The 69,494-nt window shown below is 43.4% G+C and overlaps 1 protein-coding gene and 6 non-coding genes across 7 annotated transcripts; all 7 read left to right on the top strand.

Moving 5' to 3' along the window:
* Positions 1-18,497: 18,497 nt before the first annotated feature.
* LOC137323726 (polyglutamine-binding protein 1-like) lies at positions 18,498-28,100 on the top strand. The gene is given in 9 exon segments (XM_067987588.1): positions 18,498-18,841; positions 18,843-19,047; positions 19,049-19,138; positions 20,213-20,280; positions 20,964-21,037; positions 21,544-21,607; positions 24,291-24,358; positions 24,632-24,695; positions 27,948-28,100. Coding segments are annotated over 5 exon segments (513 nt in total). The 5' UTR covers positions 18,498-18,713; the 3' UTR covers positions 20,986-21,037; positions 21,544-21,607; positions 24,291-24,358; positions 24,632-24,695; positions 27,948-28,100.
* LOC137331434 (small nucleolar RNA SNORA26) lies at positions 19,946-20,043 on the top strand. Its single transcript, XR_010965475.1, has one exon. It is a non-coding gene; the product is annotated as a small nucleolar RNA SNORA26 (small nucleolar RNA).
* On the top strand, positions 20,361-20,479 carry LOC137331413 (small nucleolar RNA SNORA26). Its single transcript, XR_010965469.1, has one exon. It is a non-coding gene; the product is annotated as a small nucleolar RNA SNORA26 (small nucleolar RNA).
* On the top strand, positions 21,668-21,786 carry LOC137331421 (small nucleolar RNA SNORA26). The gene has a single exon (XR_010965472.1). It is a non-coding gene; the product is annotated as a small nucleolar RNA SNORA26 (small nucleolar RNA).
* Positions 24,440-24,558, top strand: LOC137331425 (small nucleolar RNA SNORA26). Its single transcript, XR_010965473.1, has one exon. It is a non-coding gene; the product is annotated as a small nucleolar RNA SNORA26 (small nucleolar RNA).
* Positions 24,756-24,874, top strand: LOC137331418 (small nucleolar RNA SNORA26). Its single transcript, XR_010965470.1, has one exon. It is a non-coding gene; the product is annotated as a small nucleolar RNA SNORA26 (small nucleolar RNA).
* On the top strand, positions 25,665-25,778 carry LOC137331429 (small nucleolar RNA SNORA26). The gene has a single exon (XR_010965474.1). It is a non-coding gene; the product is annotated as a small nucleolar RNA SNORA26 (small nucleolar RNA).
* Positions 28,101-69,494: the final 41,394 nt, after the last annotated feature.

The following is a 69,494-nucleotide window of genomic DNA, read 5'->3' as shown; positions in this document are numbered from 1 at the left end:
TGGATGAACAAGCGGCCACCAAGGGTGGAGTAGAGGGATCCAGATACAAGGAGAATCCCCCATGTTAAAGCAATGAAGGGGCATAGGTAGGAGGGGATCACTATGGTACAACTGAGTGAGGCTGGGGAGCGGTTTAGAAGCAAAGGATGAGAGTTTTGAAGTCAACTTATTGGAGCAGGGAGAACCTGTAGAGAATGGACGATGGGAATGTGGGACTTTGTGTGGGTGATGATGCGGGCTGCATCATTTTGAATGAATTGAATTTTGTGGCACATTGAGGCAGGAAGGCCAGCTGGGTGGGCATTAGAGACGTCAATCATCGAGGTGATGAAGGCAAGGATTAGGGTTATGGTGTTAGAGGGTAGATAGGGGCAGAAGCAGGCAGTGTTGCAGAGGTGGAGGAGTGTGTCTTGGTAACAGAACGGACATGAGGGAAGAAGCTAAAGTCAGGGTCGAGCAGTATGCTGAGTTCCACATTTTCTGATGGTCTCAGAAAGCCACCCCTGAGGTTGATGGAGTCAAGGTCAAGGTAGGTGCTAACAGGAACCAAAAAAAATGGCTTTTGTTTTATTGACATGGAGCCGGAGAAAATTTTGGCTCATCCAGGTTTTGATGTTGGGCAGGTACTGCAGTGTAAAGAAACAGTCTGTAGATTGGAGAAGGTGGAGAGATAAGAGATGGAGCTAATCATTATACTTGTAGAAGCTGACTCATGCTTCCTGATGTCCACTGCCTCCAAGACACACACCATCCTGATTTGTGCATCCATCACTATTCCTTCATCGTCATTGGATCAAGATGCTGTAATTCGCTTCTTAACTTCATTGTGGGAGCACCATCAGCCCAGGGACTGCAGCGATTCTCGGAGAGGGCTCAGCACCACCTTCTCCAGGCAAATAGGGATGGGCAGTAAAAATGCAGCTTTGCCAATGACACTCATATCCTGAGAACAAAAAAGTATGCACATTGCTTATTTTTCTTCTTTTGTGTAATACTTGACATATCCTAATTGAATTTTATCTGCCATTGGTTGTGGCATTTACATATCATTTTGTAAGTCTTCAGAAATATGTTGCCTTTGGATCTATTTCCAGGTAACTCTCTGTTGAAAATTAGTGCCTATTTTGTTCCAGGCTGGTAGACAGCATTGGGAATAATGAATGGGGGAAGGCTGAATGATATGGAAGAGCAGAGGGATTTGAGGGTTCAGGTTCATAAAACATTAAAAGCAGCACCTCAAGTGGATAAGGCCATTAGAAAGCTAATGGAATACTGTTTTTTACGGCAAGAGATATAGAATGTAAAAGTTAGCATGTAATGGTGAAGCTATATAAAAGCTTAGTAAGACCATAGTTGGAGTGCTGTATGCAGTTTTGGGCTCCACACTATAGGAAGGATGTTGAGGCAATAGAGAGGGTACAGCACAGATTTATTAGGATGCTGCCTGGTAAGAGGAAATACAAATATGAAGAAAGACTTAAAAAATGTGGGCTGTTTTCTTTAGAATAGAGGAGATTAAGGGGTGATTTAATAGAGGTGTTTAAAATTGTGAAGGAATGGGATAGAGTAGATAGAAACAGACTGTTCCCAGTGGTTGAGGGGTCTAGAACAAGGGGACATAGATATAAGGGGTCATAGGTAAGAGATTTAGGACAGAGACCAGGAAAATTTTTGTTACATAGAGGATTGTGAGGCTGTGGAATGTACTACCAGAGTTAGTTTGAAGCAGAGACCATATCAATATTTAAGAATAGGTTAGATAGGTGGTTGAAAGAAAGGAGGATAAAGGGATATGGAAACGGGGTGGACACATGGGATTAAGACTACAGCTCGTGTGGAGGATAAACAACAACACGGATTACTTGGTGTAAACAGCCTTTTTCTGTGTTGTAATTCTATGCAATTCTACATAATGTGCCCCCCAAGAAGGGCACTGTTACAATTAGGGGCCTTTGTAACCTTCTTACTCTAGATTATTTCTGCTCTCATATCTTAGACGATTCCCAACTTCCCATATCTTCAAGAGTGACTATTCTTGCCTAGAAATCTAGGTAAACGTTAAGATAACATGCCTGGGAAACGAACACCATATCATGTTTGGTAATTACTTTTAGCTACTGGACGTATCTGCCTCCATAAGATCTCACACTAGTTTTCAAAAGCAGCAGATTATCACATCAAACCTCGTTTTAAATTTGAATTTAAATGAATTTTTTTACAAAAGATGAACAAGCAAATAAGTAACAGTTATGTAATAGTTAAATATTTACAATATAGACATCCTTCCGTCTAAATCCTCAAATAGACAACAAAATCAAAATATTCTGACTGTTAAAAACTAAGCCAACCCTTTGTAACTAACTTTTAAATAATGCACAGGCTGGGAATTTCCTCAGAGTTTACCTATTCTGCCACCATAGCTTTGGCGGAAGTGTGGTGGAAACCCCATTTACATGCGTAAACGGCGTTTACATTGCACTTCCGCCATATTGCGGTGGCAGTGCAGGAGCAGTTCCGAGGAAATTCACTGCCATTGTGCTTCTTTTCTTTGAATTTCTTTCCACTGTGGGAGCCTAAATTTAATTTAAACTGTTCCTTGGCAATTCAAACTGATTTTATTTTTCTCTTTCAGATTTTTCAAACTGACCTTCTCTGAGATTGTTAAACTTAATTCCCCGATTCAGACAGAATTGTTTTTTTTTATTTCCCAGAGGATTTACTGGGATTTCCTGGATTTCGAATACCCCCCACTCGAATTTAAAAATGAACTGAGTCACGTACAAATGGAACCAACCACACAACAGTGTTTAAGTTTCAATTATTCTTTTCTCTCGTCTGTAACAGATGAATCTTGTAACATTGTATTGAAACAAACTCATACAAGGACACCACATAGTCGTATTCCAGGTCATCCAGGCACATACTGGAGATTGAAACATAGACAAGCAGTCAGAAACCTTCCTCAGTGATCTTATGCATTCTGGACCTATAAATGGCAGATTTTTTTTGTCAGTCCATGGAGCAGACTCACGAGGATGCTCAAGATTAGTGTCACCATATAGTTGATTGAGGGTAGCCCCATCCACATACATGTTGACCCTGGACAGAAGATCTGGGAACATAGGAACAGGAGTAGGCCATTCAGCCCTTCGTGCCTGCTCCGCCATTTGATAAGATTATGGCTGATCTGTGATCTAACTCCATATACCTGCCTTTGGCCCATATCCCTTAATACCTTTGGTTGCCAAAATCTATCTCAGATTTAAATTTAGCAATTGAGCTAGCATCAATTGCTGTTTGCGGAAGAGAGTTCCAAACTTCTACCACCCTTTGTGTGTACAAATGATTTCTAATCTCACTCCTAAAAGGTCTGGCTCTAATTTTTAGACTGTGCCCCCTGCTCCTAGAATCCCCAACCAGCGGAAATAGTTTCTCTCTATCCACCCTATCTGTTCCCCTTAATATCTTATAAACTTCGATCAGATCATCCCTTAACCTTCTAAACTCCAGAGAATACAACCCCAATTTGTGTAATCTCTCCTCGTAACTTAACCCTTGAAGTCTGGGTATCATTCTAGTAAACCTACGCTGCACTTCCTCCAAGGCCAATATGTCCTTCTGAAGGTACGGTGCCCAGAACTGCTCACAGCACTTCAGGTGCGGTCTAACCAGGCTTTTGTATAGCTGCAGCATAACTTCTGCCCCCTTGTACTCTCGTCCTCTAGATATAAAGGCCAGCATTCCATTTGCCTTATTGATTATTTTCTGCACCTGTTCATGACACTTCAATGATCTATGTACCTGAACCCCTAAGTCCCTTTGGACATTCACTGTTTTTAACTTTTTACCATTTAGAAAGTACCGTTCTATCCTTTTTTGACCCAAAGTGGATGACCTCACATTTGTCTACATTGAATTCCATTTGCCACAGTTTTGCCCATTCACCTAATCTACCAATATTGCTTTGTAATTTTATGTTTTCATCTACACTGCTTACAATGCCACCAATCTTTGTGTCATCGGCAAACTGAGATATGAGACTTTCTATGCCTTCATCTAAGTCGTTAATAAATATTGTGAATAACTGAGGCCCCAAGACAGATCCCTGCAGGACTCCACTAGTCACATCCTGCCAATGTGAGTACCTATCCATTATCCCTACTCTCTGTCGCCTTTCGCTCAGCCAACTTCCTAACCAAGTCCGTACTTTTCCCTTGATTCAATGGGCTTCTATCTTAGCTAACAGTCTCTTATGTGGGACCTTAACAAATGCCTTCTGGAAGTCCATATAAATAACATCCATTGACATTCCCCTGTCCACTACTTTAGTCACCTCTTCAAAAAATTCAATCAGGTTTGTCAGGCACGACCTACCTTTCACAAATCCATGCTGGCTCTCTCCGATTAACTGAAAATTCTCGAGGTGTTCAGTCACCCTATCCTTATTTATAGACTCCAGCATTTACCCCACAACAGATGTTAGGCTAACTGGTCTATAATTCCCTGGTTTCCCTCGCTCTCCTTTCTTAAAAAGCGGAGTGACATGTGCAATTTTCCAATCTAGAGGGACAGTTCCTGAATCTAGAGAACTTTGAAAGATTATAGTTAGGGCATCTGCAATGTGCTCAGCTACTTCCTTTAAAACCCTGGGATAAAAACCATCTGGTCCTGGGGATTTGTCACTCTTTAGTGCTATTATTTTCTTCATCACTGTTGCTTTACTTATGTTAATATTATTGAATCCCTGTCCCCGATTCAATATTAGTTTTCTTGGGATTTCCGGCATGCTATCCTCTTTTTCTACTGTAAATACTGATGCAAAGTAATTGTTCAACATGTCCACCATTTCCCCATTGTCAATGATAATATCCCCACTTTCAGTTTTTAAGGGGCCAACACTGCTCCTGACCACCCTCTTTTTCCTAATATAACTATAAAAGTTATTCGTATTGGTTTTGATATCCCTTGCAAGTTTGTTTTCATACTCTCTTTTTGTAGCTCTTACTATCTGTTTTGTGGCCCTTTGTTGATCTTTGTATCTTTCCCATTCGCCAGGATCTGTGCCATTTTTTGCCTTTTTGTATGCCCTTTCCTTATGTCTTATACTGTCCCTTACCTCTTTAGTTGTCCATGGCTGTTTTTTTTGGCAAGTAGAGTTCTTGCCCCTCAGGGGTATAAACCGATTCTGTATCACGTTAAATGTTTCTTTAAACATTTCCCACTGATCATCAGTCGTTTTACCCATTAACAGATTTGCCCAGTTTACTGTGGACGGTCTCTGTCTCATCCCATTGAAGTCGGCCTTACCCAAGTCTAGAATCTTAGCAGCTGACTCACTTTTTTCCCTTTCAAACACCACATTGAACTCGATCATGTTATGATCGCTATTGGATAGATGTTCACGCAGAGTTAAGCTGTTAACTAAATCTGGTTCATTACTCATTACTAAATCTAGTATGGCTTGCCCCCTTGTTGCCTCTAGGACATACTGCTGTAGAAAACTATCCTGGACACACACAAGAAATTCACTACCTTTCTGACAGTTGCTAGTCTGCTTTTCCCAATCTATGAGAAGGTTAAAGTCCCCCATTAAGACCACTATGCCTTTGTTACACGCTTGTCTAATCTCTGCATTTATACAATCTAGCACTTCAGAGCTGCTGCCAGGGATCCTATACACAACTCCCACTATAGTCTTAGATCCTTTCCTATTTCTCAATTCAACCCATAAGGTCTCTGTTGGCTGCTTACCTCTCGTTATATCCTCCTTTATCATTGAAGTGATTTTATCTCTAATCACTAAGACTACTCCTCCCCCTCTTCCATTTTCCCGATCTCTTCTGTAGACCTTATAACCCGGTATATTTAGTTCCCAATCCTGACCTTCCTGCAGCCATGTCTCAGTAATAGCTATCATGTCATACCCTCCAATTTGAATTTGAACCTGTAGTTCATTTAATTTATTCCTTATACTCTGTGCATTTGTATATAGAACTCTTAGTTGGGCCACACACACTAGCCTGACCTTTAGCTTTGATGCTGGGTTAATCGCCTTACGCCTTCTAGTTTTCACTTTATCTGTCGTGCCTAAAGTACACTTTCTTTCTGCTGCCATACGCTTTTCCCTTTTACTTGTTCTTGAAAAACTGTTTGTACTATTTGTATTGTAAATTTCCCATGGGTCTTCCCCTCTCTTGCTGCTCTCAACTTTACTCCCTTTTAACTCCCCGCTCAGGTTGCCATCCCCCTGCCACTCTAGTTTAAACCTTCTCCAACAGCACTAGCAAACACCCCCGCGAGGACATTGGTCCCGGTCCTGCTCGGGTGTGACCGGTCCCGCTTGTACAGGTCACATCTGATCTTATGTTCTACTTCCCATAAAAATGTTTTACAGAGTGATTTCAGCAACACTAATTTCAAATAGATCCATAGAAAAGATACAGCACAGAAGGGGACCATTCGGCCCATCGTGTCCACGCCGGCTCGAAGAACAACCAGGTGCCCATTCTAATCCCATCTTCCAGCACCCGGTCCGTAACCCTGCAGCTTACAGCACTTTAGGTGCAGGTCCAAGTACTTTTTAAAAGAGTTGAAGGTCCCTGCCTCTACCACCAATTCGGGCAGCGAATTCCATACACCCACCACCCTCTGGGTAAAAAAGTTTCTCCTTTTTTTTATTCGTTCATGGGATGTGGGCGTCGCTGGTGAGGCCAGCATTTATTGCCCATCCCTAATTGCCCTTGAGAAGGTGGTGGTGAGCCGCCTTCTTGAACCACTGCAGTCCGTGTGGTGACGGTTCTCCCACAGTGCTGTTAGGAAGGGAGTTCCAGGATTTTGACCCAGCGACGATGAAGGAACGGCGATAGATTTCCAAGTCGGGATGGTGTGTGACTTGGAGGGGAACGTGCAGGTGTTGTTCCCATGTGCCTGCTGCTCTTGTCCTTCTAGGTAGTAGAGGTCGCGGGTTTGGGAGGTGCTGTTGAAGAAGCCTTGGCGAGTTGCTGCAGTGCATCCTGTGGATGGTACACACTGCAGCCACAGTGCGCCGGTGGTGAAGGGAGTGAATGTTTAGGGTGGTGGATGGGGTGCCAATCAAGCGGGCTGCTTTATCTTGGATGGTGTCGAGCTTCTTGAGTGTTGTTGGAGCTGCACTCATCCAAGCAAGTGGAGAGTATTCCATCACACTCCTGACTTGTGCCTTGTAGATGGTGGAAAGGCTTTGGGGAGTCAGGAGGTGAGTCACTCGCCGCAGAATATCCAGCCTCTGACCTGCTCTTGTAGCCACAGTATTTATGTGGCTGGTCCAGTTCAGTTTCTGGTCAATGGTGACCCCCAGGATGTTGATGGTGGGGGATTCGGCGATGGTAATGATGTTGAATGTCAAGGGGAGGTGGTTAGACACTCTCTTGTTGGAGATGGTCATTGCCTAGCACTTATCTGGCACGAATGTTACTTGCCACTTATCAGCCCAAGCCTGGATGTTGTCCAGGTCTTGCTGCATGCGGGCTCGGACTGCTTCATTATTTGAGGGGTTGCGAATGGAACCCTCTAATCCTTCCGTCAATCAGCTGAAATCTATGTCCTCTAGTTCTTGAACTCTCCGCTAGGGGAAACAGGTACTTCCTGTCTACTCTATCTGGGCCCCTCATAATTCTGTACACCTCAATCAAGTCTCCCCTCTGCCTCCTCTGCTCCAAGGAAAACAACCCCAGCCTATCCAATTTCTCCTCGTAGCTGCAATTTTCAAGCCCTGGCAACATTCTTGTAAATCTTCTCTGTATTCTCTCCAGAGCAATTACGTCCTTCCTGTAATACGCACAATACTCCAGCTGTGGCCTTACCAGCGTTTTATACAGTTCCATCATTACATCCCTGCTTTTGCATTCTATACTCCGGCTAATAACGGAGAGCATTCCGTATGCCTTCTTCACAACCTTATCTACCTGTACTGCCACCTTCAGGGACCTGTGCACATGCACTCCAAGGTCTCTCACTTCCTCTACCCCTCTCAATATATTCCCGTTTACTGCATATTCCCTTTTACTGTTTGCCCTCTCTAAGTGCATTACATCACACTTCTCCGGATTGAACCCCATTTGCCACTTTTCCGCCCACTCCACCAACCCATTGATATCTTCTTGGAGTCTACAGCTATCCTCTTCACTGTCAACTACACGGCCAATTTTTGTGTCATCTGCAAATTTGCCAATCATGCCCCCTACATTCAATTCCAAATCATTAATATATACCACAAACAGCAAGGGACCTAACATTGAGCCCTGTGGCACACCACTGGAAACGGATTTCCATTCGCAAAAACATCCATCGACTTTTACCCTTTGTTTCCTGTTACTGAGCGAATTTTGGATCCAATTCGCCACATTTCCCTGTATCCCATGGGCTTTTACCTTTCTGACCAGTCTGCCGTGTGGGACCTTGTCAAATGCCTCGCTAAAATCCATGTAGACAACATCCACTGCATTACCCTAATCAATCCTCCTTGTCACTTCCTCAAAGAATTCAATCAGATTTGTAAGGCATGACCTTCCCTGAACAAATCCATGCTGACTATCCCTGATTAAACCATACCTTCCAAATCTGAAGTGTCTTGAGTTCTGACCCTTTTATTTATGCAATAGACAATCTTGATATTCCCCATCTAAAGATATATTGCATGGCCACAAATCTGTTTCCTGAAAATGTAGGAACCCTAACCACAATTCTCAGAGTTCAAGCTGATTTGTCGACCAAAACATTTGTGACTGTATCACCTAAATTGTTATGGAATCAAGAAGAGCTGTGTGCCCAGAATCATGAAAAAGTGCTGCCATCACCCCAGGGGCTGCAAATAATATCACTGGAGCCTTGCAGCATACTAAGAGGGTTGAGGATCTGGAATTGGCATACTATTGGCGTACTAATAACAAATACCAACCTGTCTGGAACATTCATGCTGGCCAGAGTCTGTGAAGATTCAGGAGAAGGAACTTGCCCAAGGCAATCTTCTAGATAACAGTAAGTACTGCATGTAAAGATACAATTACAGACAAGCACTTTGCAAGCAATTTAGGTAACTGTCTCTTGTCAGAAAAGGACCAACAGGATGTAAAGAGCTTAAAACCCATTTGGACATAAGAACATAAGAAATTGGAGCAGGAGTAGGCCACATAGACCCTTGAGCCTGCTCCACCATTCAATCAGATCATGGCTGATCTTTGACCTCAACTTCACTTTCCTGCCCAATCCCCATATCCCTTCATTCCCCTAGAGTCCAGAAATTTGTCTATCTCAGCCTTGAACATATTCAATGACTCAGCCACCACAGCTCTCTGGGGTAAAGAATTCCAAAGATTCACAGCCCTCTGAGTGAAGAAATTCCCCCTCATCTCAGTCTAAAATGGCCGACCCCTTATCCTGCAACTATGCCCCCTAGTTCTAGACTCTCCAGCCATGGGAAACAACTTCTCAGCATCTACCCTGTCAAGCCCCCTCATAATCGTATAAGTTTCAATTAGATCACCTCTCATTCTTCTAAACTCCAGAGAATATAGGCCCATTCTACTCAACCTCGCCTCATAGGACAACCCTCTCATCCCAGGAATTAACCTAGTGAACCTTCGCTGCATCGCCAGTAAGGCAAGTATATCCTTCCTTCGATATGGAGACCAAAACTGTATGCAGTACTCCAGGTGAGGTCTCACCAAAGCCCTGTACAATTGTAGTAAGACTTTTGTACTCCAACCCCCTTGCAATAAAGACCAACATTCCACATGCTTTCCTAATTGCTTGCTGTACCTGCACGTTAACTTTTTGTGTTTCTTGTACGAGGACACCCAAGTCTCTCTGAACACCAACATTTAATAGTTTCTCACCATTTAAAAAATATTCTGTTTCTCTATTCTTCCTACCAAAGAGAATAACCTCACATTTCCCCACATTATACTCCATCTGCCACTCACTTAACCTGTCTATATCCCTTTGCAGTCTCTTTGCGTCCTCCTCACAGCTTACTTTACCACTTAGCTTTGTATCGTCAGCAAACTTGGATACGTCACACTTGGTCCCTTCATCTAAGTCATTAATGTAGATTGTAAATAGCTGAGGCCCAAGCACTGATCCTTGCGGCACCCCCTAGTTACAGCCTGCCAGCCTGAAAATGACCTGTTTATCCCTACTCTCTGTTTTCTGTTCGTTAACCAATCCTTTATCCATGCTAATATGTTACCCCCAACCCCATGAGCCTTATCTTATGTAACAACCTTTTATGTGGCACCTTATCGAATGCCTTTTGAAAATCCAAATATACTACATCCACTGGTTCCCTTTATTTACCCTGCTAGTTACATCCTCAAAAAACTCTAACAATTTGTCAAACGCGATTTCCCGTTCATAAAACCATGTTGACTCTACCTAATCATATTATGATTTTCTAAGTGCCCTGTTACCACTACCTGCTGGATTCCAGCATTTCCCAACAACTGATGTCAGGCTAACTGGCCTGTAGTTCCCTGTTTTCTCTCTCCCTCCTTTCTTGAATAGCGGGGTTACATTTGCTTCCTTCCAATCCGCTGGGACCATTCTAGAATCTAGGGAATTTTGAAAGATCATAACCAATGCATCCACTATCTCTACAGCCACCTCTTTTAGAACCCTGGGGTGTAGGCCATCATATCCAGGGGATTTATCAGCTTTTAGTCCCATTAGTTTCTCAAGTACTTTTTCTCTACTGATATTAATTACTTTAGGTTCCTCACTCTCATTGGCCCCTTGGATCCCCACTATTTCTGGTATGTTTTTTGTGTCTTCTACTGTGAAGATAGATACAAAATATTTGTTTAACGCATCTGCCATTTCCTGATTCCCCATTATAATTTCACCTGCCTCAGTCTCTAAGGGACCAACGTTTACTTTTGCTACTCTCTTCCTTTTAACATACTTGTAGAAGCTCTTACAATCTGTTTTTATATTTCTTGCTAGTTTACTTTCATATTCTATTTTCTCTCATCAATTTTTTGGTCGTCCTTTGCTGGTTTCTAAAACTCTCTCAATCCTCAGGCTTACTACTCTTCTTGGTAACATTGTAGGCCTCTTCTTTTAATCTAATACTATCCTTAACTTCTTTAGTCAGCCATGAGTGGATCACTTTTCCCATGGAGTTTTTATTTCTCAATGGAATGTATATTTGTTGAGAATATTGAAATATTTCTTTAAATGTTTGCCATTGCTTTTCAACCGTCATACTCTTTAATTTGTTTTCCCAATCTACCTTAGCCAACTCGCCCCTCATACCTATGTAATTGGCTTTATTTAAGTGTAAGTCTCTAGTTTCTGACTTATGTACATCACTCTCAAACTCAATGTTAAATTCTATCATATTATGATCATTCTTCCCCAAAGGATCTCTTACTGTGAGATTACTAATTAACGCTGTCTCATTACATAATACAAGATCTAAAGTAGCCTGTGCCCTGGTTGGTTCCATGACGTATTGCTCCAGGAAACCATCTCGAATGCATTCCGTGAACTCGTCCTTCAAACTACTTTTGCCAATTTGATTTGCCTAGTCTCTACGAAGATTAAATTCCCCCACAATTACTGCATTACCTTTGTTACAAGCTCCTATTATTTCATGAGTAATACTCTGTCCAACGGTATTGCTACTATTAGGGGGCCTATAAACTACTCCCACCAGTGTTTTCTGCCCCTTGTTATTTCTTATTTCCACCCATACTGATTCTACTTCCTGATCTTCCGAGCCAAGATCCTTTCTCACCACTGTCCTTATGTCATCCTTTATTAATAGGGTTACACTGCCTCCTTTTCCATTCTGCCTGTCTTTTCTAAACCTCATGTATCCTGGAATATTTAGTTGGTCACTTTGCAACCATGTCTCTGTAATGGCTATTAGATCAAACCCATTTATCTCTACTTGTGCAACTAATTCATCTATCTTGTTACGAATGCTCCGTGCATTCAGATAAAGAGCCTTTAATTTTGACTTTTTACCATTTTTTTCCTGCTTTGACATTATTTGCTGATGCACTATTATTGGTAAACTCTCTGTCCCTTCCTGCCACACTCTGCTTATCTTTACCCAAGTCACAACAGTGCTCTGCTGCCATGACTTTCCTGATTAGATTTCTAAATTTCCCCTCACCTGACCCCCCTCCCCCTTTTTAGTTTAAAGCCCTATCTACCGCCCTAGTTATTCGATTCTCCAGGACGCTGGTCCCAGCCCAGTTTAAGTGGAGCCCGTCCCAACGGAACAGCTTTCTCTTTCCCCAGTACTGGTGCCAGTGCTTCATGAATCGAAACCTCTGTCTCCCATACCACTCTTTCAGCCACGCATTTAGCTCTGATCTGTTTGTCCCTATGCCAATTTGCACGTGGCTCAGGTAGTAATCCAGAGATTATTACCTTTAGAGGTTCTGCTTATTAATTTAGACCCTTGCTCCACAGACTGTCTCAGCAGAACCCCATTCTTAGTTCTACCTATATCGTTGGTTCCCACATGGACCACGACAACTGGAACCTCCCCCTCATGCTCCAAGTTCTTTTCCAGCCGCGAGAGGGCCTTAACCCCAGCATCGGGCACGCAACACAGCCTTCGGGACTCTCGGTCGCGGCTACAGAGAACAGTGTCTTTCCCCCCGACTGTACTATCCCCTACCACATTCTTTTTTATTTCCTCCACTTGAATGGCCTCCTGTACCACAGCATTGTGGTCAGTTTGCCCATCCTCCCTGCAGCCCTGTTCTCATCCACACAGGTAGCAAGTACCTCGTATTGACTAAAATATTTCTTGCAAAAACAAAACAATGCTCCATGGTGCAGAACTTGCTTATCCAACATGTGAAGGAGATAACACAGAAACTGAGAGAAATGTTACAAGCCTAACCGACAGATATGAGGGACTGTAGAACTTTCCCTGGTAGAGAGCAAGACTTTGCAGCCAATGTTAAGAAAAAAATGGTTGAAGATTTTCATGCTGATGTCATATAAAGAGGGGAAACAGGAGACAATCTTGTGAATTCTATGATTCTAACTAATGCACAAATAGTTCCCCCGTACATGCAATCAGGGCAAGATGACTTATGTTCATTTTTGAATGACCAATAAGGGTGACACTGGGTCAAAACAATTATGCAAATACCACCTCGTGATGCAGCACAACTAATGCAATAATTTAAACATAAAGTCTAATTTGAACCAAATAGGAAACTTACAATCTAAATCCTAATAGTGACGGCTGTGTCAACCAGACACTCTATTCCCTGTGGTGCCCACCGGTCGCGAAAGAAGTTGCCTCATACGAGAATGACCTTTTAGTTTGGATGATGTGGAGATGCCGGTGATGGACTGGGGTTGACAATTGTAAACAATTTTACAACACCAAGTTATAGTCCAGCAATTTTATTTTAAATTCACAAGCTTTCGGAGGTTTGGAGCAGATATTGGCGAGCCCGCTGCAGCTTGTGACCCGCATCCACCTCGAGTCAGGACCTTCGGAGGAGGCGGGGCTACACGGCCCCACCCACCAGAGGACCCTTCATAAGGGGCGGAGGTCGGTGGCCGCACCTCTTCCTTATGGCGATGGTAGTAGTAGCAGCAGGAGGTATGTAGGCCCGTGTCCCCGAGATTGCGGTTCGCACCGACAGAAATTGCGCCCCCCCCCCCCCTTCGCTTAGCGGCGGCGGGGAGAGGAGGCGGAGGTATTACAGTTGGAGAGCCGTTTCTCGGTGCTCGTGCTGCCCGAGTCCGGCTGAGGGGGGAGGGCAACTCGTGGCACCGGCGATGGGACGGGAGTGGACGGAAAAATAAACCTGTCGCCGATGGATCAGGTAACGCGGAGCCGCCTCCGTGTCCGCTTTCGGAATAGCCGCGTGGACCCTCTCCTCCCGCGCGCCGGCGCTCGGCCGCGTGGACCCTCTCCTCCCGCGCGCCGGCGCTCGGCCGCGTGGACCCTCTCCTCCCGCGCGCCGGCGCTCGGACCCTCTCCTCCCGCGCGCCGGCGCTCGGACCCTCTCCTCCCGCGCGCCGGCGCTCGGACCCTCTCCTCCCGCGCGCCGGCGCTCGGACCCTCTCCTCCCGCGCGCCGGCGCTCGGACCCTCTCCTCCCGCGCGCCGGCGCTCGGCCGCGTGGACCCTCTCCTCCCGCGCTCGGCCGCGTGGACCCTCTCCTCCCGCGCGCCGGCGCTCGGCCGCGTGGACCCTCTCCTCCCGCGCGCCGGCGCTCGGCCGCGTGGACCCTCTCCTCCCGCTCGGCCGCGTGGACCCTCTCCTCCCGCTCGGCCGCGTGGACCCTCTCCTCCCGCTCGGCCGCGTGGACCCTCTCCTCCCGCTCGGCCGCGTGGACCCTCTCCTCCCGCTCGGCCGCGTGGACCCTCTCCTCCCGCTCGGCCGCGTGGACCCTCTCCTCCGGCGCTCGGCCGCGTGGACCCTCTCCTCCCTTCCCCCGCCCCCCGTGCGATGAAGGGGAGGCGGTGAAGAGAATCTCGCACACCCGCTAAACGCAAGGTGACGTTTTAGTATTTGAAAAATCGTGTAACTTTCTAACTTCGGGAGTCCAAGTTGAAGGCCTTCGTTTAACACCGGGTTTGAAAGAGGTACAAGGTTTTAAAATAAATTTCTATTGTGCCTCATGGTATTTCAAGTGCTTCAGATCCAATTGATTACTTTGAAGAGCTTTGGTAATGCGGAAGGGTGAGACCAATAGATAGGAACAGGAGTAGGCCATTCAGCACCTCGTGCGCACAAGCTTTCGGAGGCTTCCTCAGGTGAACGATGTGAAAATGAAATCCTCGAAATGAAATCGCATTTATAATTCACAGAACAATGCTTGGTGATTACAGACAGTTTTTTCAACTGCCCGTTGCCAAGGCAATCAGTGTGCAGACAGACAGGTGTTACCTGCCAGGTCTCTCAGAATATACAAATCACCAAAAAAAACAACAAACAAAAAAAACAGAGATAGAGAGGTATCTGTTTTTAATATAACGGGTCAGTTGCTGTCTTTTCTATGTTTCTACCTCTCTATCTTTTTTTTTGTTTGTTTTTTTTTGGTGATTTGTATATTCTGAGACCTGGCAGGTAACACCTGTCTGTCTGCACACTGATTGCCTTGGCAACGGGCAGTTGAAAAAACTGTCTGTACTCACCAAGCATTGTTCTGTGAATTATAAATGCGATTTCATTTTGAGGATTTCATTTTCACATCGTTCACCTGACGAAGGAGGAAGCCTCCGAAAGCTTGTGAATTTAAAATAAAATTGCTGGACTATAACTTGGTGTTGTAAAATTGTTTACAATTGATAAAATCTTGGCTGATCTGTGATCTAACTCCATATACCTTAATACCTTTGTTTGGCAAAAAGCTATCTATCTCAGATTTAAATTTAGCAACTGAGCTAATATCAGTTGCCGTCTGCGGAAGAGAGTTCCAAACTTCTACCACCCTTTGTGTGTACAAATGTTTTCTAATCTCAATCCTGAAAGGTATGGCTCTAATTTTTAAACTGTGCCCCCTGCTCCTAGAATCCCCAACCAGCGGAAATAGTTTCTCTCTATCCACACTATCCGTTCCCCTTAATATCTTAAACTTCGATCATATCACCCCTTAACCTTCTAAACTGGAGAATACAACCCCAATTTGTGTAATCTCTCCTCATAACTTAACCCTTGAAGTCCAGGTATCATTCTAGTAAACCTACTCTGCACTCTCCAAGGCCAATATGTCCTTCCGAAGGTGCGGTGCCCAGAACTGCTCTCAGTACTCCAGGTGCGGTCTAACCAGGGTTTTGTATAGCTGCAGCATAACTTCTGCCCCCTTGTACTCTAGTCCTCTAGATATAAAGGCCAGCATTCCATTAGCCGCCTTGATTATTTTCGGCACCTGTTCATGACACTTCAATGATCTATGTACCTGTACCCTAAGTCCCTTTGGACATCCACTGTTTAACTAATGATGAAGCAGTCAAGGGGAACAGGAGATTAGACTTGAAGAAATGAAATAAGATTTTCATATCCCCATCAAGGACATGGAGGTCAGGATGTGATTCTGTTAAAAGAATGGAGGTTGAAAGCATATGATCTGAAGATGGTTTGTGAAGTTTGTTGCACATTGAAGTGTTTTCTAACATTGAAATTGTATTATAAAATTAAAATATAATGTATAATTTGGCGATTAAAAATCAGATGGCAAGTGTTAATTTTAAGATTCCAGGCGGCAAAAATTAATGTAGTGATACTGCTACTCAAATTTCTGGTTTTACTACGGCAATGTTAATACGCAACTGTAAGAATATAGGAATAGGCCATACAGCTCAAGCCTGCTCTGCTATTTAATAAGATCATGGCTGATCATCTGCCTCAACTCTGCTTTCCTGCCCTATCCCGTGATTCCCTTAGTGGTCTCTCACCACCTTAAAAGATATTCTGCTTTTTTTATTCCTACCAAACTGGATAATCTTATTTCCCCACATTATACTCCATCTGCTACCACCTTGCCCACTTACCTAACTTGTCTATTTCCCTTTTGTGTCCTCACAGCTTACTTTCCTACCTCACCTTGTATCATCAAGCACACTTGGATACATTACACTTGGTCCCCTCACCTAAGTCATTGATACGTATTGTAGGCAGCTGAGGCCCAAGCACTGATCCTTGTGGCACCTCAACGGTTGCAACCTACCAACCCAAAAATGATCTGTTTATTCCTACTCTGTTTTCTGTCTGTTAATCAATCCTCTATCCATTCTAATATATTACCCCCAATCCCATGAGCCCTAATCTTACGTGGCACCTTATTGAATGCCATTTGAAGATCCATATACACTACATCCACTGGTTCCCCCTTATCTACCATGCTAGTTAAACCCTCAAAAAATTTGTCAAATATGATTTCCCTTCCATAAAATTGAGCTGACTCTGCCGAATCATATTATGATTTTCTAACTACCCTCTTACTATGTCCTTAATAATAGATTCTAGGGTAATGCTAAACCTATACAAATTGTTGGTTAGGCCATATTTAGAATCTTGGTGAATCGCTTCTGTGCCCTCTCCCTATAAAGTAAACAATTTTACAACACCAAGTTATAGTCCAGCAATTTTATTTTAAATTCACAAGCTTTCGGAGGCTTCCTCCTTCGTCAGGTAAATGACGAAGGAGGAAGCCTCCGAAAGCTTGTGAATTTAAAATAAAATTGCTGGACTATAACTTGGTGTTGTAAAATTGTTTACACCTATAAAGTAAGGCACCCAAAATTGAGATCTAGATAGAGATCTAAAAGTGTTTCAAATAGAAGTTTTAATGAGGTAGATAGCAAAAACTATTTCACTAGATTTTCAGTTCCCCATCAAAGGACATGGTTAATAACTAGTGGGCATACAATACTAGTATCAGTAATGGTGGCCATGAAACTACCGGATTGTCGTAAAAACCCATCTGGTTCACTAATGTCCTTTTAGGGAAGGAAACCTGCCGTCCTTACCCGGTCTGGCCAATATGTGACTCCAGACCCACAGCAAAGTGGTTGATTCTTAAATGGCCTAGCAAGCCATTCAGTTGTAAAATCTCGCTAAAAAAGTCACAAGAATTAAACCGGACGGACCACCCAGCATCGGACCACTGGGCACAACAAAGGCAAATCAAGAACTCCCTTCCTAACAGCACTGTGGGAGAACCTTCACCACACGGACTGCAGCGGTTCAAGAAGGCGGCTCACCACCACCTTCTCGAGGGCAATTAGGGGTGGGCAATAAATGCTGGCCTCGCCAGTGACGCCCACATCCCCATGAACGATTTTTAAAAAAAAATACATCTAAGATCATCAAAAGAACAGATACCATTTTTTAATGTGATGATCCTACCAAAAATAGTGGTGGAAGCATACACCATAATTTTTCAAAGAAATTGAATAAATATTTGTAGAAAGAAACAAGGACTAGAGGTCATAGATTTACGGTGATTGGCAAAAGAGCCAAAGGTGACATGAGGAAAAACCTTTTTACACAGCGAGTGGTTAGGATCTGGAATGCACTGTCTGAGGGGGTGGTGGAGGCAGATTCAATCATGGCCTTCAAAAGGGAATTGGGTAAGTATTCGAAAGAAAAAAATTTGCAGGGCTACAGGGAAAGGGTGGGGGAATGGGACTAGCTGGGTTGCTCTTAGTGAGCTGGCGTGGACTCGATGGGCCAAATGGCCTCCTTCCGTGCTGTAACCTTTCTGTGATTCTATTTGAGGGGGTGGAGGGAAAGGGCAATGGAATGAAACATGGCTAGCTCTTTCAGCGAATCGGTCATGTGGTCTCATGCTGTAAAATTCTTATTCTATAAAGGTCTGGGCTGCCAGGGATGAGTGTGATCAGATCTGTTGGTCAAGATCTTGGGGGTTTTGAGGCATCGTTCTAATGAGCTGGAGATGCTGGCTACAAATGTGGGTGGGAGAATTAACGTGGAGGGTGAGGTTTAGGGAAGTTAGTAGAGGAAGGAGATGGTGAATTAAGATGGAGGTTATGGCACGACTGGGTGGTGCAGAATGTTGGACACTGGGACTTCACCACTGGAGCCTGAATTCAATCAAGACCAAAGTGGTAGGATCCTTGTATCCAGAGGAGACTTAATTCCTTGTGAAAGCAGTTTGATCAGGCCTGATTTACAGCCCACCTTGGGCTGCTCTGACTGGGAGAGGTGGGCGAGCAGCTGGATTGACGATGCCTCTTCCCCTGGCACTGCAGGCCTGCCTGGCGAAGCGAGGGATTCTGAAGCCCGTGAGCCTAGAGCCTGAGGAAGAGATTATCGCTGAGGGTTATGACTGTCGTGTTGAGTATAAAGCCTCCCGCCCAACTGTTTGAGCCCAGCAGTGGTCTCCCCTATTACTGGAACATAGTGTCTGATTTAGTATCCTGGCTCGCTCCCACTGATACAGCTGTTGTCATCACCAAGGCTGTGAAGATGATGAAAGACAAAGAGGACTGGCCAGAGCGGGGAGACCATGAGGAGATCGAGAAGTGGCTCTCACGCCAGGACGAAGGACATTGCTGCGGGGAGGGATTGGAAAGATGACAGAATGGACCTCAGCACCTACTCCGACGCAACTCGGGGCTCCTGGTTGACAGGCCTCCCAAAGAGAAACAAGGTGAAGACGGGGGAGGGGGGGTCGATACCGCCGCCACAGGGCCCATGTTCCAGCAGTGACCCAACCCGAGCCCAGGGGCCGTAATTTGGACCAATGCTGAGACCTCGCGGGGGGGGGGGGGGAAATAAGGGGAAGGGAGAGAGGTGCAGGGGGCGAACAGGGGAGGAGAGCCAGGGATCAGCTGGTTTATTTTCCGGTCCATGTCATGTTGTATAAAGTTTGTCTGCCCGACAGGATGTGAAATGCGACAGGTACCACAGACAGGAATAAGAAAGTAATTGGCGAGACTGTATGGGGGCGAATGGCTCCTTCCGTGCTGTAACCTTCTATGATTCTAGTGGGCATATTGCACTAATTGGTACCTAATTTAGCATTAATTGGTGATATTGCTCAAAGATGCCGTACTGATGCTCTTCGATTTGCACTGAGGCACATTGTCAGAGCAGGAGGAGCTTTACTCTGCACCTAGCAATGCCTAATGTCACCTGGGAGTGCTTGATGGTGGCACTTGGGTTCCTGAAGTGGAAATTATTCCATTTCCCTGCACTAGCATCTCACCTTGGTGAGCACATATAGGTTAAAATGACTAAGTCATGAGGGAGGAGAATTTGCTGAGGAAAACATCCTCAATTTACCAACCAGTCTTTGCTGGGTACCAAATCCAGGTTGGTAAAGCTCAACTAGGGCATTGGGAATATAGCTCCAGCATGGGTCAGCACCTTTAGAAAAGGGAAATGAGCAATATTAATAAATTTGATGGGGAATGTGCACCATTAGGTATAAGTGTCCATGTGTCCCTTTTCACTTTTGCCCATCTAAGACCGGCAGTGTCTTCAGAAGGACAGATCATTGTCTCCCTCAAAGCCAAAGCAATGGCACTTTGGATCCTTTCGGGAGGAACATTTCTTTCCAGTTGTCCTTCTCAATTCATTATCGCAAGCTAGCTTTTAAATCAAATAACATCTGGTGTAGATTCAAATGCAAGATTCTCAGATTAATTGTAATTTTGTTGAATTGATTATGAAGACCTAAATTTGGTAGTTATATCTGTAAATTTATTTTCTCCATTTGCAGAAGAATGGAATAAACAGAACAAGAAATGAGGATGGGCATAAACATGCATCTGGAAAATGTACCATGAGGTATGGGGGGGGGGCGTGGAGAAAGAGAATCTTATGTCTGAAAAGTTTTGATTTTGTTACTTTGCCTCCCCCTTTCAAATTTGCCCATCTAAGACAGACATTGTCTTAGATGACCAACACAGAAGGGCAGATCATTTTCTCCCTCAAACCCAAAGCAAATGGACAGTCGGTGCTTTGGATCCTGTCGGGAGTAACAGCTATATTCTGTTATAAACTGTAATTGTCTTGTGGGGGAAAATAGAATAACTGTTCAAATTCAATGTGCAGTTCACCTTAACAAACTGATATTGTCATGTTTTGGATGACTGTACCATCAGACTTTACAAAACACTCTGTTCTCTATGGGCGAAACAGTTTTATGTTACTGTGACTTTTGTACTAGTTATTTCTGAATAGAGAGCTGTGTGATGTCATGATTTTCAAGACTCGATGTGTGAACTGAGGTCTGATTTGACACACATTCAGTGCAGAGCTCAACCCAACAAATATCCTGTAGAATTTAACCATATTGTGAGCTGAGTGCTAAACCGTCACAGCTATGGTTGAAAATCCTGGTAAATGAATAGTTCAAAGTAGACAACGTGGAACCGTTGGAAGTTGAGGCACAAAATACCTATAGCAATTTTTGTGTTAACTATCTATATTTTTCACTAGTAATCTAATCTAATTTTTTGTTCACACAGGCAGTATACATATGAGTGGTGAATAATTGGCATGATCAGAATGTCTTAAAGTTGGAAGAATACTGTACAATGAGGTATGAATAATCACATTTGTTTTTAGAAATGGTGCTTACTCAACAAGATTATCCAGCGAATAACTGAGCCATATAGAAGGAATGGTTCCAGGTTTGAACTAGAAACAGCAAAATAAGAAATAGTATGCCTGGCGAAAGAGATACAGGAAAGAAAAAAAAATTGAAAACCTCATTTCTCTGTCCCTTTCATATTTGCCCATCTACGTCAGACGGTGTCTTAAATGGCCAATACTATAGATCGTATTCTCCTTCAAACCCAAAGCAAAGGGATTGTCCGTGCTTTGGATCCTGTCGGGGGACATGGCTTTTTTCATCATTCTTATACTTGACTTCTTTTGATCTCCCTGCCATCAAATAGCTACTGACATCCATGAGCACTGGTCACTTGTTTGGGGTATCAGAAGGAGACCAAAACCCTTGCCATAAGTGTAAAATCTCTGCAATGATTGTAAATATATTGAATTGTCACATTTTAAATAGCTTTTTGTCTGCATTTTTATTCTCAGGAATGGAATAAACTGAATCATAAACAAGGAAATGCTTATATAGCAGACCTGGAGAAATGTTGAGGTATGTAGTGGTATCAAACACTTGAATGCATTGAAAACCTCTTTCCTACCCCTTCCAGCTTTGCCCATCTAAGACGGATAGTGTCTTAAATGGCCAACACAAAGGGGAAGATAGTATTCTCCCTCAAACCCAAAGCAAAGGTATTGTTGGTGCTTTGGATCCTGTCGGGAGGAACATTTTTTCTATCATTGTTCATACTTAATGTATTTTGCAGAGAAAATACTCAACTCAATATTTCCAGTTATGATAGTAAAAATTGAAGACTTGCATTTGTATAGCACCTTATCAGTCCTCCCAAACTTCTGCATGTCTGTAACATGCATGAAATTGTCTTTGAAGCACAGTGATACTATGTAGGCAAATATTGCAGCAAGATCCTGCAAGTGGCAGAGATGAGTGACCAGGTCATTTGTTTTTGATGGTTTTCTTTGAGGATTTTTTTTTGTTCATGGGATGTGGGCATCGCTGGCAAGGCCAGCATTTATTGCCCATCCCCTAATTGGCCTTGAGAAGGTGGTGGTGAGCTGCAGTCAGTGTGGTGAAGGTTCTCCCACAGTGCTGTTAGGTAGGGAGTTCCAGGATTTTGACTCGGTGACGATGAAGGAACGGCGATATATTTCCAAGTCTGGTTGGTATGTGACTTGGAGGGGAACGTGCAGGTGGTGTTGTTCCCATGTGCCTGCTGCTCTTGGCCTTCTAGGTGGTAGAGGTGTTGGAGTAAAAGTGAGATGGACTCTGTGGAAAGACATTAAAATGTGCTGACTTAGGCATAGACATTCCACAACGAACTAACCTTGAGCTACATCCTGTTATTGTATAAAAACTACGGAACAGACAAAAACCAGACCGCGAGGTCCAGATGGTCAGCTTAAGATAAAGCGGAACCGAAACAATATGTCCTTGATAACGGTTGTTTTTAAAGGAATGTGATTGGAGGTCAATTGTTGCTAGGGGGGGATAATTGGCTAATGTGTAACTAACCAAGGACTCTTTGGAATGTATAAAAGAAGTTCAGCGGCCATTTTAAAATTGAGACGTTGACTGCAAGCACTGCGGGGTGCCAAGCACTTCTCCCAAAGCTTTGTTCAATAAACTGCATGTTGAATCTTTTAAGTCTGACTCCGAGTGGTGATTTCCCACCAGAGGTCACTGGTTTGGGAGGTGCTGTCAAAGAAGCCTTGGTGAGTTGCTGCAGTGCATCCTGTGGATGGTACACTCTGCAACCACGGTGTGCCGGTGGTGAAGGGAGTGAATGTTTAGGTTGGTGGCTGGGGCGCTAATCAAGCGGGCTGCTTTGTTTTGGATGGTGTCGAGCTTCTTGAGTGTTGTTGGAGCTGCACTCATCCAGGCAAGTGGAGAGTATTCCATCACACTTCTGACTTGTGCCTTGTAGATGGTGGAAAGGCTTTGGGGAGTCAGGAGGTGAGTCACTCGCCGCAGAATACCCAGCCTCTGACCTGCTCTTGTAGCCACAGTATTTATATGGCTGGTCCAGTTAAGTTTCTGGTCAATGGTGACCCCCAGGATGTTGATGGTGGGGGATTTGGTGATGGTAATGCTGTTGAATGTCATGGGGAGGTGGTTAGATTCTCTCTTGTTGGAGATAGTCCTTGTCTGGCACGAATGTTGCCACTTATCAGCCCAAGCCTGGATGTTGTCCAGGTCTTGCTGCATGCGGGCACGGACCGCTTCATTATCTGAGGGGTTGCGAATGGAACTGAACACTGCAATCAGCAGCGAACACCCTCATTGCTGACCTTATGATGGAGGGAAGGTCATTGATGAAGCAGCTGATGATGGTTGGGCCTAGGACACTGCCCTGAGGAACTCCTGCAGCAATGTCCTGGGGCTGAGATGATTGGCCTCCAACAACCACTACCATCTTCCTTTGTGCTAGGTATGACTCCAGCCACTGGAGAGTTTTCCCCCTGATTCCCATTGACTTCAATTTTACTAGGGCTCCTTGGTGCCACTCGGTCAAGGGCAGTCACTTTCACCTCACCTCTGGAATTCAGCTCTTTTGTCCATGTTTGGACCAAGGCTGTAATGAGGTCTGGAGTCGAAATGGAACCTTGTCCACTGTTTGTGAATAAACCACATTTCAAATGTGTCTCCTTAAATGACTTATTTGATGAAGTGTGCTGCCTGATGCGGAATGAGCCACACTGCAAGGCCTGGATTTGATACCCAGTCTTTGCTGAGTTTGTAAATCTCAACTGGGGCATTGGGGTATAGCCCCAGCATAGGTCAGCACCTTTAAACCAGCCCACTTTTTTAGTGACTAATTTATGCTCTTGGGTCAGATGGTTTAAAGTGATCCATTTTATTTGTTTATATACAGGAAATGGATTGATGAAAGCAATATTTGATGGGGAATGTGCACCATTAGGTATAAATGTCAATGTGTCTCTTTTCAGTTTTGCCCATCTAAGACAGGCAGTGTCCTCAGGGCAGATCACGTTCTCCCTCAGGATCCAAAGTGCCATTGCTTTGGCTTTATCGGGAGGAACATTTCTTTCCAGTTGTCCTTCTCAATTCATTATCGCAAGCTAGCTTTTAAATCAAATAACATCTGGTGTAGATTCAAATACAAGATTTTCAGATTAATTGTAATTTTGTTGAATTGATTATGAAGACCTAAATTTGGTAGTTATATCTGTAAATTTATTTTCTCCATTTGCAGAAGAATGGAATAAACAGAACAAGAAATGAGGATGGGCATAAACATGCATCTGGAAAATGTACCATGAGGTATGGGGGGGGGGGCGTGGAGAAAGAGAATCTTATGTCTGAAAAGTTTTGATTTTGTTACTTTGCCTCCCCCTTTCAAATTTGCCCATCTAAGACAGACATTGTCTTAGATGACCAACACAGAAGGGCAGATCATTTTCTCCCTCAAACCCAAAGCAAATGGACAGTCGGTGCTTTGGATCCTGTCGGGAGGAACAGCCAGATTCTGTTATAAACTTAATTGTCTTGTGTGGGGGAGATAGAGTAACTTTTTATCTGCGTTTTTATTCTCAGAAATGGAATAAACTGAATCATAAACAAGGAAATGCTTATATAGCAGACCTGGAGAAATGTTGAGGTATGTAGTGGTATCAAACACTTGAATGCATTGAAAACCTCTTTCCTACCCCTTCCAGCTTTGCCCATCTAAGACAGATAGTGTCTTAAATGGCCAACACAAAGGGGAAGATAGTATTCTCCCTCAAACCCAAAGCAAAGGTATTGTTGGTGCTTTGGATCCTGTCGGGAGGAACATTTTTTTTTCAATCGTTGCTCATACTTAATGCATTTTGCAGAGAAAATACTCAACTCAATATTTCCAGTTACGATAGTAAAAATTAAAGACTTTCATTTGTATAGCACCTTATCAGTTCTCCCAAACTTCTGCATGTCTTTCACATGCATCAAATTGTCTTCAAAGCATGCTGGTATTATGTAGGCAAATATCGCAGCAAAATCCTGCAAATGGCAGAGAGGAGTGACCAGATAACTTGCCTTTGATGGTATTCTTTGAGGATGGAATCTTGTCCAGGGCAGTGAGTAGCTGAACCATTGCAAAAGAGAGGTGTCCAAGGATCTACCTCTGCTCTGTGAGTTAGCTGATCTCAGCTGATGCATTGGTTAGAGCACTACATTATCTTTAGTGGTCCTGGTTAGATAGAGGAGAAAATTGACTGGGATTCCTGGTTCTATTTGCTGTCTGGTTTTCCCGCATGATGCGCTTGTGGGTGGACGTCAGGTAAGGATAGAATTTGAGCCTGTTTTCTCTGCCATCTAATAGCTGCTAGCACCTAAGAATACTGGCCACTTAAGGTATCAGGAGCCCAGAGCCCTTGGAATTGTACCCAGCAAGGAGTTGACAGCTGAAGGGAGAAGATTGCCGAAGGGTGTTTTTAAATATCTTATTACCTGCACTTCATTTTTCACGGGAATGGAATAAACTAAATCATAAACATTGCAATGCTTAAGAAATAGTACATCTGGAGAATGGGGGGGGGCGGCAAACACTTGAATGCATTGAGAATCTCTTTCCCTACCCTTTCCAGCTTTGCCCATGTGAGACAGTGTGTCTTAAATGGCCAACACACATGGGAAGATAATATTCTCTCTCAAACCTAGAGCAAAGTGATTGGTGCTTTGGATCCTGTCAGGAGGAACCTCCTTTTCCCCAATTTTCCCTAGTACTTGATGGGATTTTTCAGAGCAAATGCTCACAAAGCAACAATACCTGTAAAGATAATTTTGAAGACTTGCATTTATGTAGCACCTTACCAGGAGTCTCAAAAACATTGTTTGTTTTTGAAGTACAGTGACATTATGTAGGCAAATGTAACACCAAGATCCTGCAAACCGTATGAGATGAATGGCCAGTTAATCTTAGTATAGTGTTGGGCCCGGCCAGGACAATGGGTAGCTGAATCATGCTGAAATGAAGGTTCAGATTTGGCCCTGCTTTGTAATGAGTTTGTTGATCACAGCCTATGCTGTGATAAGTGTACTGTTGCTCAGTGTCCCTGAAAGCACTGGAGCAGACAGATAGGGGCATCTTTTTACATCTCATGCAAAGGAGGCATCGCTCCCTCAATATTGCAATAGTGTCCGTGTGCATTACATGCTCAAGCCCCGGGGTGGGTCTTAAATCCATAACCACCTGGCTCCTAATTTCCCTTTCCAAACATTGCACATCTTAAGACTGCACAACTATGGTGGCCAATACAGAGTAGAAGGGATCTCTAAAATACAAAGCAAAAAATATTGGTGTTTTGTATCCCACCAAGCAAAGCATCCCTTTTTTTCTTGTTGAATTTAAGTGGCGAATTACTGTAATTTGAAGGAAAAGTAGCACCTTCAGTCCACTTTAACTTAAAATACTTTTATTTAATATTTTCAAGTCTTGGAAATAGTTTTGCCTTTACCAGAGTAGTACTTTAGAAGAAATTGGTAGCAATTTTAAAATTATGGTTTTGCTGCTGGGATTTTTTTGTGTTCGGCTAGTTTAGTTGAATTAGTTCAGTAGGTAGAAGTTACTTCCTATTTGTTCCTTGATTGTGCCGCAGGTACTGTCGATAAGTTGTATTTATGTTCATTCTAAGGAACTAATAAACCAAACCAGGAGCAGGAAGTGGCATGTGAGTGTATCTGAAGAATGGTACTTGGCAAAACATTTGGAATTTTTACAAGTAGTCTAATAATGACTTTCTTTAAAGCATAAATTATGTGCCATAACAATTTTCAAACTTTTAACATTGTGAATTGAGTTATTTCTTCTTTTGCTTCCTGCCCTTGTCAAGAGTTTTAATCAGCAGTACCACATTGTGACCTGATGCATAGAATTGAAGTGATGTTTGTTTCTGGTATGTTACGCAGTCGTGAATTTTGAAAAATTATAGGAAGAGTATTCGTATTCGTGATTTGTTTGCAAAAATAGTAATGTTAGGAGTACAGTTCAGTAGGAGGCTGTTTGGCATATCATGCTTGTGCCGGCTCTTCCCCATAGCCCTGCAAACTTTTCCTATTTTATTTATTTAGGTAGTAACTCTTACCACAGCTCACTAATGTGATGAGCATGCATTATGCAAGCAAACTGACCAATTAATCTGGTGTTTGAGGGAGGATAAGATGGGCAGCAATGGAAGAACTTTGAAATAATGCCATGGAATCTTTACTGCTTTAAACAGTTTAATGTTCTAGCCAAAAGAAGGCACCTTGGAATGCAGTGCTCCCTCAGTATTGGAGTTAGTGTAGTTTACATGCTCAAATCCTGAAATCAAGCATGAACTCTCAATCGTCTGACTTTGAGGCAGGAGTGCTGCCAATTGAATGGGCTGAATTTTGAGCTTGCCCAGTGGAAACTGGGCAGTAGCACTCTGAATAATGGGGGGGTAACAATGGCCTGTTCTTGCTATTGCTATGGCTGCGGCAATCCTACCCGGGCCTACTGCCGGGCGGTCAGAGCCTTCTTTCTCCCCGCCCCCTGCAGTGAGGCAGTAGGCAGACAACGTATATAGGACACTGATTGCCATTTTGAGTACTGAATGGAGTGTGTTCTGGAAACACTCCATCCAGTATCTGCTGGTGACCTAGCAGAAGAGGATCCCACAGGTAAGTCTGCTTGTTTATTTTTCTGGGACCATGGGCTACTGCTCACCCAGGCTTGCAATTTCCCCCCCCCCCCCCCCCCCCCCAAAGCCAAACCCCCTCTCTGCCCCCTTACTAGTGTGGATAAGAATGTAACTAATACCTTTTGCTGATTTGTCATGTCAAAATCACTAATGTATTTGAAAAAATTGTATGTTTTTGATTTGTTAAAAAAAATCTCCTTTTTTTGCAGGAATAGACAAAGGATTGAGACTTGGCATTCTTGAACACCACTTAACTTGATTTTGTTCACCATTGTCCTGGTAGTTATTGGCTTCATCCATGTAATGTTTTATAGTTGCTGTAATTTATCATTTATAATAAAAGGATGATGGGTGCAAATAAATCAGAATGCATTAACATTTCTAAAAGTTTCATCAATTTGACAGAAAAACTAATATGGGATACATCGAAAGGTGGAAAGTAAAGAAAGAAGTACTTTTTGTAGCTTCTTTCAACCATTAGTGTAAAATTTCTGCTGAGTTACTGGTTTCTCATGGAGCAATATGGGGAATGCTGAAAAAGCAGATAGTTATTTAACTTGATTACCACAGTTACACTTGTTCCTCCCAAATGAGACTCATTAACATAAACTCCACACTTGCAGGATGTTGATGCATCTTGTTTGAAAGGGCAGTGCCACCCTGTATTTTAAAGTCTTTTTCATGCTGTGTATCTTCAGGAGAGCTACACAAAATGGGAAATGTCTTGAATTTTCTTCATTTTAATTTTTTTAATGAAATTTTTATTGGCAGATATTAGTGTGTCTCTACATTGTGTATGAAGCTCTTTTGCTCCGCATCTTTATGCTGCACCATTTATTGCAGATGTAGATGCTAATACAATGAAGTATTAGAATCTGGAATGTTAATTAACATTGATCAAGGAGTTGCTGTTCGGTTACTGGAAGAAAATGGCCTGGAGCCTAAACAATCCTATAAGTAGTACCTGAAGCAGCTGGTATCCAGACACCTTCCAGACATGGAATTTAAATTTCACATCACAAAGTGAAGCTTGTGTAGGCAGAAAGCAAAAAGTATTGTGGCGAATGAACTGTCAGCTGAGTCACTTGACAAGATTATTGCTTAAATCAAAAAGTCTGTGAACTTTATTTCTTGACCTCTAATTTCTACTAAAAAATAAACCATAATAGAAAATTGGTTTAAATGTGCAGAATGTACAGCACAGAAACTAGTCATTCAGCCCAACAGGTCCATGCTGGTGTTTGTGCTCCATGTGAGCCTTCATCTAACCCTATCAACATATCCTTCTATTCCCCTCTGCTGTTTATCTAGCTTCCCCTTAAATGCATCCTACTCTAGTCACCTCAACTACTACTTCTGCCTCACACCTATATTGAAATTCATCTGCCAATTACACACCTATTTTTGCAAGTTTCTTAATGTCTTCCTGTATTTTGTCACAGTTCTTGGTATTAGGTATTAACTGCCCCCCCCCCAAATTTGGTGTCTGCAAATTTTGAAATTGTGCTCGAGTCCCAAGTCCAAGTCGTTTATGTATATGATGAATAGTGGTCCTAGCACTGATGCTTGTGGAATGTCATTTCCTACTTACCAGTTTAAGTAACTACCTTTCCTGTTTTGTAGCCAGCTTTCTATCCATTCTGCTACTTGTCCCCTGACTCCACATGCTCTGACTTTAGTCAGACATTAGAACTGCATGACCATGCTGCTAAGATAGTGTTAGAACAAGAAATAGGTTCTACAGTTGGTTTGGACCACTACATAGAGAAAAGCAAGTTTGCAACTGCAGTCTTGTGCTGGTTCTTTACTGGTGAATGACTTCTGGGGAATTTCACTATGCAACATTGGTTATGTACATGCTTTTCTCTGGGAGCTATATTAAGCAAGCATCAAGACTGTTTGTCATCAAGAAATACAAGTCAGCTAATATACATGGCAGACAGCTGACATAAGTCTTTTATATCTGATTAGTTTTGCTGATGTGTGGGTATGGAATTCAATATGGTGATTTGTAGGTTGGCACCAGAAATTACAAAATTTGCTGGTTGAGAAAAAAAAGCCTCAGTTCACTAATGTCCTTCAGGGAAGCTCACCTACCATCCCTGTGTTGGCCTAAATGTGAATCCAGTTCACACTCAGGATGGGCAATAAATACACTCCCAAATTTTTTTAAAACATGGGAAATGTGCTACATTATTAAGGGATTCCATTAGGCAGTTTGAGGCCCTGCTTTGGTTCATGTGCTAGTAGGCAAGGATTATGGGAATTTAGGGATGGGCAATAAATGCCGGCCTCGCCAGCGACGCCCACATCCCGTGAACGAATTTTAAAAAAAAAATACACCTACAAAGTCTAGAAGAATAAAGAAAGCTTATCCTTACCTAGAAGTACGACTTTTGCCTCTGTACCGTGTTGAGACACAGTAACAATTCAAGTGAACCAGAGATGGGGAATGCTCTTGGGGATTTTGTGGTTATGAAAACTGGTATAGTTTAAATGAATTTTTTTTGTAGACCTGGGTCTTGAACAAAAGATTAAAGATTTGAAAGTCATTGGGTGAACTTACTGTTATATGGTAGGAGTGCTTTTGAATTTACTTCTAGATAGCATTGAATTGGTACAGTTGGTAAGTGAGCTCAAAATAACCCTGATGTCACCAAATATACTAGAAACTTTCATGTTTGCTGCAATCACTAGAAATTTAAGGTGGTTTCTTTGAGCATTGTGCTGAAACTCCATTTGTCAAGGGCTGGGAATTTGTAAATATCTTAGTGTTGGTGCCAGAAAAGGCACAGAATTCTTTGGAATGAAAAAGAAATAAAAGTGATTTGTAAAAACTAAGATATCTGCAACTGGCAGTCATTATAGAATTGTCAGAAAACATGAGCTGAAAACCCTTTGGCATCTGTATGAAGGTAATGCACACTAGGAAACAAGTTCTTGGAGCATGACCATGAAAGGCAATTACTTGGCCTCCATGTCTTGTGGAGGAGACTGAGGTGGTAATTTTGCTAGATTTGCAAAGAAAAGTTAGTTTTTTTTTAAAGCAATGAAAAACCATAATGGGTTTAAAATGCCTTTGAAAAGTTTGTATGCAAGATGTTGACACAAACTATGGTGAAAAATTACAGGAAGAGAATTGAGAAACTACCACCATCTAGCTCCAGAATATGAGAAGTTGTATGGTTTGAACTGCAAGATGGTGTGACTGGTGAATGTATGACTGACTATTCACAGGACCAAAAACTATTTAAAAAGTGACAATTTGAAATATTTTAGGTGTGAACTTCCAAAAGCTGCTTCAGAATTATACATGCTTTGAAAGTCACTGACATAAGATCAAAACAGTGAAACCTATACAAATGGACACCTGCCAAAAACATACTCTCATTGACAGTCCCAAATAACTTACATTGTAATAGATACAAGCTGCACCTTTTGGTTTCACCTGCGCCTGGGTGACCTGGTTCTTGGAACTTCTCACACAGCAGCTGCTGGTGCGAAACCACAAATACAGATTCTCAATTAATGCGGACAGCACACTACCTTTCTCCCCCGCCCCACCCCAGCACTTAAAACATTAGCTGCAGTATATGGAGGGAGGGGCTCCTGGACAGGAGCCTGCATGACATTAAACCCCCCCCAAATTTGGCTGGGATATCGCAGGCAGGCTGCCAACATAGCAGATCCCAGGATCAGGGCATCCCTCAATGGAAAAGGACCCTGGGATATTAATGAACTGGGAAACCCAACAAACAAAATGAACTGAAATCATCCTGCTGGCCTGGCATCAGAAATAGGCACAATCCCTGGCGAGGGCAAAAAAAAAAGGAACACTGCAGCAGGTGCAACAATCCTGGAATATTTGGCTCATAGAGTAAACTCAATGTACAATGACCATTTTGAAATTAAGGACTCCAGCAAATAAAGGACACGTGAGGCAAGTCCCTTAGGTGTCCCTAATTTACAGGTTTCACTGTGCAGATTGTAAGAAGTTCTAGTTTTCTGTCCATAAAGTTGAAAATAGAAGTGTTAAGTTTATTTTAGACCCCAGTGAATTCAGTATTTTTGTTTATTTGACTATTAGGTCATTAAATTGACTAATTAGTATTTGGGAAAAGGTGCAAAAATGGTTAAAACAATTTAATAGCCCAAAGGGATGAGACAAGGCTCAATGCTATTTATATATTTCTAGAATTTTCTGTTTTTTTCAAATAAGTTCATCAGGGCTTTCTGTGGTGTGTCATGACATATTGGATCAGAATTTACTGCAAGTGGTGAACGAAGTGCCGTTCGTTAGACTTGTACTTGCCGTAGACTTTTCCATAAGGTTTTGCACAGCAAGTTGCCGTCAGCGGGAGATCGAAGCCACGGTGCCTTCGACAGGACCGAGTTCTGGTATTCAGTATCATTCGCCCAGTTTTGCACCAAAGTCAGTCGACCTCAGGCCCGTGGAGATTGAGGATGGAAAGTGGCCTTCCGTCATTGTACTGTAACTGATGAACAAAGTCACAGCCCGGGCTCATTGATACTGCCTGGTGCATATTAGCCAGTCCCTTTATCTGCCATTTACCGCGAAGAAATCCAATGTTCCCTCCCCGAGTTATTCCCAGGAAACAGGAGCTGGGCCATGGCGTCACGTATCTCCGGTTTCCCTTTGCTTGTTCGGGACCATCCATATAGTGTTCAATGTGCCTGCCTGAGCTCTTTTGCACACGCTATGCCTGGAGGAAATCTGACTGGACACGCCGGAGATAGAAGCCTCCAACCAGTATTGGGAACAGCAAAGCCAGGCGTGCCGAGCTGTGCAGCCGTAGATAACAGCACTATTACCCGCATTTTAAATTAACCGACCTCAGTAGGTTTCGGGGGCCGCCATTTGGCTTCCTGGTGTCCGACAGAGTTCGTGATAGTATCATTCGGTGCCCCTTCACTTGCCCCAGCACTAGTTGTGGAACGAACGCGGTGGGCCTTAGGACCACGAGAGATAGGAGGCAGAAAGTGGCCTTGCAGCCTACTACTGTCACAAAGCTGGCCAGCATCAAAGACCCAGACCCTTGACACTGCCGGCCGCATCTCAGGCAGCTGTTCATGTGGGGAAAAAATGTGAAAGAATCTGACACCCGGTTCTCAGACGTTTTCTACAAGTCTGACAACTTAGAACATAAGAAATAGGAGCAGGAGTAGGCTAATCGGCCCCTCGAGCCCGCTCCGCCATTCAATAAGATCATGGCTGATCTGATCCTAACCTCAAATCTAAATTCATGTCCAATTTCCTGCCCGCTCCCCGTAACCCCTAATTCCCTTTACTTCTAGGAAACTCTCTATTTCTGTTTTAAATTTATTTAATGATGTAGCTTCCACAGCTTCCTGGGGCAGCAAATTCCACAGACCCACCACCCTCTGAGTGAAGAAGTTTCTCCTCATCTCAGTTTTGAAAGAGCAGCCCCTTATTCTAAGATTATGCCCCCTCGTTCTAGTTTCACCCATCTTTGGGAACATCCTTACCGCATCCACCCGATCAAGCCCCTTCACAATCTTATATGTTTCAATAAGATCGCCTCTCATTCTTCTGAACTCCAATGAGTAGAGTCCCAATCTACTCAACCTCTCCTCATATGTCCGCCCCCTCATCCCCGGGATTAACTGAGTGAACCTTCTTTGTACTGCCTCGAGAGCAAGTATGTCTTTTCTTAAGTATGGAGACCAAAACTGTATGCAGTATTCCAGGTGCGGTCTCACCAATACCTTATATAACTGCAGCAATACCTCCCTGTTTTTATATTCTATCCCCCTAGCAATAAAAGCCAACATTCCGTTGGCCTTCTTGATCACCTGCTGCACCTGCATACTAACTTTTTGATTTTCTTGCACTAGGACCCCCCAGATCCCTTTGTACTGCAGTACTTTCCAGTTTCTTGCCATTAAGATAATAACTTGCTCTCTGATTTTTCCTGCCAAAGTGCATAACCTCACATTTTCCAATATTGTATTGCATCTGCCAAATCTCCGCCCACTCACCCAGCCTGTCTGTATCCCCCTGTAGGTTTTTTATGTCCTCCTCACTCTCCACTTTCCTTCCCATCTTTGTATCATCTGCAAACTTTGATACGTTACACTCGGTCCCCTCCTCCAAATCGTTAATATAGATTGTAAAGAGTTGGGGACCCAGCACCGACCCCTGCGGAACACCACTGGCCACTGGTTGCCAGTCCGAGAATGAACCATTTATCCCAACTCTCTGCTTCCTGTTAGATAACCAATCCTCCATCCATGCCAGAATATTACCCCCAATCCAGTGATTCTTTATCTTGAGCAATAATCTTTTATGTGGCACCTTGTTGAATGTCTTCTGGAAGTCTAAATACACGACGTCCACTGGTTCCCCTTTATCCACCCTGTCCGTTATGTCCTCAAAGAACTCGAGCAAATTTGTCAGACATGACTAAAAGGCACCCTCCGTCTGAATCCAGGCTTAATTAAATATGGGCAAACTTTAAATGTCGGCAAGACAGGCTCCTCGCGTCATTTCAGATAAGCCCTAACTTTTCATTGAAAGAGTAGTCCGTATCGATCACGTAAGTAAAGGAACTTCATGCTGTTCAATGTATTTGAATGGTGAGTCAGACAGCAAGATGCCGTTTTCGTGAAGCTGATGGCGGGGCGTCGCAACTCGGACAGCAACTTCCGGATTTTCGTGTTTAACTGCGCATATACCCTTGTGGTAAGTTGCTGTCCGATTTGCACATAAATAATGGTGAGTGGTTAGCCTCGCTGTTATCTTGACATTAAATTCTGGCCCATGGTCTTGATTGCAGCATTATGATCTAGTACACAGTAACTGTATTTAAGTACGGTACTTATATTTTAGACTTATGGCAGCAATGTCAGATATAACAACCAATAAACAATTTGTGTAGAGACCGGGGAATAAAATTCCATTTTTGGTACTGTATATTGAACAAATTAAGAGAAAAGTACTTAATTCCACAGCTATTCCTGCATTACATGAAAGGGCTTAAACCTTCAATAGATAGAAACATAATTGAAGGAGATAATCGTAAATGGCAGTCATGTTAGGATGTGGTTTAATACAGGTCAGTGCACCTGCCGTTAAACTGGAGTGTGCTTCAGTGGAGGTAATAGCTTTGAAGTAAAGATCTGAGGGAAAGTGTCTCCCTCCTTTTAATCTTTTGATGTCTTCAATTGCTATCCTTTGATCAAAGATGCTTCCTGTAAATTGTGCTGCAGTTTTAATATCCAGGATTAGACTGCATTTTGACAGTTTTATGAAGAAAAATTATGTATGAGATTATTCTTAAATGATGTACCTCCCTGATAAATTCTTTCCAGCAAAAAAATTATGAGCTAGTTTGATAAAATTTTAGTTCTGACAAACATACAAATTCTACCAAAATACGGAAATACCAGTTAAATGGATTATCTACATTTCTGTTCAGAGTTTTCCTTCAACCATTGTATATTTTCTGATCCAGCTTCAGATGTTGTCTTGATTGTCTTTACTAAAGACAAGTATAACAGAAAATGATTTCTGAGCCTCTCCTGGTAGCTCAGTCACTATGTACACAATGGTGACCAGGAAGGTCCCAGATTTAAGGTATGAGCTTCCAAAAGGTGCTTCAGAATTATACATGCTTTGAAAGTCACTGGCATAAAAGAAAAAATGCAGATGAAAACAACATCTAATATTGCCTTCTATTATATTGAAAGTGGAAGTGTTAGTGTATATTAAATGTCAGTGATGTCAGTGTTTTTATTGATTATTTTTTGTTCATTTGACTTTTGGGGTATTAAGTCAACCCTAAATAGTAATTTTAAAATGTGCAAAAGTAGTTTAAATAATTCAGTATCAACACAAACAGAAAATGAAGGTATTGTTTGGCAGCCAGAGCCAATGAGATGAGAAATACACTATGCTATTCTGTGCATTTCTAAAATTTTGGCGAGTTTTTGTTGAGTTTTTCCGATTGGGGCTTTATGGAGTGTTTCATGATAAATTGTCTCTGGTCTATGCTGAGTTTGCTAATCTCAGCCATGGTGATCCCAGCGTCCTTGCCGTGGGCGTGAAATAATTGTGCAGTGTTTGTCGTCATCTTGATTCCCCACTTGAAATCCATGCACGTGTTAAATGTCATGAGAGGGCAGAATGGAGCTCAGCATCCTGACACTGGGTTATCCCTTTCTGCACTCGTTCTATATTCAAACAATCATTATTGCAAGAATAACAAGATTGAAACCTTTGCCATTTTAATAATTGCCTAATTTTGTGGCAATAATGTTCCATTACAGCTTCAAAAGACTTTGAAAGGGTGCTCAGAACTAGAACAGTGTTCTTTCACCTCCAAGACCTGCATTTAAATAGAGCCCCGTAAATGCGACGATTGTGCTTTCCCCTCCTTCCGCTGGAGTGTCTATATAATGTCACTGCTGGATGGCTGAGGTGGGAAAAATAGGAGAACATTTTTTTTTTCTCACACTCTATTGGCTAGCTTAGGGTCATGCCCACCTAAACCTGTGGATTTTAAAATGGCTACTGGTATGGACCATGTCTAGGCCTGTGGATAGGGTGGCTATAATTTGTCATACTCATGAATGGGAAGTCAGAATTGACTCTTCTTGTTGTGGCCACCTCTTGGATTATCACATGGAGTTCCCCTCAAGGCCTTCTGGTGGGCTGTTATCTGAAGTTTTTTCTATGCTTTTCCCAAGCATTATTAAATTGGCCTGATAGCTTAGGATAATAAGGTGCAGGTTCTCAGAATCCCACTGCCAGTTTCTGCACTGTTTTTGATATACAATTTCTATTAGAGGCTGAACAAATGAAGAATAGTTCAGTGTCCTCACTTATTTGAGGTTCAAAAGTTGCTTCTTCCAATCAAATAATTAAACGCACAGCCACAGAGATGTCTTATATCTGGTGGATGTACATGGTATTTTTAAAATTTTCTCCCTTCCATCTCCTTTCCTGAAGATGTTGATTCCTATGGGGGTACAGGTCCATAGGCACTGGTTGCCCTCTGAACGTCGCCCAAGTGACCATTATTCCTATGTGAGCTTTCATTAGTTGGCAGTCTATTCAACTGAGTCTGATCCTGCCCTTACCTAATGTCCACACATACTGGAGTATTGTGTACAAGTTCCTGTTTTATAGCAAGGACACACAGACATTGTAGGAAGTGCAGAAAACTGCAACACAACTGAAACCTTTGTTATTTGAGAGATGAAGAGGGCTTGAGGAATCTTAGAATGTATACTCTGGAGAAGGGAAGGCACCGGTAGATATGAAAGTATTAAGGGAATGGATAATTTCAACTTCAACAATACATTCAAGATTGCCACAAACTCCAGAATGATGACCCTGCTCAAGAGGCTATATAAGTGTATCTGCACAAATAACCAGTCACTCAGCAAGAGTCTAAACGTCAGCTGCAATAGATGACACGTTTGCTTAAGTGCTTAAAGCGTCCAAAGCATAACAATCATCTCAACCTCCACCCAATACTCTGACAAAATAAATTATTATGGCCATTACCTTCAGCCACACATCAGGACCCCTTAACAGCATATCTCCCTAACTATTTTATTCTGCCCATTTGAAACAAAATCTTGTGACACATTACGGTTCCAATATGCCATATTTTATTTACCCTTATTGTGTTGTACAGGTATTTTCAGTGTGGTTTACCGTGTGTTTCTCCTTTGTGACAGTAGTGTGCCTTCTACTTCCTAGTCACAAGAATCTGATTTGGTAGCATTCCAATTTGGTTTTATATTGAAATCATTGATTTTACAATGATTCCTTACAAGGTACCTAAACCGCACTTGATGCCAGCTTTAGTATGCTACAACAGAGGAACAATGTGCTACACTTTGCTAACTATTCAAGTACTCCATACATGTACTGATATGCTCATGTTTCAGCTGGGCATGATGTAATGTGTGTATATTGTGCACCTTTAAATGTGGATAGCACAAAGCACCAAGAATACTGTACAAGGTCTGTGAATGTTGCATACTCACTCCCATGGGGTGACTGTTGGCCTAAGCACTAGGCATATTGCATGTTCCTCTTTTCAACATGTGTCCTATTTATATTTGCTTAAAGGAAACAGCTACACATAACATGAGGCAATCCACACAGAAGACGGGGTCTCCTAAGCTGTGACCCTTGACTCCTAACCAGAAGACAGCATTGGAGATTCTGGGCCAGGAGCCAACAGGAGTGGGGAGGAGGAGAGCAGAGGTCTTTTGCTTTTCATTCTTTGAAGAAGGAGATCATCACACACACAGCTATGCATTGCAGCACTGCGGGCTAGCACTGCAATATGAGAGAATGGGGTGCCTTACTGTTAATATTGTTATTATTCCTCTAGGTGCCTAAGCGGAGGTGGTGTCACTGCTCACTGAAGTGCCCCAACCAATTATCTAACAGCATCCTCCATCACCCACTCCTGCAGTGGCAAATGCCATCAGAGATCAGAAGCAAAATGCTGGAAATCTGAAATAAAAACACAAGATGCTGGAAAAGTTCAGCAAGTCAGGCAGCATCTGTGGAGAAAGGAACAGAGTTAACGTTTCAGGTCGAAGACCTTTCGTCAGAACTGATGAAAGATCTTAGAACTGAAATGTTAACTTAGTTTCTCCACAGATGCTGCCTCACTTCATGAGCTTTTCCAGCATTTTCTGCCATCAGAGATAAATCCACTCCGGGGAGTTTTAGGAAGGAGCAGTTGGTGCAGCAGCAACGGGCGAGGGTGAAATGCCACAGGCTTGGCCTGCTGGAATGGAGGACCCTCTCAAAGCCTTTTTCAGTTGCTGAACTCGGAGTTTTCAGAAATCGGGGTCTACCTACAAAGGTAGTTTGGTAGTTCAACAAAAGCAGTGGAATTATTTGTGTATCAAGCAGCCTGTATGTTTTGAGGCATGTCGATGGATGAGTCCGCAAACTGCATCTGATCGAGCTGCAGGTGACCACGGAGAACGTGGTCACTCCAGGACACCTCCTAGAACCCCACACACCACCACCACCACCCACCTCACCCCAGCTGCAATCCTAAATTCAAGTATAGCTTAGGAAAGAGGTAAAATGACAATTAGGAATGCAAAGAGAAAATATGAAATTAAAATAGCAAAGACTATAAAAAGGAATAGTAAATTATTCTGTAGGTCTATAAATAATAAAGGGAGAATTAAGATAGGGTGAGGATGACTAAAGATATTAGAATCACCTAGAGCTTTGCCTTCTTGATTAAAAACCCGTACCTTAAACAGATGGACAGTATAGAGTGCTTCCCAACCCCCCATATTGCATAGAGATTTATTTACCTACCTGTACTGTGTAAGGAAAATACTATTTATATATTTTCCAGGAACTAATCAGAAAACAGTTTCTGCACAGTCTCCAAGATCTCTTCCTTCCTCCAGTGCAGATGTACACCCATCCACCACTAATCTCAATCCAACAGCACAATATCTGACTTGCTGTGAGCAATGCCACGAGAGATCTGCTAGTTTAAATAACAAGTTTCAGGAAGGATATTGCATAGACAAAGTAGGAAAAATGACTGAAGACATTCAACTATCCAAATCTGTTAGACGCTATACATAATGAGTACTTAGGTTTAATATATGGACGTATTATTGAGATCAATTGCTTTATTATCTGCATTAAGAACTTTCTAAATTCTTGAATGAAAAGTATATTTGCCCTCTTACATTTACATTTTCATCTTTAATAAATAAAGCAGTGGGTGGAATCTATGAAATGAGATTCATTGAACCTTTGAGAAAATAATTTCCTTAAAACTTTCTGCAAACAGACTGGGCCAGCGGCAGGTGATGGGCGAACCAACACGAGGGAAAAACCTACGTCCTCACCAACCTGTCGCAGCTGCATCTGTCCATGACAGTATTGGTAGGAGTGACCACCACACAGTCCTTGTGGAGATGAAGTCCCGTCTTCACACTGAGGACACCATCCAACGTGTTGTGTGGCACTACCACCATGCTAAATGGGATAGATTCAGAACAGATCTAGCAGCTCAAAACTGGGCATCCATGAGGCGCTGTGGGCCATCAGCAGCAGCAGAATTGTATTCCAGCACAATCTGTAACCTCATAGCCCGGCATATTCCTCACTCTACCATTACCAACATCAAGGGGATCAAGCCTGGTTCAATGAAGAGTGTAGAAGAGCATGCCAGGAGCAACTCCAGGCGTACCTAAAAATGAGGTGCCAACCTGGTGAAGCTACAACACAGAACTATATGCATGCTAAACAGTGGAAGCAACATGCTATAGACAGAGCTAAGCGATTCCACAACCAACGGATCATATCAAATCTCTGCAGTCCTACCACATCCAGTCGTGAATGGTGTGGACAATTAAACAACTAATGGGAGGAGGAGGCTCCATGAACATCCTCATCCTCAATGATGATGTGGAGATGATGGACTGGGGTTGACAATTATAAACAATTTTACAACACCAAGTTATAGTCCAACGATTTTATTTGAAATTTACAAGCTTTCGGAGACTTCCTCCTTCCTCAGAAGGAGGAAGCCTCTGAAAGCTTGTAAATTTCAAATAAAATCGTTGGACTATAACTTGGTGTTGTAAAATTGTTTATAATCCTCAATGATGGCAGAGTCCAGCACATGAGTGCAAAAGACAAGGCTGAAGCATTTGCAACCATCTTCAGCCAGAAGTGCCGAGTGGATGATCCATCTCCGCCTCTTCCCGATATCCCCAGCATCACAGAAGCCAGTCTTCAGCCAATTCGGTTCACTGCACATGATATCAAGAAGAGGCTGAGTGCACGAGATACAATAAAGGCTATGGGCCTCGACAACATCCCAGCTGTAGTGCTGAAGAATTGTGCTCCAGAACTAGCCGCACCTCTAGCCAAACTGTTCCAGTACAGCTACAACACTGGCATCTACCCGACAATGTGGAAAATTGCCCAGATATGTCCTGTCCTCAAAAAGCAAGACAAATCCAATCCGGCCAATTACTGCCCCATCAGTCTACTCTCAATCATCAGCAAAGTGATGGAAGGTGTCATCAACAGTTCTATCAAGCGGCACTTACTCACCAATAACCTGCTCACCGATGCTCAGTTAGGGTTCCGCCAGGACCACTCGGCTCCATGTCACATTACAACCTTGGTCCAAACATGGACAAAAGAGCTGAATTCCAGAGGTGAGGTGAAAGTGACTGCCCTTGACATCAAGGCAGCATTTGACCGAGTGTGGCACCAAGGAGCCCTAGTAAAATTGAAGTCAATGGGAATCAGGAGGAAAACTCTCCAGTGGCTGGAGTCATACCTGGCACAAAGGAAGATGGTAGTGGTTGTTGGAGGCCAATCATCTCAGCCCTAGGACAATGCTGCAGGAGTTCCTCAGAGCAGTGTCCTAGGCCTAACCATCAGTGACCTTCCCTCCATCATGAGGTCAGAAATGGGGATGTTCGCTGATGATTGCACAGTGTTCAGTTCCATTCGCAACCCCTCAGATAATGAAGCAGTCCGTGCCCACATGCAGCAAGACCTGGACAACATCCAGGCTTGGGCTGATAAGTGGCAAGTAACATTCGCACCAGACAAGTGCCAGGCAATGACCATCTCCAACAAGAGAGAGTCTAACCACCTCCCCTTGACATTCAACGATGTGGAGATGCCGGTGATGGACTGGGGTTGACAAATGTAAGGAATCTTACAACACCAGGTTATAGTCCAACAGTTTTATTTGAAAATCACAAGCTTTCGGAGGCTTCTCCGAAAGCTTGTGATTTTCAAATAAAACTGTTGGACTATAACCTGGTGTTGTAAGATTCCTGACATTCAACGGCATTATCAGCGCCGAATCCCCCACCAACAACATCCCGGAGGTCACCATTGACTAGAAACTTAACTGGACCAGCCACATAAATACTGTGGCTACAAGAGCAGGTCAGTGGCTTGGTATTCTGTGGTGAGTGACTCACCTCCTGACTCCCCAAAGCTTTTCCACCATCTACAAGGCACAAGCCAGGAGTGTGATGGAATACTCTCCACTTGCCTGGATGAGTGCAGCTCCAAAAACACTCAAGAAGTTCGACACTATCCAGGACAAAGCAGCCCGCTTGATTGGTACCCCATCCACTATCCTAAACATTCGCTCCCTTCACCACTGGTGCACTGTGGCTGCAGTGTGTACCATCCACAGGATGCACTGCAGCAACTCACCAAGGCTTCTTCGACAGCACCTCCCAAACCGCGACCTCTACCACCTAGAAGGACAAGAGCAGCAGGCACATGGGAACAACACCTGTACGTTCCCCTCCAAGTCACACACCATCCCGACTTGGAAATATATCGCCGTTCCTTCATCGTCGCTGGGTCAAAATCCTGGACCTCCCTACCTAACAGCACTGTGGGAGAACCTTCACTACACGGACTGCAGCAGTTCAAGAAGGCGGCTCACCACCACCTTCTCAAGGGCAATTAGGGATGGGCAATAAATGTTGGCCTTGCCAGTGATGCCCACATCCCTTGAACAAATAAAAAAACTGACAATTCTCTGTGAATTGCCAGAACTGCAAATAAAAGTTTAATTCAAGTCTTTTAACTGGGACATCCTGTCAACTGAAATTATCTTCTTTGTTGGATTATCGATTTTAAACAAATCTTTTTGGTATTGTCGAGAATAAAGGAAAATTTCCCTTTAGAAATGAAAATCACTGTTACCATTCATCAACAAGCCAAAATTACTTCAGATAACTTTTATTGATTTAACGTAACAATTTAGTATTAGGTATGAATCCTAAAGCTGTTTATATAATCTCAGCTCCATTCCTTGGTCCAGACCTGTAAGAAAAATTAGACATATTGATGGGTATATTGAATCATATTCTATGGGTACTGACTCACCTTTTACCAATCTTATGTTGGCAGTTTTTGATAGTAGAAACAAGTTTTGAAAATTGTAAACAATTTTACAACACCAAGTTATAGTCCAGCAATTTTATTTTAAATTCACAAGCTTTCGGAGGCTTCCTCCTTCCTCAGGTGAACGATGTGAAAATTTTCACATCGTTCACCTGACGAAGGAGGAAGCCTCCGAAAGCTTGTGAATTTAAAATAAAATTGCTGGACTATAACTTGGTGTTGTAAAATTGTTTACAATTGTCAACCCCAGTCCATCACCGGCATCTCCACATCAAGTTTTGAAAAGGTACGCTTTAAATGTAAACATCTCAAAATGTTGATTTAGTAAAAGATTTTCTCTGCAACTTTTACCCATTTTTATGTTTGCCTTAGAAGGTTTTGTTTTGCTGTGACTTCCTGGCAGCTGGTCTTAGTAAATCCATTAAGCGTACTTTGAGATTGTCGCTGGGTGTGTGAGATCCACACATCAGGATCTGCTGCATAATCACCCCTTTAAGACCAATACACATGCAGCTTTTTTTTCTGCTGATTACTCCTATCCTGAAAGAGTTGACACCTGATTACTCCTATCCTGAAAGAGTTGACACCTGCTGAGGTACAGTTCCAAGGGTGTTAGTCACCATCTGTATTTCACCCAGTTAGCCATTATTCATGTGTGAACCTTGACAGTGAGTGTCAGCAGGTCATTTCACCACAGGGGATCTGAGCATTTCCTGCAAAGGGTTGCTGAATAGCATTCAGGGACAGGAAGTCTGGCTGATTTTCCCCTCCTTAACCCAGGGGCATTGAGGAAAATTTTAATGCCCCTACCTTGGGGCATGTCAGAGGTAATCGAGTGGGGGTGGGAAGATGAGTTGTTGGAAGAAATGGACTGACTATGTTGAGAAACAGTACAGTGCTGAGTTTGGTGATTCTTCTGATCTATATTTTCAGTCCACTGAAATTGGAGCGAATGGCACAGGGTTTACATAAAAGTTTGTCTGCAGTATTCATTCTAAAATGGGTTCACTTGTGGTGTAAATGAGATCTCTCCCTTAGTTTTCCTCTCCCCTCCCCCAAATGGAGCATTTGTAATGCTAAGAGCAAGCTTCTTGGTAGTGTCCCATTTGTCGTCAGTGCTAGTAATTCCTTTATTTGGCAAAAATTTGCTTTCAACAAGATACAAAAGCAATTGATCAGCTCTTAGATGAGCTGTTTGATGTTTATTCTTTGATTGTTACCTCAATACACTGTAATTATAAGAAAGGATGAGGTAATACTTGGAGCTACCTATTTATATGGGACGAAATGTCAAGATAAATTGCTTGTTTGGACCAGACAATGTGAGGTGATTTGTAATGTACAAGTCTGACAACTTCAAAGCAAATAGTACAAAGAACAACTATTTAGAACTTAGAAATACATTTCAAAAACCTGGTTTGTTATCAGTAAGAGGATAGAGTATTAATTTTAGAGCAAATGGAAATATTAAAAGATACAAATATTTTAAATCCTATATATATTTTACTAATATTTACCAATGAACAATTGCTAAATTTTTATGCACATCTGGTTCTATTCTCTCTATATCATGTTACTTGCAATATTGCACCCTAAAGTTGCTTTTTTAAATGTTAATTCTTAGGTTGTGGGCGTTGCTGGTAAGGCCAACATTATTGCCTATCCCTAGTTGACCTGAGAAGGTGGTGGTGGACCTTCTTGAACCACTGCAGTCCACGTGGTGAATGGTGTTCGGTAGGAAGTTCCAGGATTTTGACCCAGCGGCGATGAAGGAACGGCAACATATTTCCAAGTCAGGATGTGGTGTGACTTGGAGGGGAACTTGGAGGTGGTGGTGTTCCCATGTACCTGCTGCCCTTGTCCTTCTAGGTGGTGGAGGTCGTGGGTTTTGGAGGCAGTAAGTTCAGGGTGTTTTAACTGCTGTTATTGTATAGAAATGTTTCACTTTTCAATAATCTTTGTAATTCTAATTACAGTGACATCAAAGCTGTAAGTATGTTTTGCTGGAAGATGAAGGCAATCTGCACCTGGCATGAACATGAAATACCACAGTGAGAAAAATCACGAGGTCACATGTGTATGTTTCAGAAACTGATCTTAAATTACAGGAAATACTTCACAGATCTGGGTTTTGAAGACGCAATAATTTCCTATATATAAACAGTTAGAGTGAACTGATTTGCTTTTTATATATACAGTATTTGTACACACACATATATATCTTGCATAAAGCATGTATTTCTGTCCATAACAACAATAAAAACAGGCAATTAAAGAGCTCCTTTAAAACAGAAAATTGTCCCAACGTGCTTCAAAAAGGCGTAATTAGACAAAAACGGATGCCGAGCCAAAGAAGGCGATATTGTCTAATGCAAATTTTTATTACTTTTGGGAAAAAACTATTAAGATACAAAATGTACAGAAAAAAATCTCCAGGAATAGAAAAGAATAGAGACACATGGGTCTGATTTTGCTGTCAGCCCTTCGTTTGGGTATGTGTTGGGTACTGCAGTTTTAGGTGACAATTGAACCCACCTATATATTTGAGCTTAGCACGATTAGCATATTGCTCTAGGCATGAGTACTGCCTCCGATTGGGAACATGTCCATCAGTGGGTGAAAAATTGTGTGCTGCTCCAGACCTTGAATGTTTAAAGGGGCATTGGTGCTTTCTGTTTGTAAATAAGCATATAAGGTATAACTTCAACTATATGAACTAGCAATGTGCAAGCAGCAGGGTGCCCTGATTTTCTGATAGGACAATACAAATATTATTAGGGGAAATGTGCTGGACAAAGTAGAGTTGGCCCAATTGCATAATTTACTGGAGCTCCAGGCAAGTCCCTCATGGTGTGCTGGGAAGGTAAGGGTCAGTTGCCAGCAATGAAAGGCTACTGGCTGTCCATTAAGCGTCAAGAACTTTCCTGGTGGGATGGAGGGACAAGGCACATTTGGGGCACCAGTCAAGGGGGACATTGTTGCCAGGGGCTTAAGAGGGATGGGAATGGGACAGGGGTGCCCACATTTTTTAATGGCCTCCCCTTCAGCACTCATTTCAAATGGATGGGCACCTCATTTAAATAGAACTCGGGAGACCAATGGGCCTTGTGCAATACTTGTGTGTTGGCTTCTGTCCTTCTTTGCACTTGCTGCTCTCAAAAGTGAACACAGAGGATTATAAATTGGGCCGCGTAGTGCCTGTTCTGTAGGTGCTATGCAGCTTCCAGAGGTCCAAAAATGGCATCTGGAATGCGCACGCACGCTTCTAGCGTGACATGCACCGGACGCCATCTTGGTAAAGGCATTTGAGCACACGCAGATAACAAATGCTGGTACCATGTAAAGTAAGGAGAACATGTGTTTGATCAGTGTGGAACGCTGATTTAAAGGAATAAATACCATTTTGTCACTCAACGCTCCAACCAACTAACCGCGAACTGCTGAACATGTCATAGACGCCCTGGAGGACACCCCCAACAGCGCTATTTAAAGGGACCATGCAGGGTTTACAGGTTAGTTGCTGGATTATTGCTTCTGGCTGCTGATGCACTTGTACCTGTTTATACTTGAATATTAGAACTAGGGGACTACTTCTCCCACTGCCCCTTGAGCCTATGTCTGGAGGGCCTCTTGCCTCCCTATGGATATAGGATGCCCCTCCTTCTGTCCAACTCTTGCACCAAGGCCTTTAGTGGATCAACAGAGAACTTTGGTGCATACTCTGTCACAGGCCTGGTACAAACTCAGATCGGCAGATTGGTGAGGTCTGGCTTGCAGATTGTAGGATGTGAGATTTAGTAGTGCGCAACCTTTATTCAATGTTTTAACATAACTCATCAGTCTGTAAACATAGGGACAGGACCTGTATTTGTGTTTTACGTGTGCGATGTCTGATCTCCGTTCAGACTCCGTGCGGATCCATATCTTATATTTTGCACATAAGAGGTGCAGGCTGCCTTTAAGAGGTGCAGGCTGCCTTTAAGAGGTGCGAGGCACTCATGCGATATCGGGCCTCCCTGCTGGTGAGAAGTCACTGAACAACGCAGCTAGGCCTGGCTGCTCGCACCAGAATCAGGTAAATGACCACACAGCACAAATCTCATGTGCTGCCTGCATCGGAACGACCGGGCACGGGTTAATCGTGCAGCGTGACCCCCGTGCCCGGATTCGGGGGTTATTGAATTTAACCCCCAGAATGTCTTGAGCATGACCTCTGTGTGGATACCTGATGTGCTCAAATGCATCAGGTGCTGCCATCATATAATTGGCCTCTACAATTATATGATTCTCATCCTATTCATGCATTCCCTCACTGCAACCAAAGCATTCACTGAAGATCAATTCCATGTCAATCAGTATAAAGCAACATCTCATCAAGTTGTCATCAAAGCAGCATTGTTAGACTTATTCCTCTTTTGTACACATGTTGCATGGGGCCCAGAGGACCCATCCACCTCATAGCATGCACCGTCTCTCATTCTAACCCTGCAAAGCAGCAGCGCAGGTACTTCCACCTTGTGGGATTTTGACAGTGAGGTTGGGAAATCTGCACTGGGTGATATACGGGGCATGAGTGAGCAGGAGCAGGTGGTGATGGCAGAGCTGCTGTCCGGGGGAACACCTCGTGTCCATCTCAGCTCATCTGAACCCAAGGGGATCTGCTTTTAAGGCAAAGTTGCGTTCCGAGCAGCGGTAAAATTGGAATTAGGCATGTTTGCAGCAGGTTGGGGTTGGTTTTCACATTTTTAACAATTTAACCCTTCCCCCCGACCCTCTCTCACTGCCTCGGGGGCGGTTGAAATTCCCCCATTACCTCTGTTTCTCTCTCCACAGATGCTGCCTGACCTGTTGAGTATTTTCCAGTATTTTCCAGCATTTCCTGTTTTTATTGCAAATTGTACATCATTTTTTTTGGAAGGAATGGCTTGATGGGAAGAATGGTCTTTCTGTTTCTCTACTTTCTAATGTTGCACTCTCCTCGATGAAACCATAGAGTAAATTGTATTATAAAAGGGAATTTCTTGGAATGTCTCTTACAGCCATTCCTGAGGCTTTCAAGAGACTGAAAATAGAGAAATTCATTAAATCCTCACCCCAGCAATTCATCTCTCCCTTTTTGACATCATAGATTTCAAATGTAAAAATAACTCCTAGGTGTGCGAATGTCAGAAGACCAATTTGTGACACATTTGCTTAACTGACAAACCTTTCTGTGAAATCAGCCACTTTATTTTTTTTGCTGTCTAAGAATTTTTGTTCAGCTGTTGAAATAACATGTTATTTGGTAATGTATGTCACTCAACAGCATTTGTAGCTGATGGCTGATAGAATTGTAGAAGATGCTTTTATTATCATTTGACAGACGAACATTTCATGACTGTGTAACAATAGCTCCACATTCTTAATTTCAACTGATAAAAGAAAGAGAAGTGAAGTGATCCACTATTAATGGGATTCTATTCTAGATCCTAAAATGTAAAAAGTTATCCACATGTGAAATTTTAATTCATAAACACACACCTTGTCAGAGGGGCTGTTAGTAATAATTTTACAAATGGAACTTTGACTATGGAAGTTTTGTCCATCACTAGTCTAACTTACGTTAAGATATGAACATGTACCTTTCTGCGCATGTGCCCTTTCAAATCTCACTTTTAAAGTAATGTGTGTAACAGCTTAAAATCTTAGTGAAATTATAGCAAACTAAGGCAGGAATTTAAATACAAGAAAATAAATATTTTTTAAAATTAGGCTAGCTCATTTTTCCCCTTTTCTTCTAAAGACAATGGGGGGCTGGGGGAGGGGACTTCCTCACTTTGTTTAAAAACATGATGTGGAGATGCCGGTGATGGACTGGGGTTGACAATTGTAAACAATTTTACAACACCAAGTTATAGTCCAGCAATTTTATTTTAAATTCCACAAGCTTTCGGAGGCTTCCTCCTTCCTCAGGTGAACGGTGTGGAAATGAAATTTTCGAATCCTTTGCATTTGAAAATCACAGAACAATGCCTGGTGATTACTGCCCGTTGCCAAGGCAATCACAGTGAGCAGACAGAAAGGTGTCACCTAAAAGGCCACCGAATATACAAACCCCCCCAAAAAAAAGAGAGAGAGAGAGAAGGAAGACAGTCAATGACCCGTTATATTAAAAACAGATAACATTTGTTCGCTGGTGGGGTAACGTGTAGTGTGACATGAACCCAAGATCCCGGTTGAGGCCGTCTTCATGGGTGCGGAACTTGGCTATCAATTTCTGCTCGACGATTTTGCGTTGTCGTGTGTCTCGAAGGCCGCCTTGGAGTACCCTTACCCGAAGGTCGGTGGCTGAATGTCCATGCCTGCTGAAGTGTTCCCCGACAGGGAGAGAACCCTCCTGTTTGGTGATTGTTGCGCGGTGTCCGTTCATCCGTTGTCGCAGCGTCTGCCAATGTACCATGCTCTGGGGCATCCTTTCCTGCAACGTATGAGGTAGACAACGTTGGCCGAGTCACAGGAGTATGAACCGTGCACCTGGTGGGTGGTGTCCTCTCGTGTGATGGTGGTATCTGTGTCGATGATCTGGCATGTCTTGCAGAGGTTACCGTGGCAGGGTTGTGTGGTGTCGTGGACGCTGTTCTCCTGAAAGCTGGGTAATTTGCTGCGAACGATGGTTTGTTTGAGGTTGGGTGGCTGTTTAAAGGCGAGTAGTGGAGGTGTGGGGATGGCCATAGCGAGGTGTTCGTCGTCATTGATGACATGTTGAAGGCTGCGGAGAACATGGCGTAGTTTCTCCGCTCCGGGGAAATACTGGACGACGAAGGGTACTCTGTTGGTTGCGTCCCGTGTTAGTCTTCTGAGGAGGTCTACGCGATTTTTCGCTGTGGCCCGTCGGAACTGTCGATCGATGAGTCGAGCATCATATCCCGTTCTTACGAGGGCATCTTTCAGCGTCTGTAGGTGTCCATCGCGTTCCTCCTCGTCTGAGCAGACCCTGTGTATTCGCAGGGCCTGTCCATAGGGGATGGCCTCTTTGACGTGGTTAGGGTGGAAGCTGGAAAAGTGGAGCATCGTGAGGTTGTCCGTGGGCTTGCGGTAGAGTGAGGTGCTGAGGTGCCCGTCTTTGATGGAGATTCGTGTGTCCAAGAAAGAAACTGATTCTGAGGAGTAGTCCATGGTGAGCTTGATGGTGGGATGGAACTTGTTGATGTTATCGTGTAGTCTCTTTAGTGATTTCTCACCGTGGGTCCATAGAAAGAAAATGTCGTCGATGTATCTGGTGTATAGTGTTGGTTGGAGGTCCTGTGCAGTGAAGAAGTCCTGCTCGAACTTGTGCATGAAAATGTTGGCGTATTGGGGTGCGAATTTGGTCCCCATGGCTGTTCCGTGTGTTTGGGTAAAGAACTGGTTATCGAAGGTGAAGACATTGTGATCCAGGATGAAGCGGATGAGTTGTAGGATGGCATCTGGAGATTGGCTGTTGTTGGTGTTGAGTATTGATGCTGTTGCAGCGATGCCGTCATCGTGGGGGATACTGGTGTAGAGTGCCGAGACGTCCATCGTGGTGAGAAGTGTTCCTGTTTCAACAGGTCCGTGGGTACTGAGTTTTTGTAGAAAGTCTGTAGTGTCGCGACAGAAGCTGGGGGTTCCCTGCACGATGGGTTTCAGGATGCCCTCGATGTATCCAGAGAGGTTCTCACACAGGGTTCCGTTGCCTGATACGATAGGACGTCCGGGTGTGTTGGCTTTGTGTATCTTTGGGAGGCAGTAGAAGTCTCCCACGTGGGGAGTACGTGGGATGAGGTTGCTTAGGATGTTTTGAAGGTCTGGATCGAAGGTCTTGATCAGTTTGTTGAGCTGATGGGTGTGTTCTTTGGTCGGGTCTGTGGGTAACCGTCTGTAGTGTTCCTGGTTGTTCCTGTTAAAAACAGGCAGTGTCAGGTCAGATAATTAAGGAAAATGGGGCGGGAAGGCCTTCTACTTAATTGCTGCCCCAAAACATCGGCTCTTGAATTCACTTCCGCCACTAGTGTGGATTTCTTTGGCAGCCACGTCCTTACCCCACTGCGTGCAGATGACAGAAGGTGGACGGGGATTGTGGCAGGGCTCCATTTTCCTCCCTTACTGCCCATTGGCCACCTGTGGCAACCAACACCTCAGGGAAAGAGACCTTGGGAACTGCTTGTGAAGGCTGTATACCCGAAGGCCACAAGGGACCTGGTAAGTTTTTCCTCAGTATTATTTTGTTTTTGATAAAAAAAAGTGTTTTTACGTTTCTATAAGTTTTCCTTTAAAGTTTTTAAAAGTTTCTTCAATTTTTTTAAGTTTCTTTAAGTTGGCATGAATTTCCATATGTTCATCATAACTTCAGCAAATAAACTGCGAAAACCCTGGATAAACGTTCTAAACAGTGTTCACATTGCTTTTCCTAGGTTTCCACAATTCTTCTGCCAAAGTTATGGCAGTAGAGTGAGAGAACCCCTGAGGAAATTCACCCCTGGTATTTTTTAAGTATATGTAAATATTTTTTAAAGTATTTTTAAGAATTGTTAATTTTAAAAATACTTAACAATAATTTATCATCAAAAAGATCGACCAAGACTGGAGAATTTTAGCAATGAGGAAAGATTGGATCAGCTGGGCTTGTTTTCTTTGGAACAGAAGAGGCTGAGGGGAGGTTTAATTGAGGTGCATAAAATTATGAGGAGCCTAGATAGAGTGGATAGGAAAGACCTGTTTCCCTTAGCAGAGGGGTCAATGACCAGGGGTCATAGATTTTAAGTAATTGGTAGAAGGATTAGAAGGGAGCTGAGGAAATTTTTTTTCACCCAGAGTGTGGTGGGGGTCTGGAACTCACTGCCTGAAAGGGTGGTAGAGGCAGAAACCCTCATTGCATTTAAAAGATGCTTGGATGAGCACTTTAAGTGCTGTAACCTACAAGGCTATGGACCAAGAGCTGGAAAGTGGGATTAGGCTGGATAGCTCTTTTTCAGCCAGCACAGACACATTAGGCTGAATGGCCTCCTTCTGTGCTGTAAATTTCTATAATTCTATGATTCTATGACACCCTCCAGGACAAAGCAGCCCACTTGATCGGCAGCCCATCCACCACCTTAAACATCCACTGCCTCCACCACCAGTGCACCATGGCTGCAGTGTGTACTATCTACAAGATGCACTGCAGCAACTCACCAAGGCTTTTTCGATAGCACCTCCCAAACTCGTAAACTCTACCACCTAGAAGGACAAGGGCAGCAGGCACATGGGAACAATGCCGCCTGCACGTTCCCCTCCAAGTCACACACCATCCCCACTTGGAAATATATCACCTGTTCCTTCATCGTCGCTGGATCAAAATCCTGGAACTCCCTACCTAACAGCACTGTGGGAGAACCTTCACCACATGGACTGCATCGGTTCAAGAAGGCGGCTCACCACCACCTTCTGAAGGGCAATTAGGGATGGGCAATAAATGCTGGCCTTTCTAGCGACCCCCATATCCCAAGAATGAATTTTTTAAAATTATCATCTTTTTGACATTTTGTTAAGTTTTAAGGTTGCAGACTGGGCCTCTCAAACCAATGGGGTTACCCTTAGGCTCCCTCATGTTCCTCTGCTTTGCAGAGGAAGAAGAAGAGGATCCACATTAACAGTGTAGAGATGTCAGGTTGATCAGGCACCAATGGCGGTCTCTACCCCCTACCTTCTTGTACTCATGTTTCCCTATCTGCAGATGCAGGCAGGGCTACTTCACTATGATCATTTGACAATGCTTGAGAAAGCTGCACCTCCCTCATGAAGCAGTAACTGAGCTGTGCCAGTTGCCAGACCGCTGCAGACTCATAGGGGAGACCTTCAGTTGAGTAAGATCTGAGTTCACTGTCGAATGAGTCCTGCCATCATGGTTCTTCTTTGACAACAAACTAAACACAGTTGCCTGCTGACATGTAATGATCTAAGCTTCCATTTGGAGATCATTCTGCTACTCCTTCACAGTCATTTTTCTTCCTTGCCCTAAATCATTCTGCTCAAACCCTGTCAATGACAAAAATGTCTCACTGTAAACAAATCTGACAGCCTTTGTTCTGCTGAAGATGACCATGGTTCTCCTTGGTGTTGACTCTTGTGTGAAATTTTATTTCTAGCCTCCTGTTTTTCCTACAGTGGTAGGAGACTCTGAGACTCCTAGAGACTCCTGAGACACAGGAGACTCTGAGCTGACTGGTGGATGATTTACACAGGAGTCATGGGAAATTGAGATATTTTGAGCTACTTTCTTGTTTTTGGCTGTGGGCAGTTTCCCCTTTAAGAAGAAAGTAAAGGCATTCTGCAACCTAGGTTTCCGAAAGGATTTCTTAATGGGGTGAGAACAGGTGCTGGCAATGAAATACCCTATCATGTGAGTCGTCCACTACTTTCCTAATGTTCAGTTGTGAGTAGAAGAGCGCTTACAGGAGAAGGAAGGGTTTGTGAAGGGCATTTTGGATCTCCTGCATGTTGTTGGTAGGTTGCATATGGTGTTCAGTGCGGTGAGGGTAAGGTGGCTGCAACTAGGAAAGATGATTATGACGGAGCATTGTTTTAAGGTATGAATGACTCCTGTTACCTTGGCTTTCCCAGAGAGTTCATTTAACTTCTTTCATCACTGAGTAGCCTGGCAGGTGTTCCTGAAGGTGGCACTCACTGCCAAGACCACCTCCGTCTACAGGCTGTGATCATGAGAGCTTTCTTCCCTCAGGGCCAAAAAGCTGGGTTCTTCTTTGTCGGGTTACTAACAATAATACCTCAACTGAAGAGTCATTAAATTTGTGGGCTCATTGCTCTGAAGAGGCACACGCCTCAGAGACTGCATTGAGCCACCTTATGGCTGACACAAAATGACTGCCTTGGCCCTTTCATCTTCTGCAGCAGCACTAGATTTTCTTCCCCCATGGAGGCGGACTTCGAGTAGAGGGTGCTAATAGTGCCTGGGAGTCCATCATGAATATGTAATGAAGGTGCATTGAGGTAACTTGGATTGGTTCTCGGCAGTAGAACGCTGGCAGGTGGATGTACAATTCTAGGGCACTTCCAGCAGTAAATCCGCCAATGAGGAAAATGTTGAAGTTCCACGGGCAATGGCAGCCATCCAATAGCTTGCCAAATGGCCATTCTTTGAGTGTGAGGCCAGACAGTGAGTGTTGGCAGTGGAGCGCAACCAAGCCTGATTCAATTAACATCTAGAGGGTAATTTGATATGAATGGACGGAAAATTATAGGCAGTGTGCCCACATTCACCTATATATACAGCCGATGGGTGAGGCTCCCCATCAGCGACGGAAACTCAGATAAATTACCCCAATGATGTCGACATTGATAGTGATCAGGTGCAGCAACTCTGGCTGAATTTTTCCCCTCCTTAGCCCAGCGGTGCTGTGGCCAATTGTGTTACCCCACAGCTAAGTTTGGCCAACTCAATGTAGGCTGGGAATCTAACTTTATGGCCCTAATCTTGCAGAAGCGGGGCATCTTGTGGCACGCACCCTTAATTAAACTTTTTCCTGCACCCTTCAGTTCAAAAATGTTTTGCCCTATAAGTTGCTGGAAGTATGAGCTGATAACGGAGAGGGCAACCGGGCTTCTGGGACCTTGGTAAACGGCGGGACCAACATTGTATCTCCTTAACCAATGAGATTTAAGGATTGAGAAAGATGCAGAGAAACAACTGAGATGGAGGGAGAATTAGAGTCAAATCAAGTACAGAAAGAGAAATAAAGGCCTCGATATTAAAGCTTCCCCCCCCCCCCCCCCCCAACAACGGGCGGCAGAGGGTCCGGAGGAGGGAGGGTTAAAAATTAAAAATCGGGGGATGCATTCCCAACTCGCCGAGTATGCACCTGTCACCATTTTTAGCGTGGCGTGCGAGTGTCCCACTGTAGAAAGGTGGGACACTCATTAATGTATTTAAATCAGGCTCCTACAGTGCAGTTGGGAGCCTGATTTAAATTTAACAGTTGCCGCGCAGGTTTCCCAGGGCTCGGGAAATTCGGCAGCAAAATGAAGGTGAGAGCTGCCGGCTCCAGCAGGTTGGTGCTTTTTACAGCACTCCTTGTGGGCCAGGAGAAGAAGCAGCACTCCCCCCGGCCCCTCAAGACAGCCTTCGGCCTCCTTTCCGCCAATCATGGCCTCACCTCGCTGCTGCAATCGGCAACCTCCCTCCCCCCCATGCCCAGATCACTTACTCCCGATTGCCGGGGTCCATCCCCAATGGTTTCCAGCTGCGGCCTCCTGCCGCTAGTTTTCCCACCCGGCAGCCTGTCAATGTGGCCAGCTATCGGCGGGAAAAGGAGGAAGAAAATTATAATGAGATCCTGCGCAGGACCTCCACGTCCCCGGTCTCGCCAGGTTTTGGATGCACTACCGTGCTCCCCACACTCTTTCCACCTTTCCGTAAAGTTCGAGGCCAAAGAGAGGGAAATAAAGGTTGGATTAATAAAGAGCGAAAAAAGACACAGAAAGGAAAAGTAAGAAAAAAGTTTGAAATTTAAAATTTTTAAAATCTCTTTAATACATGCCGGAGTGAGACTCAACAGTTTAAATTGTTCCCTTTCTGGGCTGGAGAGATTGATTGGCATTACATTAACAATTATCACATTGTTAAAAGGGTACATACGCCGTTAGTAATGAGCCCTAACTGTCTGCGGCACATTAATTCGAGTTTAATATGCAAATCCAGCAATTCTTAAAAATAACGAGGAGGTTGGGGGCCAGCTGTGGTTTGTGTGAGGCAAAAGGCAGAGTAAATCGGCCAGCAAATTATGACGATTTGCATTTCACACATATCTCTTCTTCGCCTGAACTTGCTGGCCGATTTACGCATTAATAACGGCGTGTGTTGTGAACTCGCCGTTATTTTCCCAGCAAGATCCAGCCCTATATGTCCTAGTGCTACATCAGACAGTACCTTTATCCAATAGGACATTGAGGGCTCACTACACTTATTTAGTTCTTTAAAGGGATGAATTTCTTCTGGGGTTCTTCCGATTGGCTGCATTTGATAAGGTCCCACATAAGAGACTGTTAGCTAAGTTAGAAGCCCATGGAATCGAGGGAAAAGTACGGACTTGGTAGGGAAATTGGCTGAGCGAAAGGCGACAGAGAGTAGGGATAATGGGTAAGTATTCACATTGGCAGGATGTGACTAGTGGAGTCCCGCAGGGATCTGTCTTGGGGCCTCAATTATTCACAATATTTATTAACGACTTAGATGAAGGCATAGAAAGTCTCAAATCTAAGTTTGCAGATGACACAAAGATTGGTGGCATTGTAAGCAGTGTAGATGAAAACATAAAATTACAAAGGGATATTGATAGATTAGGTGAATGGGCAAAATTGTGGCAAATGGAATTCAATGTAGACAAATGTGAGGTCATCCACTTTGGATCAAAAAAGGATAGAACAGGGTACTTTCTAAATGGTAAAAAGTTAAAAACTGTGGCTGTCCAAAGGGACTTAGGGGTTCAGGTACATAGATCATTGAAGTGTCATGAACAGGTGCAGAAAATAATCAAGAAGGCAAATGGAATGCTGGCCTTTATATCTAGAGGACGAGAGTACAAGGGGGCAGAAGTTATGCTGCAGCTATACAAAACCCTGGTTAGACCGCACCTGGAGTACAGTGAGCAGTCCTGGGCACCACACCTTCGGAGGGACATATTGGCCTTGGAGGGAGTGCAGCGTAGGTTTACTAGAATGATACCCGGACTTCAAGGGTTGAGTTATGAGGAGAGATTACACAAATTGGGGTTGTATTCTCTGGAGTTTAGAAGGTTAAGGGGTGATCTGATCGAAGTTTATAAGATATTAAGGGGAACGGATAGGGTGGATAGAGAGAAACTATTTCTGCCGGTTGGGGATTTTAGGAGTAGGGGGCACAGTCTAAAAATTAGAGCCAGACCTTTCAGGAGCGAGATTAGAAAACATTTCTACACACAAAGGGTGGTAGAAGTTTGGAACTCTCTTCCGCAAACGGCAATTGATACTAGCTCAATTGCTGAATTTAAATGTGAGATAGATAGCTTTTTGACAACCAAAGGTATTAAGGGATATGGGCCAAAGGCAGGTATATGGAGTTAGATCACAGATCAGCCATGATCTTATCAAATGGCGGAGCAGGCACGAGGGGCTGAACGGCCTACTCCTGCTCCTATGTTCCTATATAACTTCAGCCGAATTCCATTGATGCGTGAAGTTACGGCGTCCGATTGAGAGAACTCCTGAGGAAATTCCAGATGTATCAGTCAAACATAAACAAACGGTATTTGATTGTGAAGACCAAGCTGGCCCAGAACACATTTGCTAAACATTTGACTTTGAATCATGAAGTTGATCATTTTTGTCCCAGCACTGTCTCTGCTTTAAACTTTCATGTGTTAATTGGATAAGTTACATTAGTTTCCAGTTTTTCTGCTACTCTAGAGTAAACTCCATGTGATAGTAAAGTATTTCATTAGGTGAAGCAAAATAAAAGAGCTAATATCACCTGGGTTCCACAGTTTGATTTGATCCCTACTTCTTAACTGATTGTAAATTTGCAATTACATTAGTCGTGGAGATGCCCATCACCCATACGTTTATTAGATGACACTGACTTAAAAGCCTTTCTGAACAGAGTCTTTTCTCTCTCCTTTCATAGCCAAAATCCTACCACTGAGTAGTTCCTTTAGTTTTTTGTTGGAATGGTGAAGTTTATCAATACCTCTTGAATGTTCACAATGTTACTACTGTTCATTAAGTGACAAGCTTGCTGTGATGCTAGAGTGTTTCTGTTCTGAATGACGGTATTAATAGTAAACACGTACTTATTGGGTTTACATCTGTCAATGCTGCATGGAGAATGATTCATTTATTCTTTATGATCACATAAAATGTTTTTTTTTAAATTGCTGGTAAATTATATTGTGAGCATTTGTAAAAGTAATTTATGTTTGTGATAAAAGATCCGATGGAACAATTATTTTTCAATTATTTAAAGAACTAAAGAACTCGGGAAAACTCATGTCATTTCCAGTCAACAAATTGTAGTAACGAAGATGCTCTGTTTGATCCTGGACAATGCTATGTTACCATCGCTAGTGTGCATGTAAGGTCACACTTTGGTTTGCTAGGAGCCAGGGCTCACTTATGGAGGGTCTTTAGCACTGAACATGAGAGAAAAACCTGAAAATCATAACAACACGCATTAACTTACAGATGAAAAAGATTCATGCTATTTTTCAGTGCTTCACAAAACACAATATACTGTTTGCATTACAGCCTCATATTAAATTTGCAAGTAAGTATAAACATTTGGAGGAACTGAAATAAAATTAACTGACTGAAATGGTTTTAATTAAAAACAGCCAGGATCAAAGATATTTCAAATGACAGAGTATTAGGTAATTGTATACTTGATAGTATGTGTGCCCTGCAACTAATGTCAACAAAGGGTTTTTGTATGGTCCAAGATTTTTCAAATCTGTGCACTGACTGTCCAGCTGTTTTGAGTTGTAGCTTTATGCAATGTAGTCCTGTTACTGGTTGTGAATGTTGGAAACTTATTTAAAGTATGAGGCATGAGTGTTCTCAAAGATAAGTACACATGAGAGAAAGTATTTGGCCCATCTAGCTCATCCTTCCATAGACCCCTATGGTCCTAGTGTCACAGCATCCAACTGCCTCCTGAATGAGTTTTTCCCTCCATTAACCTTCCACGAAGACCATTCAAAGTGTTTGGTTAGTACAGAATGGACAACATAGTACAGCAGGCTTCCCTGATTGAGTGAGTTTATCCAGTAGGTAGCTGAGCTAGTCTAGAGTGGAATGTCCCAGGTTCAATCCCTGGTCCAAGGCTGAGTTAAGTGATGTGAAATGGGGCAGCAATAGGGGCACCACAATTGGCCTCATTGCTGCTGGGTTAGGGAGGGGAAAATCAGCCAGGTTTTCTGTTCCTGATCGCTATCCAGTGACCACACTCACTATCAAAGCTCACACATGAATAATAACACTGGGTAAAGTACCAGAGGGGAGCTGTGGAACTGTACCTCAGCATGGAAGGGGAAAAAGTAACCAGGAATAAAGAAGAAACAGAGCAGAACACGTTTGAACGTTATTGTTTTGGCTGACAGTCATGCATTTCTGGAATGCGGACACAATCCTTATAATATGTAGTTGACGTTGAAAAGCTTTGACAGGCACCATCTGCAAACAATAATATAGAGGAATGCTGTCTTATCAATTGGCAAGGACAAATATTTCAAAAGTAAACAAACATACTTTGGAAACTTGTAATGAATTTCCTTTCTATGAACAATTGTCTCCTTACAAGAATTTTTAAAACATCATCAGTTGGTTAAGAATGAACAAACTGCATCAGAAAAGAATGAAACTGCAATCAATTAGGTGGAAGCAGGCTTTGATTCTCAGCAGAATGTACTTAAAGGACACATATTCTTATAAAATGTTGTCCTCCAACTTTCTCCCCTTCCTGAAGAGATTTCATGGGCAGTGATACCTCTGACAAGTCGACTATCTTCATGTGTGAACCTTAACATTGAGTGCCAGCGGGCTATCCGACTGTGGAAGGCATTACAGCTGAGCCCGAGCCTGATCTGGCCTGACATTTCCAGCATGGGTTGCTAGATGGTAATCGGATGCAGGAGCCTTGCCTGTTTTTCCTTCCCTAATCCAGGGCCAATGAGACAAACCATTGTCTTTTAGCACCAGCACAGTTGCAATGGACTGAATGGTCTCCTTCTGTCCACCAATTTCTATGATTTTATGATTCTCATAAGCAGTATAACATAGCTGCTAAACAGAACTGTAGCCCAATATGGAGACTCCAACTCCAAAGCCTACGGTGACAGAGGTCCTAAACCCAGTCAGAGTATTTCTAGCGATTACTAAATCTCCTTCTGTGGAGGCCCTGGGATCCAATCTTTCAAGCTTATCCAGTTTCAACATGCTGGGGGATCAGATGGAGAGAGCTATTAGGCAGCGCTTCTCTGCCCTCATAGCAGCCCAGAGGTCTGCCCCAGGCGGATCAGTGGATGTGTTGATGGACTGCTTGGCATTAGAAGCATGGTTGGTGTAAACATGGATGAGGCTGCTGCCCCTCAGAGTAACGCCACATCCAATGCAACTATCTCCCCTCCCCCCCCCCCCATTGAATTACAAAAGATGTGGCAGAAAACAGGCAGTACCAGCCAGCCGCCACAGAATTGGATGTGGTGGCATCAATTGCAGGGCTGTCTCATGAGTTATGTACAGGGCCACCTCAATCCCTAAGAGACACTGAGCAGATACTGGGAAATCACCTGGAAGGAGCATCATATAGAATGTAGAACAGTCACTACTCACACTATCATCAAAGGGTAGAGAATTAACTTTGGTCATGCTTTATTTCAACTGTCTCCAGAAAGTCTTTGTCTGAGAGTGTAGCAGATAAACAACATTAGCATTCATGGGGCAGAATTTCCACTTCGAGCCGGGAAGGGGGTGGGGGAGAAGATTTTCGGGTACAAAACCCGGAAAGTACGTTGGATAGGACCTTCATGAGGCCGATAAATTTTACTTCTGAGTTTCGCACCTGGCAGCCAACCTTATTGACAGGCTGGCTGTCAGGCAGGAAGACCTGAGGCAGCAGGCTGCAGCCAGGGATCGGAAAGAGAGAGGGAGGGATAATGGGCGGGGAGGAGATCGGGGGGCCGGGGAGGAGATCAGGGGACCGGGGAGGAGATCGGGGGTTGCTGAAGGTCGAGTGAAGTCGGAGGTAGCTGGGGGGCGTCCACCCATCGGTGGGGTGGGGGTGTCGGCCGATTGCAGGGTTCCTGTTGGCCAGGTGAGCTTGTTGGGCCTGGATGAAGCACTCCTGCTCCTCCAGGCCCACAAGCAGTGCATTAAAGGCACTCACCTCCTGGATAGAGCCCTTCCTGCCTGCTTTCACCTGATGTGAATGGGAAGTGATGGGAAACCCAAACAGGTAAGATTAAATTCATTTTAATTGTCCAATGCACAAAATATTAAGTACCTCATGTATTTCAATGAGGTACATTGCCCTTTTAAGTATCAGCCCGCCAGCTTTAAGTGGGGGCGGGACTTTCACACACACACGCAGACAAACCTACCTGGGTTAAACCCAGGAGTGGCCGAGTTGGAACCGGGATTCGGTCCTGGTCCAAAAAGCTGTTATTTTAACCTCCTACCCGCCCCCAACCCACGCGTTCTTGAGGGTTAAAATTTACCCTCTGGTAGCTGAGTTAGAGTAGAGGCCAATGTTGCTGAAGGGATTTTGGTCCACTCCATTGTGCACAAGTGTGGAGAGGACTGTTAGTGCATCGGATGGTTCTTGAATTTAGCTGAAGGTCTCCTCTACAAGAGTCCGCTGTATGACTCTTGCTTTCTGGAACAGTGTTTCAGCGGGGGTATCATCTGGCTCATCGTGAGTGTCTTGGCTGCAGGTGGGACTCTCCCTCCTCCGCCTGCTGCATTGTTACAGCTCCTGGATGGTAAAGTTGTGGCACATGGAGTAGATTATGATACTTTTGGAGAACCTGGCTGGGCAGTATTGTTATACACCCCCTGGTTGGGGAATAAGATGGATTCAAAGGCAAGGGAGTGACATTCTGACCACATGACATCTGACCATGTGATGCCCGACCACATGACATCTGATTAAGTGGCATTCAATCTCGTGACATTTGATCACATTACTTTTACAAGGTTGGGTCCCCTGTAGCCGAGACCCCCCCAATGGCTGAGGCCCTGCGATTTCCGACTCTCCAGTCCCCTCCCAACTGCACTCCACGAGGTCGTGGCTCTCTACGGGTGATGTCACCGAGCTGGAGGCTTCTCCAACAGTAGCAGGTGACGTCATGGAGTGGGACTGGGGTTGGGGGGGGGGGGGGGGGGAGGTGGTGGGCAGGCTGCAATGGGAATTTTAAATCAGTGAATCTGGAGTCGGTGCTGGGGTGAGGAGCCCCCGATTCCGGGAAACTCCCTGTCATTCTGGGAGCGTTGAGAACCCTATGGAGAGGTGTCATCAGCATACAGATGGAAACCTACCTCATGCCTGTAGATGATATCACCAAGGGGCAGCAAGTAGCTCGACACCATCCAGGACAAAACAGCCCGCTTGATTGGCACCCCATCCACCACCTTCACTCCCTTCACCACTGACGCACTGTGGCTGCAATGTGTACCATCCACAGGATGCACTGCAGCAACTCGCCAAGGTTTCTTCGACAGCACCTCCCAAACCCGCGACCTCTACCACCTAGAAGGACAAGAGCAGCAGGCACATGGGAACAACACCACCTGCACGTTCCCCTCCAAGTCACACACCATCCCGACTTGGAAATATATTGCTGTTCATTCATCGTCGCTGAGTCAAAATCCTGGCATTCCCTTCCTAACTGTGGGAGAACCTTCACCACACAGACTGCAGCGGTTCAAGAAGGCGGCTCACCACCACCTTCTCAAGGGCAATTAGGGATGGGCAATAAATGCTGGCCTCGTCACGACGCCCACATCCCATGAACGAATAAAAAAAAAGTAGAGGAGGAAGAGGATGTGGTTAAGGGTAGATCATTGGAGGACTCTGGAAGTGATGGTGAGAAGAGAAACTATTACTGGAGATGTGCTGACTGCATTCAGACGGAGAGAAGTGGAACTATGCAAGGGCGGTCCCACGGAGCTGGACAGTGGGGAAGAGGTGATGGAGGAGGATGGTGTGGTTGACTAAATGAAATGCTGCAGAAAAGTCAAGCAGGGATAATGCACTATGGTCATAGTACAGAATGTCATTTGTGAATTTGGCCTGAGTAGTTCCGATGCTGTGAGCAGGACAGAAGCCGGACTGAAGGGATTCAAACTGGATGTTTTGGGAGAGATCAGCACAAATCTGTGAGGCAACAGTATGTTCAAAGACCTTAGAGAGGAGATAAATGTTAGAGATCAAGTGGAAAAGATAGGTTAGTTGAGGGTAGGCACTTGGAGGGCGACAATGACGTTTTTAGTAGAAAGAAGGACAGTGCCTGACCAAAGAGAATAATTTACAATGTCAGCAAGCATGGTGTCTAAGAGGATAAGTGGTCAGAAGTTGAGGGAATCAAGAAAGCTGCAAGGGTCCCATGCAAGAAATGAGGTTGGCGAGGACAGGGAGGAAATAGGAGAGAAATTGCAGAGAGAAATAGAGAGTGAGAGAGACAAAGCAAGAGCTAGAGAGTGATGAAGATAGGTAGAATGGGTAGGAGATTGGAGGGATATCAGGAGTAATGGAGGAGAGTAGGGGAAGTAGTGGCTGAGACAGCTGCAAAAACGGTCTCAATCTTAGAGACAAAGAAATCCATGACTTCGTACTTAGTATTGGAGGTGAGTGTGAAGGGGACAGGTGCTTGAGGAGGCGGTTTGCCATGGAGAAACCTTGAAGTAACGGAAAGGATTGATGAAAGGAGTGCGGTTGGTGTTGTGTATATGGACTTTCCAAAGGAGTTTGATAAAATACCACATAATAGACTTGTTAGCAAAATTGAAGCCCATGGGATTAAAGGGGCAGTGGCAGTGTGGATATAAAACTGGCTAAGGGACAGAAAGCAGAGTGTAGTGGCGAACGGTAGTTTTTCAGACTGGAGGGACGTCGAAAGTGGTGTTCCCCAGGGGCCGGTATTCGGACCACTGCTCTTTATGATATATATTAATGACCTGGACTTGGGTATACAGGGCATAAGTTCCAAGTTTGTAGATGACACAAAACTCGGACGCGTGGTAAACAGTGAGGAGGATAGTAACAGATTTCAGGTGGACATAGACAGACTGGTGAAATGGGCAGATACATGGCAGATGAAATTTAATGCAGAAAAGTGCAAAGTGGTGCATTTTGTGGAAAATGCTTTCCACAGGCAATATAAAACTAAATGGCACAATTTTAAAGAGGGTACAGGAACAGAGAGACCTGGGAGTATAGGTATACAAATGTTTGAAGGTGGCAGGACAAGTTGAGAAGGCTGTTAAAAGGCATATGGGATCCTTGGCTTTATAAAGAAGGGCGTAGAGTACAAAAGCAAGGAAGTTATGCTAAATCTTTATAAATCACTGGTTAGGCCCCAGCTGGAGTATTGTGTCTATTTCTGGGCACCACACTTTAGCAAGGATGTCAAGGCCTTAGAGAGGGTGCAGCGGAGATTTATTAGAATGGAACCAGGGATGCAGGACTTCAGTTATGTGGAGAGATTAGAGAACCTGGGGTTGTTCTCCTTAGAGCAGAGACGGTTAAGGGGAGATTTAATAGAGATGTTCAAAATCATGAAGGGTTTTGATAGAGGAAATAAGGAGAAACTGTTTCCAGTGGCAGAAGGGTCAGTAACCAGAGGATTTAAGGTAATTGACAAAAGAACCAGAGGAGAGATGAGGAGAATTTTTTTTACGCAGCGAGTTGTTATGATCTGGAATGCACTGCCTGAAAGGGTGGTCGAAACAGATTTAATAATAACTTTCAAAAGAGAATTGGATAAATACTTGAAGTGGAAAAAATTATAGGGCTATGGGGAAGAGCAGGGACTAGTGGGGTAGCTCTTTCGAAGGGCTGGCACAGGCACAATGGGCCGAATAGCCTCCTGTACTGTATCATTCTATGATTCTATGTTCCTATGATGGGCCTTCTGTGATCTTAATTTGCCAATTACTTAAATGTCTAAAAATATTATGATATTTTCTTGTGTTAACAAGGTGTCGAGAGAAGCAAATTTATAGGTGATAAGGGACAGGCACATTTTGAGCTGATAGAACTCAAGTATTTAAAAGGAAGATTGGCAGCTTTCTCAATTCCAGCAATATGAAAGTGGACTTTATCTTTAGGTTTGTGAGAACTGAATTTTTCAATATTAGGTTTTTTGAATGTTTTTATCCAAGAGTTTTGGCAGCAAGAATTTTCCTCACTACAATTAAATTCTGGAAATAGGCATTCCTCTTTTTATTTGGAGGATAAAGAAGATGAAACAAAGTGTACAGGGCAGGTTTGCTTACTGATATCAGCTACTCAGAGCTGACTTGGGTTCAAACCTGGGAAACTTCCTGATCAGCTCCTTGTTGAATAAACTCACTGAGCCATTAGGGCAGCACTCTATTTCCCACAGTAAATGCTTCAACCTGACTTACCCAGTTGAGCACAAATAACCTTCATTTTGCTACTCAACATGAATATGGCAATACCAGCATTTTCAATCCCTCCTGCATCAAGGAGGATTATCACCAAAACCAAGAACATAGTGTACTTTTTCAGCAATGATAAAGACAGGCGTAGAGCTGGACTTTGGTTATCTGGTAGTTCACAATAGGAGTTTTGTTTTATCCACAAGTGTTGTACATTCCCAACAATATCATTTTACGAGCTGCATTACTTACATAACCATAGGTCACACAGTCATAACTCAGGGCAACCTGGAAGGTACAATTCTTATAAACAGAACCATTTAAAATGAGGACATTAAGCTAAGTATTTCGAGTGACTATCAACGATTTGATTACGTTGGCTTGTAAAAGACCATTTTGGCCCCAAAAACCCATGATCCCACTCCACTGGCTTAATAATGGTGGAGCAGGACCTCTTCAGTACCTCTGTTGCGCACCTAATCCCGTCAGAATTCCCAGTGCCAGGCAATTTACCTACCCTGGTGGGTGCCCGTGCCAATATTGGCGCAGCTGGGCTGGGGGAGGGCTGGAAATTGTAGTGTTGGCAGCAGGAAAGGCAAAGAGAAAAAGATTGGCCATATTCTACAAAGGTTACTTTCCTTACAGCCTCTGAGCATTTTGCATCCAGATGCTGTAAGGAAGCCGGCCTTTAAGAATATGGTGGGTTCCACTTCTGGATAACTGATAGTCCTGTGCTCCTGCTTCATGCAGACGTAAAGTTGGGGGCACAGGAAGCTGGATTGGTTGGAATTCCAGCAGATGATGTCATCCTGCCAGTCCAGCTTCTTTTTTTCTGCATCACCTGAAAAGGGGGTAAATGCAAGAAGTGCTGGCCCCCTGTGTCTATTTCCTGTTGAACCCCAAATTACACCGGGTCTAACAGGCATAGACCCAGTGTAACTTGACCCACCCCAATTTCCACATCTGCCTGCCCCAACAATGCCCCAGATGCCCCCAAAACATTCTGAGTTTAAGTATAGTTACAGAATCTTGATGCTCTTTCTTCCAAGGATACAATGTCCACACACAAGTAAACTTTGTTACTAGAGCAGCGTGACAGAGGAGGTGGAGGGGGTAAGGAACAGGGGAGAAAATGCAGGGAAATACCTCACCGGGGGAGAGGCTGGTTTGGCAAATTTGCTCAGGCAGGTAAACTCTTTCAGTGTCGGGGGTGGGGGAAATGTGTGAGCCAGCAAAATATCTAAGTGGCAGCTATTTATGGCATTTCTCCAGGGTTTCTGCTGATCCCCTGCCGAAGATCAGGAGAACTCCATAGAAATTCTACCCCAGGATCTTCAATACATTACAGATAAATGCAGTGTGAATTAACAGGAGTTGGAGCTTTATTTATTCTAGATTTAAATTTTTGGGCTAATTTTCAAAGCTCTTCATTTTTTCACAGCTTTGGGGCAGTAGCTGTCATTGCATGAAGACAAAGTTGAAAATTGCGCAAGATCGGATATTTTGAAAAGCTTGCACCAAAGGTGAGGCACAAATGTGACTATAAATTGAGATTCTTGTCAGCACAAACTATTGTGAGTGGTTTAAAACTTGCCATTGAATTGTGGAACTTGCAACTTGCTAAATTGAAATGATTTTGGGGATTATCTTACAGTGGAGTGTGAAGACACTTTTCAAGCAAACATGAACAAACAGCACATATAGACTGATGGTCTTTTAAGTATTCCCATCCCCATTCCTGCGTAAATTGCTACTAACAGTAAATTAAGACTAAAAAGTCAGATCATGATTTAATTAATTATTTTATCCAGTTTAAAAAGCTATAAATTAAGCCTTTGTATGAGCTTGGTTCAGTTGGCTTGTAAGAGTCAGCTTGGTTCAGATGGCAGTACTCGCTTCTCAGTCCAAAAGTTGTGGGTTCAAGCCACACTAAGGGCTTATGTGCATAATCTAGGCTGACACTCCAGTACACAACTGAGGGAGTGCTGCATTGTCAGAGCTCTGTCTTTCAGGTGGACATAAAAAAAACCATGACACAGTTCAAAGTGCTGAGAGTTCTCTTGGTGTCCTGACCAACATTCCTCCTTCAACCAATACCAGCAAAAAGGGCATTTGCTATTTGGGGGAACTTGCTGTATGCAAATTGGTGGCTGTGTTTGCCCCCATACCATCAGTGACTACACTTCAGAAGTAATCCATTTGTTGTAAAGTGTTTTGGGATAAAGTGCTATACAAATACAATTTATTTCTTTGACCCCCTATAATATATTCATATTATCTTACATGTACCACTGATTACAATATATCATCACTGGCAGTAATCCAACGCTTGATGTAATTACTGCTGCTCCACATTACCAGTAAACAAGCTGTAATGGAATACTCCATACTGTTTGGAACACCAGTTAAATCAAGCCTCTAACTTCCCTCCCACGTTCCATGGAAAAGAGGCCAAACAACCACCTTCCTCCTCAGGTCTCAGTTGTTTTACGTTCAAAGATCCTCCTCCCGTGGCTCTCCGAGGCGGTTGGTTGGTGGTTCAATGCATTGTTCTACGTGGCTGTCTTTTTCGCATCATTAAATAATTTCCAGACATCCATCCAGAAGATCATGTACAACGATTCAGCAATTCTCCCATTCCATGCGATTACCCTGGGGTTTAGATGGAGAATTGCCGATTGTGACAATAATGGCTTACCATCTCTTCAGCACCTCACCTTCAATTATATTCAGTTCCCTTTGTGTAAAATATAGCTTCACCAGTCTTTTGTGTTAATTAGCAAATGCACTTATAATTAAAGTGCATTAATATTACCACATGAATACATGGAGTATTCCATTACAGCTTGTTTAATGGTAATGTGGAGCAGCAGTAATTACCGCAAGTATTGGATTACTGCCAGTGGTAATATACTGTAATCAATAGGAAATGTGAGATAATATCACTGCACACAGCACAGTCCAAGCAATAAAGTTCTTTGAGCAAAGAATCTGGTCACTGGACTAGCAGGAACCCAATAGGTAAGTGTAGAGGTTCTGTATTTCTTACATCAGAATCTGGGTGAAAAGTCAAAAAGGCCTTGCACTGTTTACAGCAAGCAGTGGTGGTAAAGAAAATGGGGGTGAATTTCCGGGAAACCCCGTAAAAGACAGCATATCGCAGCAACTCTTTACTGTCAACGCACCTGGAAGTGTTATCAAAGTGCATTGAAAATAATCATGATGCTGTATTCATATGTGCAAAATAACATAACAATAATAAATGAGTGACAAGTATTGAATGTGAAACTTTCATCTACCATAGAACCAGTGTTATTGTAGATTCAAAAAGGAAAAATGTGATTCCTGGACATTTGAAATACAAACAAAAGAGTGGAATGTACAGCAAAATCATCAGCTTCCAAAAGAAAAAATAAGTTCATGTTTTTGGTGTAACCCTTCAACAGTTATTGTGTTGCCAAACATACCCTGTGAGCTGAATCTATGATGTTGCCAGCTTGTAGTGGATGACATAGCTCTGTAACTACCTCCTTAGTCAACCTTAACTTGCAAAAAAAGTTCTCCACTGACAGTCCCAGATAGCTGTACCTAAGCCCGTAAACATGGCTCAATGGATAAACTGATGAGAGGAGGAAGTAATGGGCAGACTTCATCGGGTGACAGTCCCTTTGTTAATCTTCTTCTTCTACCTCAAACACTCAGGGATAGGACCCAGTAGTTCAGCTTTAAGTGATGACTCCATGAAGGGCCAGAATGTGACTGGCCTTTAACACCCATTTTATATGGACCAGCTAACTACACAGCATGATCCATGTGTAAAACTTGGAAAACTGAACGACAGCTCATTAAATTCAATTGGAAAATGAGCCTGATAATGAGCTTTGTGATGTAATTAGCAAAGTCTTCTGAGCAGAGTTTTGATATATTTACTAATCATGAGATCTAATGATCAAAATGCTATTTACATTCCTAAAATGCTTCAAAGAAAGAATTTCCATTTATATAGTGCCTCTCACGATCACAGAGTGCTTCAAAGCCAATTAAGTACTTTTAAAGTGTAGTCACTATCGTAATGTAGGGAAATGCAGCAGCCAATTTGCGCACAGCAAGGTCCCACCTACAGCAATGAGATATATGACCAGATAATCTGCTTAGTGATGTTGGTTGAGAGATAAATGTTGGCCAAGACACCCGGAGAACCCCCTGTTCTTCTTCAAAAAGTGCCATGGGGTCTTTTCTGGCAGATGGGGCCAAATTATTTTGTGTGTATATATGTATATATATATAAATTATGAGCTGACCCATTCAAAAAGAACACAGTTGAAAAGAAAAACTTCATAATCATTGTCACCATCTAAAGACCACTCACTGTGGGGTGAACTAAATTAAAATTCTATTCATTCATCATCCTTTCCTAACAGCCTTTATATCATTTCTGTCTCCACATAACTCTTTCTGTGTCTGGCATTCCTCCCTCGAGGAGAAGGAACGGAAGTGCAAAGTCTGGAAATTCTGGCAAAGAAACAAATGCATTTGGGAAATTTCCAAGACTATCTACACTTTGTGAGCCAAAAGCTATCTTTTCACCAGCTTTGAATTAAGGTTAATTAAGGATATGAACATGAAATGGATGTATTTGTAAATGAACTCCAGTATGTACATGGAT

This window comes from Heptranchias perlo, chromosome 1 (assembly GCF_035084215.1).
Source record: "Heptranchias perlo isolate sHepPer1 chromosome 1, sHepPer1.hap1, whole genome shotgun sequence".
In the NCBI taxonomy this organism is placed as follows: Eukaryota; Metazoa; Chordata; class Chondrichthyes; order Hexanchiformes; family Hexanchidae; genus Heptranchias; species Heptranchias perlo.
This window is presented reverse-complemented; position numbering and strand designations above follow the sequence as displayed.